Source organism: Diadema antillarum, unplaced genomic scaffold (assembly GCF_040938485.1).
Source record: "Diadema antillarum isolate AM-2024a unplaced genomic scaffold, OU_Dant_1.0 seq00000936_RagTag, whole genome shotgun sequence".
Lineage (NCBI taxonomy): Eukaryota > Metazoa > Echinodermata > Echinoidea > Diadematoida > Diadematidae > Diadema > Diadema antillarum.
The window spans coordinates 334,039-406,127 of NW_027271787.1; the positions used below are offsets into that span (position 1 = coordinate 334,039).

General features: G+C 38.3%; 2 protein-coding genes across 2 annotated transcripts; both read right to left on the reverse strand.

Moving 5' to 3' along the window:
• Nucleotides 1-11,974: 11,974 nt before the first annotated feature.
• On the reverse strand, nt 11,975-21,207 carry LOC139741576 (uncharacterized oxidoreductase YjmC-like). Its single transcript, XM_071652159.1, has 9 exons — nt 21,054-21,207; nt 20,164-20,352; nt 19,039-19,154; nt 17,758-17,856; nt 17,267-17,332; nt 16,245-16,433; nt 14,295-14,390; nt 13,327-13,437; nt 11,975-12,076 (listed from the first exon to the last, which is right to left on the reverse strand). Exons 1-9 carry the CDS (start codon nt 21,196-21,198, stop codon nt 11,975-11,977), a joined length of 1,113 nt encoding a protein of 370 aa, XP_071508260.1. The 5' UTR covers nt 21,199-21,207.
• Nucleotides 21,208-31,389: 10,182 nt separating this feature from the next.
• LOC139741577 (uncharacterized oxidoreductase YjmC-like) lies at nt 31,390-43,269 on the reverse strand. The gene is made up of 12 exons (XM_071652160.1): nt 43,232-43,269; nt 42,367-42,521; nt 40,268-40,332; nt 39,107-39,230; nt 38,361-38,476; nt 37,749-37,847; nt 37,227-37,292; nt 36,048-36,128; nt 34,711-34,818; nt 33,898-33,993; nt 32,317-32,427; nt 31,390-31,446 (listed from the first exon to the last, which is right to left on the reverse strand). The coding sequence occupies exons 1-12, from the start codon at nt 43,267-43,269 to the stop codon at nt 31,390-31,392; spliced, it is 1,116 nt and encodes a 371-aa protein (XP_071508261.1).
• Between the last annotated feature and the right edge of the window lie 28,820 nt (nt 43,270-72,089).

Below are 72,089 nucleotides of genomic sequence, written 5' to 3' on the forward strand. Positions count from 1 at the left end.
CTTTGTTAATGACTGTTTGCAATCAAAAATCATGCCAGGGATTCAATAAGATCACTCTGTGGTTTCTTTGAATTTTGAGGATGATCAACCAAAGAAAGGACCTGGTTTTTGGAAACTTAATTGTAGTTATTTACATAATGATGCTGACTTTGTAAAATGAATTAAAGACCAGATAAATAATTTTAAGATTGATAATAAAGATAGTCAGTGTAATCCTAATATCATGTGGGATGCTCTCAAATGTACAATAACAGGTGTTTGCAGAGAGTATGGTGCCAGGAAAAAGAAAGAAAGGAATGCCACTAAAAATAAATTGTTTAAAGAGATAGATGATATTAAGATGCAAATAGATAGTGACCCTGATAATGTTGAGTTTATTGAACGCCTTGAACATTTGAAAGCTGATTTAAATAGCATTTTAAAATATAAAACTCAGGGCCTTATTATCCGCTCAAGAATGCGTTGGATTGAAGGAGAAAGAAGTTCCAAATATTTTTGTAATTTAGAGAAAAGGCATGGGGTGAAAAAAAAAACATTCATAGAATAAAAAATTCTGATGATGAAATGATTTCGAACCATAAGAATATATTAGAAGACATTCATAACTTTTATCAGAACTTGTATAAAAATCAAGATGGACAAGACAACAACAACACAGATTTTTTAAGACTCTTTTGAAATGCCCAAATTAGAAGAGAATGATAAATTATTTTTGGAACAACCTTTCTCTAGAAAAGAAATATATGAAACACTCACCTCAATGAAACACAATAAAACTCCAGAGTATGATGGTTTACCGATGGAGTTTTAGGTAGTTTTCTGGCCAGATATTTCTGACTTGTTATTGGATTCATTTAATTTTTCATTGGACAGTGGGCTTTTGTCTTCATCACAACGAAACGGTATTATTACTCTTCTCCCAAAGAAAGATAAATACCAGCAGTATTTAAAAAATCATAGGCCCATATCACTGTTGACTGTGGATTATAAGATTTTGGCAAAGCTTTTGGCCAACCGATTGAAAAGATGCATTAATCAACTTATTCACTCGGACCAATCTGGTTTTTTTTAAAGGACGAATTATTGGAAATAAAATTAGACTGATTATGGATTTAATAGAATCTACAGAAAGTCATGACATCCCTGGTGCCATTCTCCTCTAAGACATACAAAAAGCATTCGATATTATTAACCATGAATATTTATCAAAAGTTTTAAAATGATTTAATTTTGTGGATAAATTTCTTGATCGGATCAAAACTCTTTATTCCAGCCGGAAGAGTTATGTTGTAAATAATAGATTTTTTTTTTTACTAAAGCTGTTACGATGGAAAGAGGAATCTTCCAAGGTTGTCCTATCTCTCCATACTCGTTTTTATTAGTTATAGAAACAGTGGCTCTATTGCTGTAGGACAAAATAATGATATCAAGGGTATTCATGTAGAAGGGAAAGAAGTAAAAATATCATTGTTAGCTGACGATTCCACGTGTTTCTTAGACGGCTCACTCAGTTCTATTGATATTTTTTTTTATTTGTTTGATGATTTTGCAGCATGTTCTGGTTGTAAATTAAATATATCTAAGTCGGAAGCAATTTGGGTTGGCGCTAAAAGATGCTCTCAAATAAATCCATACTCTGAAAATGGTCTGATTTGGAAAACAGATACATTCACAACCCTTGGAGTTGTTTTTTCACTAGATGTCAGCAAAGATTTTGCTCTTAACTACAAACCTAAATTGAAATCTATAGAAGCAACCCTAAACTGTTGGCGCGCCAGAAATTTATCCTTAATTGGAAAGATGTGTGTGGTTAAAACCTTATCATTACCTCAACTGTTGTATCTTTTTTTCAGTATTATGTATAAAGATCAAAAAAATCAAAGAGTTAGATAGAATATTCTATGAATTTATTCGGAGTGGTGGAAGAGATAGAGTAAAAAGAAAATATTTTTGTAATGATTTTGCTTCGGGTGGGCTGCGAATGATTGATCCATATATGTTTTTGTTATGTTACAGAAAATGACTTGGGTCAAACTTCTTTTGGACAAAAATTAGTTTATGGAAGATAATTGAACTTTCAGTATTAGAAGGTTTTAATCAGATGAATGACATTTTATGGAAATCCCATGTACCTGAATCTGTTTTGAATTAGCTACCATGCTCTCAATCATCTGACTCTATTAGAACTTGGTATTTTTTCAGGGAGAAAGCCAAAGATAGGGAGTTTGGTGTGAAATTTTCAGATTTAGGATCATGTCAATGCTTATAGTTTAACAGAAATATTAGATCCAAGTCAAAGCAATTCTTTTTTATCAACAGTGGTTTAATAGGGATATAGTCTTTGTCAGTGACCTTTTAGATTCACCACTCCCTGGAAGCAAACTTTTTGAAGAACTTATTCTTGATTTCGGTATTTCGCTCAAAGGAAGGAGGAAATTTTATTTTTTAATGAGCAATATTCCTCAACCATGGTTAACTATCTCAAATTGGGACCACAATGAAATCTTTGACACAATAGTAAATAACTTGTGTGTAGCAAAGAAAGTTTCTAAATATGTTTACTCAATTATGATAGACAACTGCGTTCCAACAAAACAAATATGTTTTTGGAAAGACCTGTCGTTAAATCCAGACTCAGAAATGTGGGATAACATCCATCTGAGAAATTCTAAAAGTTCTATCGACACTCGAGTTCGTTCTTTCTATTTCAAGTTATATCATAGAGTTATAGCATTAAATGATTTTTTGCACAAAATCAAAAGGAAGGACTCCCCCAACTGCACATTCTGTCAGAGATTGCCAGAAACTGTTATTCACATATCTATTGAATGTCATCACGTAAAAAAAAAGTTTGGGATGAAATCATTAATGTAATAAATCAAAATACTAAAAAAATACAACCCCTCCGTTTTTGAAAAGAAAAATTCGGGTTTAAAGATGATAAATTTACAACTTATATTTTCCTCATCTTTAGATATTACATTTATTTGTGTGAATTCAGAGGTAACCAACCCTCATTTCAAGGATTTAAGGTGCACTTAAAAACACGTAAAGAACTTGAGTATCGCATTGCTAATAAGAATGGAAAACTTGTACTTCATTTCCGTAAATGGAGATTTGACATATGATGTAAAGGTATATTATTGCGATGAGCACTCTGAATTTAGTATATAGAAGCGATATATTGTTAATGACACTGTCATATGCGCTGATTTATGGTGCCAGTGACAGTGGGTGTGGACCCCCTTTGGGCGTTTGGGGGCATCCGCTTGGTTCCACATATAAAATGGTTTAGCCATTTCTTATGTATATGTTTCTATATGCTGTTAATTGTCTCATGTGGAATCTGGTGGGTTCTCCTGAAGGCGTCCCAAGGACGACTTGATGCTCTCTGTTATTTCTTCAGCCGTTTTTCAAATAATGTACCATTGTATATGTACAACGTTTTTATTGATTTTATTCTATGCTGCTTTGCTTTGATTTTTTATAATCTGTTGACTTTTCTTATCATCATTTATTATTAGTAGTATTTTTATTATCTCAAATTTTGATGTGATGTATTTGTAATCCAGTTAAGTAAACCAATAAAACTCAATGAAAAAAAAAAGTTTCAAGATAACTTGAGCCACTTCCGAGATATGGAGGAAAAAGTTAGTTCAGCACTTTCACTTGATCTTTGACCTTTTGACCTTTGAGACAAAAAAAAGAGAAAAACAAAACTTTCCAGAGAATCTCTATTAAGTTATACATGCATACACCAAATGTAAAAAAAAATAATCCTGCTGGCATTGCATAGACATGAGGGAAATAGTAACATTTTGAAGTGGTCCCCTTCACCTTTAACCCCTGACCTTTGACCCCATGAACCCTAAATTCTCTAGATAATCACTGCCAGGCAGTACATATATACTATGTTCCATGAAGATACCTTGAACAACTTCCAAGGTACGGAGAAAAAAAATGAACTTTTAATATTTTTCCTTGACCTTTTGACCTTTGACCTTTGACCTCATGACCCAAACTTTCACGAGAGAATCTTAATTGGGTAGTACATGTACACACTAAGTTTCAAGAAAATATCTTCAGGCATTGCATAGATTTTGTGGAAATATTGAAATTTTATGTATTTGACCGTGACCTTTTGACCTTTGACCTTGATCATGTGCACCCAAAAAGTTGATAAGCACAACTTCATCCCCTAGTACACATACATGCCAAGTTTCATAAGGATACCTCAAAAGGTTTTTTAGTTACGCTGTCCACAAAATTCATTACGGACGGACGGAAGGACGGACGGACGGACAACCCGAAAACGTAATGCCTCCGGCACCACTTCGTGGCGGAGGCATAAAAACAGTTCATAACCCCCACTCCCATCCCACCCCAAAAAGAGGAAAAACCACCGTCAACAAGTCACTTCTGCAGACACAAGATGAACTAGCTTCTTGAAGGTCTGAAATTTATTTTGAAAAATTAAGTTCACAAGTTACGTTCAGACGGTGATTCTTAACTTCGAGAATAAGCTTATCCTCAAGGTTAGGGATCACCGTCTGGGGGAGCATTTCATGAAGGGTTTTGTCCGACAAATTTGTCGGACAAATTTGCATTCAGCCAGTCAGATGCAAGGATTTCACCCTAACAAAAAAGTCCTGTGGTACTCCCTGTGGTACTTGTCGGTACCACACAATGTACCACACACGTGTAATGTTACCGCAGGAACTGTGTGGTACTGTACCACAGGCTTGTAGGGTACTCCCTGTATACTTGTCAGTACCACACAATGTACCACATAAATAAATGTTACCATAGGAACTGTGTGGTACTGTTTTACAGGCTCATGTGGTACTCCCTGTGGTACTGGTTGGTACCACACAATGTACCACATAAATAAATGTTACCAAAAGAACTGTGTGGTACTGTTTTACAGGCTCATGTGGTACTCCCTGTGGTACTGGTTGGTACCACACGAATGTACCACACAAATATATGTTAACACAGGAACTGTGTGGTACTGTGTCACAGGCTCGTGTGGTACTCTGGGATGTACCACAGAGCAGTACCACAGGACATTACCACAGGAAAGTACCACAGGACAGTACCACAAGACAGTATACACACAAATTGTCCTGTGGTATTTTGGGACGTATACCACACGACAGTACCACAGGACAGTACCGCATGAATTGTCCTGTGGTATTTTGGGACGTACCACAGGAGAGTACAACAGGAAAGTACCACAGGATAGTACCAAATGACAGTACCACACGACTTGTTCTGTGGTATTTTAGGACGAACCACAGGACAGTACCACAGGGCAGTTCCACAGGACAGTACCACAGGAAAGTACCACAGGATAGTACCACAGGACAGTACCACAGGAATTGTCCTGTGGTATTTTGGGACATACCACAGGACAGTACCACAGGACAGTACCACAGGATAGTACCACAGGACAGTACCTTACGACTTGTCCTGTGGTATTTTGGGACGTACCACAGGACAGTACCACAGGGCAGTACCACAGGACAGTACCACAGGACAGTACCACAGAGCAGTACCACAGGACAGTACCACAGGAAAGTACCACAGGATAGTACCACAGGACAGTACCACACGACTTGTCCTATGGTATTTTGGGACGTACCACAGGGCAGTACCACAGGACAGTACCACACAACTTGTCCTGTGGTATTTGGGGACGTACCACAGGACAGTACCACAGGGCAGTACCACAGGAAAGTACCACAGGATAGTACCACAGGACAGTACCACACGACTTGTCCTGTGGTATTTTGGGACGTACCACAGGGCAGTACCACAGGACAGTACCACAGGACAGTACCACACGACTTGTCCTGTGGTATTTGGGGACGTACCACAGGACAGTACCACAGGGCAGTACCACAGGAAAGTACCACAGGATAGTACCACAGGACAGTACCACACGACTTGTCCTGTGGTATTTTGGGACATACCACAGGACAGTACCACAGGAATTGTCCTGTGGTATTTTGGGATGTACCACAGGACAGTACCACAGGATAGTACCACAGGACAGTACCACACGACTTGTCCTGTGGTATTTTGGGACGTACCACAGGGCAGTACCACAGGACAGTACCACAGGATAGTACCACAGGACAGTACCACACGACTTGTCCTGTGGTATTTTGGGACATACCACAGGACAGTACCACAGGAATTGTCCTGTGGTATTTTTGGACGTACCACAGTACAGTACCACAGGGCAGTACCACAGGACAGTACCACAGGAAAGTACCACAGGATAGTACCACAGGACAGTACCACACGACTTGTCCTGTGGTATTTTGGGACGTACCACAGGGCAGTACCACAGGACAGTACCACAGGATAGTACCACAGGACAGTACCACACGACTTGTCCTGTGGTATTTTGGGACATACCACAGGACAGTACCACAGGAATTGTCCTGTGGTATTTTGGGACGTACCACAGTACAGTACCACAGGGCAGTACCACAGGACAGTACCACAGGATAGTACCACAGGACAGTACCACACGACTTGTCCTGTGGTATTTTGGGACGTACCACAGGACAGTACCACAGGGCAGTACCACAGGACAGTGCCACAGGAAAGTACCACAGGATAGTACCACAGGACAGTACCACATGACTTGTCCTGTGGTATTTTGGGACGTACCACAGGACAGTACCACACGAATTGTCCTGTGGAATTTTGGGACAGTACGACAGGAATTCCTGTGGTAATTTTCGATGTATACCACAGGAGAGTACCACAGGAACTGTCCAAAATCCCACAGGAAAATCATAATATGGTGCTATTCCACACAGAAGTACCACACAGCAAATTAAATTCGTAAGTACCACAGAAAAATGCTACAGGATATTCTTTTTTTTTTTCTTAACATTTTATACCAAAGGACTATCACATCAGGAGATCCTAGCTTATTAACAGTTTGTCAGAAAAATATCCGCCCGAAACGCTTCATGAAACGCCCCCCCCCCCCCCTCCCCCCGAATGTAACTACAGTAACACGCATTCTGTGAAATCTGAAGATATCTTTGATCGATATATCAGAAGTATGTCAGGGCCGGCGGAGTGTTTTCAAAAGTGTGGGGGCCTACTTTTTCATGAGCTAACAAGCAAAACAAAAAAAAAGTCCTCAGCTCATCTCTCCCGTCCCATTTAAGCAAAAAAAAAAAGGGAGGGGGGCTTTGTACAGTGGAAAAAACATCACCTTACCGCGCTCACACTTCAAGATCTCTATCTATTTCTATTTAGTGCCACTTACGTACTTCCAGGTTAAAAAAAAAAAGACTGTGGGGGCCCAAAGTGATGGCACATTATGTATTCCTTTGTATGTAAGTGTATGTATGTAAGTGTGGGGGCCCGAGCCCCCATTGCCCCAACGGTTCCGCCGGCCATGTATGTGTCAAACATGATAACAAAAAAAAAAGTCCTTTCCTTTTCTTTTGTGTGTTTCCTTTCAAAGCAAGCCAATACTGATATGCTTAGAGCTATGAATGCTTAACACGTAAATATAATCATGTACATCATCCACAATGATTGAAAACACAGTGTTCTTTGAAAGGTTTACAGTTTTTCATCATCACTTCAAGCAGAATTTGATTTACATGCACAATTGTACATGTATTTTGTATGTTAATATTCATGTTTGTGTGTTCAAACTCATTGCTTCCACAAGGTACATTAGGAAAGGTGACGTATCTGAACTGCCTTGTTTTTAGTGTACACTACATGAATGTTCGGGTCGCATTCTTGCAGATGAAAGTCCAGTGCGTCAGTCTGTGGTTTTTATTTTGTGCTTCCTGCGAAATTTCAAAGGGTTGTGGTCAGTGAACACCTTGATTGGATCTATTGACATATACAGCTTAAAGTGGCAAAAGCGCTAATCAGCACTCTAGAATTTCCTTTCCAACATAATCATATGGCATATAAAATACATTCGTTGAATCCTTCAGAACTTCTTGGAGAAGAAAGATACAGGATCCTCCATCTGCATTTGGAGGAGTTAATTAGCATCACTCCTGCAAACACGTTGCTTGCATCAAATACCAGCCTGATATAAATTACATAACGTAAAATCTCATCATAATTTTGAAAGACACATTCACGAAACGCTGACAATGCAAACTGCAAAGGATCAGCATATCTTATGGAAATCTTATGTGAAATTCAAACTTACCAAAATAAGGAGAACTTGACACAATGGATTCATGATGTTGATGCAGAAAATTTCTGTTGCACTCTAAACTTCTGAAGGGCACGCCGCGAGTCCGTCCGCTAAGTTTATGGGTTGTGTTCGCGAAGCGAATCGAGTTCAGAATCCTTCCTTGTTGACTTTCTAGCACAGGGGCAGTTGTGGATTAGACCAAGGAAGTGTGAAGAACACAGGCTCTTTTCCATTTTTTGTTTATTTGCGTGTGTGTGTGTGTGTTTTGTTTTGTTTTTTTTTTTTTTTTGGGGGGGGGGGTCTCCACTAATCTTTGTATATCGCCCTCTTATGTCCATTTATCGCATGAGTGCGTTAGTATACAAATATTAAATGACTGCTATATGAGGGGCACAGTTAAAATTATGGGCCCAAGGTGATGTGAAAACCATAACTATGCCCGAAGCAAAGCTGAGGGCATAGTTATGGTTTTCACATCACCAAATATCAAGCTGTCAATTTGTTTTACATACCGAAAATATAGATCCCGAAAATATAGATTCTAGTCTCTTTTACAGCACTCGTAATCAACGCTGATCGACAGCGCGGCAGTCGTATCATTGGTGCGTACATAATGAGTGATCATCTATGTGTGCGGGGTTGCGATCCACTGTCTCCAAACTTATCGACGGAAGAATTTCATGAATTAACACTTGCTGTCGGGCGAAAGCTCGATGGTCTAGGGGAGATGAGGCCTGTTCGGTGATCACGAGGTCGTGGGTTCGAATCCCGCTCGAGTTTGTACGCCCATGATTGTTTATCATGGCTACTACTACAACACTGATTCAGTGCTCATTTACGTCGAGGCAGGGCAATTTGTCAATCAGTTGCAATGAAAGCATCTCGACGGAAGAATTTCATGAATTTGAATAATTACGCAGTACCCGCTGCATGCTATAAAGGATTAGAACCAACACTTGATGTCGGGCGAAAGCTCGGTGGTCTAGTGGAGATGACGCCTGTCCGATGATCAGGAGGTCTTGGGTTCAAATCCCGCTCGAGTATGTACGCCCATTATTTTTTATCATGGCTACTACTAAAACACTGATCAATTCAGTGCCTATTTACGTCGATGCAGGGCAATTTGTCAATTAGTTGCAATCCACTTTAACTGCACATTTTGGTAACAGTCGATCCCGTCAGGTACAGGTGCAGTTTTGGCATATTTTGGTAACACATTTTTTTTACCAAAATGTGCCACGACACACCATCCGGAAAATATTTTATCTAAAATCATTGGGCCTTTCAGAATGGATTTTTCCTTTTTCAGTATGACCTTTTACACCAGCACATTTTGTAAAGAAAATAGAACAAATAATATTTTCTTTTATCTGTGACGATTAACCAGATAAAATCAAACAACGAACAATTATTGGAGATTATTGTCAGGGAGGTTTAAAGATGTCTCATTTTCTATCTGTAAAAAAAAAAAAAAAAAATGCCTCTACTCTCATATTTTCACTCATTTGTCCTCTATAATTCCTAGTTAATTGGTTCCGCTCGGAATAAATTTTACAGCAAAAGAATATCCCTTTTTCTCACCTTTCCACTCATATCTCCTCTTTCATCACTAAGTTACTTCCACTCGGAATCAATTTTACAGCAAAAGAATATCCCTTTTTTGTCTGTGAATGTTCTCAGTCATCCAGGTAAAGTATCACATGAACTATAATTATCGGTAAATCTAGTCAACTGGACTTACTGAGTTTGGAGAAGCGACGTTTCACGTCCTCTCCGGGACGCTTCATCAGGCCGACTGATCTTTGGCGGCAATTGGCTGTTGACCCGTAACAGGGTTGGGGAATTTCGGAAAGCGTCGAGGAATCTTCCGAACTGCCGACGAATCTTCCGAACTGCTGACGACGCTTTCCGAAATTCCCCGACCCTGTGACAGGTCAACAACCAATTGCCGCCAAAGATCAGTCGGCCTGATGAAGCGTCCCGGAGAGGACGTGAAACGTCGCTACTCCAAAGTCAGGAAGTCCAGTTGACTAGATTTACCGATATACAATGTAGTTCATGTAATATCCCTTTTTCTTACCTTTCTATTCATCTGTTCTTGTTCCTCACTGTAATTCTACTCGGAAATCATCGCTCACCTTTTCACTCATATACTCTCTCTCTCACCTTTCACCTTTACATACAGTAATTCTATCAAAACACTGCACTCTAGATACGACATTTCCAGAGACAACAGAAATGTTGATAAAATAGAGTATAATTTATTTGGTAACTGATCACATTGTCCATCCAAACTTGACATTCATTGCACAAAATGCACAGCACATCTGGTCATTACTGTACATGTACTACGAAATACATGGACGGAGATATGTTGAACATGTATTTCTGCATAGTCTCTGTAATACATTGTAAAAGATATAAGAATCACTATTTCGTTACTCCCATGCTGGAAGACTTAATCTAACTTTCCCCAAAATTATAATACCCATTATCATTCAGAGTTGCCAATCTAACGACAATAGAAAAATTTCAACACGACTTTGCTAGATTTAAGAACTGAGAGCCTGAGTGAGAAGAGCAAATACAGTGGACTCCCGTTTTAACGAAGTCCTCGGGCCCGGCAGGTTTTTGCTTTTTGTTTTTTTGTTTTTTGTTTTTTTGGTATAATACATCGAAATTTCGTTATAACTGAACAAATAAACAATAAAAATACATAGAGCCAATAATGTTACGGCCTAAATTTTTATTTCGTTGTAACCGGAATTTCGTTATAACTGTGTCCGTTATAATGGGAGTGCACTGTAATGAAGTGCAACGGTCATGGTAGAGGGAGCTTTGTTAAAACAAGCTTCTTAGGACCACTGAAATTTTCTAGTTATGTTGAGTATCTCGTTAATACATTAGAGATAACAGCAAAGAATGTATTCCAAAGAACAGGAGATGCAAAACTTCCATGTTATTTAAGATATGTGACTTTATCCTACCTCATCCTAATTTTCCCATAGACACAAGCCAAAATGATAATCATATTTTTTGCTTTAAAATATTTTCATAACTTGCATAGCATAAATGTCACTGAAAAAAAAAAAAATTATGGATACATAGATTTTACAACTCTTAACAGAACATTGTACAACTACATTCTCCCAGTAGTGGGACCACAGTGATACAGTGGATAAAAATGTGGATTTGTAATAAGAAGGTCTGAAGTTCACAACCTGTTTGAAGAGATGTTTTGTCTACAACGTCCCTTTCAACCCAGGTGTAATGGTTACCTGGCAATGCTAGGGTAACAATGATGGTAATGCCCTCTGATAGATTAGTATTTACACTGAAGAGGCTAACCTGGGTGAATGAGACAATATCATCATTATCATGGTTAGCAGCACAACTCATAAAAGACTACCGTACATACCAGTGACTTGTGTGATCTCTTTACCTGTGCCTTTTCTCTCTTTACTGACATATGAGCACATGACACACTTCTGAAATCTGTCACAATATTTTGAGTACAAGTCAAATACAAGGTATCACAATTTCAGTTCTTGTCAGCGATTTGCATACTTTTCGCAATCAACATTTAAACATAAATGAGTACATTATGAGCACGGTATTCCATTATTTATACACACACTTTGAATGCACATATCTCATTAATAGCCGATGCATTTTGAAATAAAAAGAACCAATCTCCCAAGAGAGTCCTATCTTGCACAAAGCAGGACACCTACAAACTACAAAATTTTGTGATTTCTGCCGTGAATAATTTCATTACAGAATATTCTTCTTGAGTGCCTTCAGAATAGTACTGACAGGGTCAAAGGCTGGTGAACCACCGCCAACTTGTTGGTCGGGACTTCCCACAGGTGAATGCTACAGTTTGCATCCATCACAAGCTTCCTCAGGAACCAGCAAGAATCGGAAATCTATCCTGTCGCTCTGGGAGCAGTCACAACCATACTGCCGAGCATCACCCTAAGCTGCCATGATCTCATGATCGCTTGATTGGTTCCACTCCAAGATGCGAGGCTAAATCATCCTGGTGGTGGTGATTGTGATGTTGGTGGTGATGTGGGTGGTGATGTGGGTGATGGTTTTGGTGGTGATATGGTGGTAGCGATGATGGCGGCGATGGTGGTGGTGATGATGATGATGATGGTGGCAGTGGTGGTAGTGATGATGGTGGTGGTGGTGATGGTGCTCAAGGTGGTGATGGTGTTGATGATGATGGTGATGATGACGGTGGTGGTGACGGTGGTGGTGACGGTGGTGGTGATGGTGATGATGGTGGTGGTGATGGTGGTAGTGATGATGGTTGTGTGGTGGTAGTAATGATGATGATGGTGATGGTGGTGATGGTGGTGATGATGGTGATGATGGTGATGATGGTGATGATGGTGATGGTGATGGTGATGGTGGTCATGGTGGTAGTGGTCATGGTGGTGATGATAGTGATGGTGATGGCCCATGGTGGTGGTGCCGGTAGAGGTAGTGATGGTAGTGGTGGTGGTGGTGGTGGTGGTGAGGGGGGTTGAGAGACACAGGCATCAATAGATATGATATTACTTCATTTCTTGAATGCATGAACTACACTTGGATGATAACAGCATGCCTGCAGATGCCATACTTTGTATGAGCTCTGGGCTTTACAATCAACCCTTAACCCTTCAGCCCCTGCAATGAGACCAACCCTCTCAAAAATGACTGAACCATTTGTTAACATCATTCTTACAAGTGTGGGAGTGTGTGTGTGCGTTGCAGCTGGTATATGTATATATTGACCAACCACATGCCGTGCAAAGCTGTCACGACTTCTGTGCAGTGATAGGGATGTGTACAGGTAATGTGTAATAGGTTTTCTTGAATGACTTGTGTCACACCTGTATCATCCTTTTTCAATATTTTCTTCACTAATATAAGTATCAAATCCCAATGAAATGAGCAAACCAATCTGAATCAAACCCAAGGACCCATATCCTTAAAAATATAAAACACTCTTACCCCTCATCATCTAAAAAACAACAATAAACTGAAACAAACCAGCAAATTAAACAAATGCACAAAATGCTCCCAACTGATCAATAAAACATGGAAACACCACTACTCAGGGTGGGGCAACTCACCAATTTTTTAAAGAGGTTTCTGTGATATCGGAGGCCGCCCTCTTTGGCCACTTTCTCCATGTGCGCCCTCTCGGGGTCACCAGCCACCAGTACTGCACTCTCTCCTTCAGCCTGTGCATCACAGATGGACGATACAGGACCAATGAAAGATTGAAACCAATAGACAAGTCCATGCAGTGCATGTAAATTGCCATTCTATTCAAATCAGGAATATAATATATATGCAGACATTGCATGATCAGAGTTACAATTAATACAACACTTGACATCCCATAGGATGTTACACTTTCCTATCAAAATGAGATTATTTGTTTTCTAAAGCAAACAGCATTGACAGATGTCACTGCAGGCAATATAACAGTTTTGTTCCTCACTGCATTAATCCCATTGAAACTGCACTATGACCAATCAGAACACAGCACACAGTATTTATTTGACCATATAAAATAAATTCTTACGAATGCTTTAACACATCAAAATCATCAAAATCATCAATGAAAGAAGAGTTTATCTGTCAACTGCAATAAAGCCACCATGAAGACTTTTACTAGGGGGCTATCTGGCTGCTGTATAGGGTCTGAACTACAGGCCCGGTCCCAATGGCGTTTAGAAAGATTTGCATATAAATTGGGCATAAAATTTGTTTAGATTCACTAATCATCTGCAATATTGGTGAAACATGCTTGTATGAGATGGTCAACATCCGCACACGTTCGCAATTATCCGCAGAGGCACGTTTTTCTGTTGCCAGGATTATTTAATGCACAAAATTTTGGTTGTGAATGTATAGCGAATATAAACAAATTTTGTGAGCAATTCATATATGCAAATCTTCCTAACCGCCAGCGGGACCAGGGTCCTTTGAAGCTCACAGGATCAAAATGTTACCTTCACCATCTGATGATGATTAAAGAAAGAACCAAAGCAATGTCCATGATTAAGTTTCCTCTTCTGGATCACTCACTTACCGGTTCTGCATTTCTACACATGGACATGAGCTGGCTCATGCGATCACGAAAGCCTGGGGCAAAAGCTTCAGGGTCGATAGCGATGAAACACTGGCCCTGAGTGAAGGTCAGAAGGTCGGAAAGTGGACAAACCATAAGGGTCAGACTGTGTCAGATTCATACACTTTGGCCAGCATATCAGTCATGGTACGATCGTAGAATGATTCAAAATTAAAAACAAAGCAAAAAGAAATCAAATGCATTCCATACTCTTCCCTTATTGAAACAGGTTAGAACAGTACACTGTTCTGCTATAAATAAAATTATGTAAGGTTGTAGGAGCACTGTGGTACAGTGCACTCCTGTTATAACAAAGTTCTTGGGACCAGTAGTTTTCTTTCAGTATGTAGAAATTTCATTATTATCGAATAAATAATCCAAAACAAACAAAACAAAACAGAAAGCAGATAAAGTTGTAATTGTAATTTATACTTCGTTGTAACCGTAATTTCGTTAACAACCATGTTTTTATAACGGGAGTGCACAGTATAGAGGATGAGACTCTTGACCTTATATGCAGGTCCAAAGTTCAAGGCCTGCAGAGTGCTATAAATATGTTCTTGGATGAGATGTTTTTAGGTGCAATGTCCCTCTCTACCCACGTGTAATAACAAACATCTGTCAGTGGTGGGGTGATAAAAATGGAAAGGCTCTCTGAGGAACAGTCATAACACTGAAGAAACTCCCCTAGGTAAATTACATGATCTGACACCCCTTTCACACTCGAAAGTTCTCCTTAGCATATACTGCTTATACATATGGAATTTTTTTACGGGTCTGAACTGCTCTATATTGAGACAACATGTATTCATATGACACATATATTTGTGTCTGGATACCCTGTCTACATCTCATAAGTAGACTGGGTATTTTCATAAACTACCAGCATAATGTAAAAACATAATGGACAAAATTTGGCCTGCTCAGGGAGGGGACTCAAACAAATTCATGTGCTTCTAATGAAACATGACAGTGCGCAAGGTCTCACACTGCCAAAAATATGATCATTGTATGTCAGGATGTTACGTCTGAATAGTCTCATATTAATACGTCATATCATATAAACGCTACATGTGACCCTGCATCACAAAACCAACAAAAAGTTACCAGACATAGATTTTAGTTAAGGGCAGATTCTGAAAGAGTAGACTCTAAGCTTTAAAATGATGTACAGTGCACTCTCGTTATGGAAAATTATCTGCTCTATATTTTTTATTGTTTATTTGTTCAGTTATAACGAAATTTGGGTCTAACGAAAGAAATCTGTTAGTCCCGAGGACTTCGTTATAACGGGAGTCCACTGTACACCATAGCTCAATCTAAATATTGCAAAAAAAGCACATACTTTGGAAAAGTGTGAACTGAGAAAAGAGGCTCTGAAGTACAGGGTCTATTCAGGTGCTTAATCTTTACCAAACCATGCTAGCTGTCCAATGAATGGGACAAAAAACAGGAAGAAAACCACCAGAGGAACAACAATGAAGAGATTATCAGATTAAGCTGAAATTGAGCATGCTTTATCAAAACATTCTGTCCATAATTAATGCCAACTTTCAAAGCAGTAGCATTATCGCTTCAAAAGTTATGAGACTTGAAAGTGAAGCGTGTGCAGAGGGTTATCAAAAAATGAAAAGGGGCCTTTAAGACATACCTGATTTTACTCTCTACAAATAAGGTTGGAGAAAAACTGCTGAAAACGCACTTTCCTATTCATTTTATGATCCCAAAGTTAAGAATAATGTAGAAGTGTAGTTCTTTCGGGGAAAAAAAAACACAATTTGATATTGACTTGCTTAGCACATTTCACCTTTTTTGAGTCCTCACGTAAAATCAAGGGGTGCGACTGTTTGTTCATTTTGTGATGCATGGTCACATAGGTCCCTATAGTGTTTCTGGAGCACACACACTCACCAGGTCAGCCTCCCGGTCTGTGGCCAGCCACTTCCGGATGTTGCCGCCAAAGTGAGCCCCTCCCAGTATGCCGGTCATCACCTCCACCATCATGGTCAGTCCGTAGCCCTTGTACCCCCCTGAGATCTCCTTACCCCCCAAGGGAAGGAGACCCCCTCCATGTATTACCTCCTTTGGGTCATTGGTCTCCTGGAAGGAATAAAACAGAGACAAAGTTGGCAGAGCAGGTAGTAGAAGAAAACAGAAATCTGTCACTTTTGGAGGGAAGGGGTGGGGTTGCCCAAAATTATAGGGTACTCTAGTACTATCTTTAGATATTACATGTAGTACTCTGATGAGATTCGTACAAACAGATCTTTTCTTATTAAGTGTCTTCAATTTCCATGGTACTTAAGTAATCCAACTCACCAAAAAATGCAAAATATAATATATGATAAAGATTCTGCATATCTCTACAAGATGAAGACTACTTACATCATGGACTAGTCAAGATTATGCAATTTTGGATTGGAAAGAATGAACTTGGAGCTTGTTTACCATGTATGCCATGAGGAGAACTAAACAATTAAAGCAAATCAAAGTTGGGGAAAGGCATAATGTACCAAAATCATAATCATTTACAACAGTTTACATTACTTGTGTGTGAACTACAATGTAGGGGTAGGCGAATATCCCTCCCGTTCATGTTAAACTTCACTCTTGAGCGTGTTCATGTGTTGCTGTTTGAATGCTAGAGTTAAGGGGTTGACGTCAGGGTTGCTAGTTTATGAGCCAAGAACTTCATTTTGATGAAATTCTGCCTTTTTGTTGGTCAGATTTTACTCCACCTACTAAACTTGAACATGGTGTGCACATGAACTTAAACTCTTTCTGTACCAGGGACATTAGACATTGTGTACTACACTATCGTGTTTCTGTGTCAATCACCACTCAAAGTACACACAGGGATAAGGGATGAGTATCACTGAAGGTGAATATATCTCCTAGATGTAAAAAGAACAACAAAGAGATTAAAAACCAACCTTGCCTGTTGAATCACAGCCCCAGCCATTTGGGATGGACTGATCCTTCAGCTTACAAATCTCAACCTGGAGGGGGAGACAAGAGAGGTCAAAGGTCAAATCACATTTTCATAGAAGAAAAAACAAGACAGAGACATTACAGACTTGTATCTCCAGACAGGCATGGCTAATCGGAGCTCGCAATTACAATCACACTAAATATCCCCACATTCATGTACTTCCTCTGTTACTGACACATCATATACTGTCTGCAAGAATAATGAAAATTTTTTTGATGCCCAATTTTCCTCAAATGCCACTGATGTGTTCTTCTACTGTATCTGCACTCACTGAATACTCGTATATTTGTAGGCCTACTATCTGGGGTAATTCCTCTTTTGCAGGTGTTAATGTGGGAACTGCAAAACAAGAGGGCTTTTGGCTTGTTACAAATCTTATCTGCCCTTGTTAAGTAAGTCCCCTTGGGTCGCTAGTGACAACTGTCCACTCACCTTGCCGTACGCTGCCGTGGTGGTGGCCATGTCCAGTACAAAGCTGTCGTCCGACAGGGCAGGGGCAGCACAAGCTATGGGATGGGTCCCGAGGGTGTTCTACGGTCATTTTTTCAGGAAATGTGCACAACCAGAGGAAGACATAACAATCACTCAGAAGAAACCTTTGTAAGTTCTAAAGAGCTGTTCACTGAGTGTGTTGGCCACATATCATTTACAACAATTTAATCAAACACTTGTCATCTTCAAGCAACACAATCAGGAGACAACTGTATGACTTTTCTCAAAATGCGCATTGTATAATAATCTTGAAAATTCAAGAAATCATAAATGACTATCTATAAATCCTTTCCATTCAATACAATTCAAGATATAGTTGTTGTTTTTTTTGGTGGAGGTGGGTGTTCAGTGACATTATTTATGGGTAAGAGAAAGATGCTGTTATTTATACAAACTTTCTGTATTCAAAGTTTTTACAAAGAAAATCAGATATTAACCAAATATAATCACAATATTAAATTCTGAAAGAGAAACAATGATATCATGTGCTGCTTTGATGGGCAGCAAACTTTGCAATGGCCCCATTATTTGTTTTATAACCAAAAATATCATAAAGTCACATTTTGGTTTATAACTTGATAACAAAAACCATTTCAATCAAAAGTCATCAATGGGATGTTATTACAACACAACAAAAATAATTTAGTAGAAGAATGCCATTTTTTCTCATTTTTTATTTCATGTCAGAGAATGAATCTCTGTGAAGATTTGAGGAGCTTTGAAGTCATGATATCACTATGTTATCTAATTTCAATATGGAGTTGGAACAAATCTATTACTGTTTGGTTCCCTTTCCCCTCCTTTGGCTGGCACAATATAACAATTAAATGTGCAATGTGCAATCACAATTTCATTCCAATAAGATTGTGATCATGACCAATGTGATTGCAGTCTGATTGCAACCTTTTTGTTATCCAATTGCAGTCCATGTGATTGCAGTCTGGATGCCAATTTGTTATCAGATTGAGATGAATGTGATTACATTCTGAAAATAATCTTATTGATATCAAATTGTGGTCAATGTGATTACTTTTGAAATCATGCAATCCCATTGCCATCAGATTGTGATGAATGCAGTGTAAATGTAATCTTATTGTTATCAGATTATGAATGACTTGATTGCAGTTTGAATGCAATCTTAGTGCAATCACATTACAATCAGTTTTGACTGCATCACCATCGGCTGCTGCCATCACAGGTAGTGTGATGTAGACACTTTACCTGTCTGGCTCTGGTTGGTACAGCACACGGTGTGGTGTTTGTGAAGGACAGCCCTAGCATGCCTGCCTCCATCATCCTCATTGAATACCAGCCAGCTATGCCAAAATGATTGGAGCCTATCAAGAGAAAGGAACCATGACATGTCATTTAAAACACCACCATTATTTGTACATCTTATGAATGCTACTCTCTGTGAATTTTGCATTCTTATGATCTGTAACAAGCTTGATTGCAGTGTACAAGCAAACACCCACACACCCATCCACACCTTTGTGTATCAAAAATAAAGTGGTGTTACAAATAACACATCTGTCATGTGTATGTGATAATCTGAAACTGATCATGCATCGGTGCAAATCTTGGGCACTTCAAACTCATCTAACAGAAGTTACTTACTGATTTAATGCATGAATACAAACAATCGCCCAAGTAACATGCCAGAGCAAAGTGAAAGAGTAAATGCTTCCATTTCCTACAAAATTTTTCAATTTGACTATAACATTCCCACATGTCTCAAACCACTGGTGATGTAGACATACATTTTATGTATAACAACTACAATGTATACTCACGTCTGGCAGTTTCAATTTCAGGCTAACTGCATAAAAAGATTGTTACGATGGAAAAAATACATGCTGAAAATAACAATCATAACATTCATTATGCAACTTCATTTAATCATACCAGATATCCTCTTTTGCAGACAAGTGATATGCACCAGTGATAACCCGTCTCCAACTATATCTGTAACTCTGATCACTTCAAAGTCAAAATATTCCCTAAATACAGACATAATACATGAATGACTTACAAGGATATTTCATCGCTGGGGAGACAAGACCTCATATCTACAAAATGGCAAATGTTCAGGAGAGCGAAAAAAAACATTGCAGCCAAAGAACTAGAACAAATGGGATTGCCTTTCCTTTAACATGCCATGGTGGCTTCATTTTTGGAGTAACAGCTAAGATTTGGACAGAACATCACTAAACCGATTATCTGACCATTTATTAAAAAGAGTCATTTTCACCAAATTTTTAGATATGAGGTCTTGTCGCCCCAGCGACTGGTGAATATATGGTACGGTGTACACTGTACACCAATACATGCATCACTAAGACTTACCCTTAACAACAACACACCCAATACCAGCCTCCCTTGCCTTCTGCACAGCCAGATCTGTGCAGAACTTCCCCACTGTGGGTCCCAAGAGATTTTCTCCGTCCACCCAGGCTGTTGCAGCCAGTTCCTTCAGGACAGTCGGCTGGCCGCTCTTGGCGATGATCCCTGCCTCCACTCCATTCATGTACACATCTGAGGGGTGTTTCAAAAAGCTGTTCTTAACGTTAAGAACGACTTAAGAACGACTGGTAATCAGTTCCTGTGCTGAATTATTGAAATTCTGACAAGTATAGCCCATTAGAACTGATCATCAGACGTCATTCATAACTTTAAGAACAGCTATAAAACACCCCCTGGTTTGGCAACAAGCAGTTTGAAACAACACATATGGGTAAGTTTGGACTCCAATACTACATCTTTCCTCTGGGGGATGTGTGTGGCTAATTCTAGTTTGCCAGTTATTGCTGGTCACTTAAGAAGAGGAAAGATGGGGTCAGTAAAATTCAATCATCTTTCCATTGGGGAGTGTGAGAGATAGAACTACGTGTATAGTACTCGAACTTTGAACCCTGTTCTTTTTCAGAAAGTGAAGTAGGATCTTTGTACATGTATGTATGTAACACAAAAAAACTGAAATTTTTTCTGTCTTTTTTTTTTTTGGGGGGGGGTTACAGTAAAATAAAAACTTATTGGTTTGATATCAACTTGAACAATGAATTATAAATCATGAATAACTCAATGCCTACATTTGAAATAAATGACAACCATTTTTTTTATATTTCATTTTTAAAGTTTTGATTTGTAGCATAAGGACCTCAATAGATGATTCCTACCATATTCGAGCAACAAGAATAATTACATTCATAACCTGGTGAATCACAACCTATACCAACCTATTCTATTGAGACCATGGCTAAAGTGACCCCTGTGATCAGCAGACACCAGCAGCTCCGCCAGATCAGCAGCGTGGGTGGGGTCGGTTCCCGTGGCAACCATAATTCTCTCCATGAAGGCACACGACTCCTCCAGAGTGACCATTACATAATCACTGTGATACCAGAGAAAAGGATCAAACTTCAGTGATGGATTCATTCACTCCTCATCTAGTCTGGTTTCAAGATCCTTTGCCAACTGTACTACCTTCTATAAAATTGGCCCTCCGCGACGTCAAAATCGCGGCATTTGCCGAAGGCAGGACCATCCAGCTGAACCTGCTACTTCATTTGTCAACTAGCACACTAATATTCTGGGAAAGAAATTAGTGTAAGTAGAGAGTCTGGAAGCCAGACCACTATTCATGCTATTCCTCCTCTCTCACCTACCATCTCAAAATTTCCCAGACAAGCCCCCATTTCTTCACCATCTTCATCTTCAAATTCTTCCACATCATTGCTTGTTTTCATTTGTCCCCTCTTTCACTCACACACTTTACAACTCTTCTTTCTCCTGACATCCTCTGTCTCCACCCCTCTCTTTCGCTCTCTTACATGTATTTTTACATCTCAGTTATCACAAAGCTATTTTCTGTTGGTGAATACCTTAATTGTGGAAATCTTACAATATTGTCATTCTTATAATCATTGGCAATTCTGTTCACTTGTATTTGAAGACACGTGTATCATATTCAGCCTTTGGCATCTATTGCTTATGAACCCACTGAGGAGAAGCTGATTTTGCTAGATCATGCAGATTTCATAAACACTGTGCTTGCATACTGCGGCCTAGTCTTCAACAACTAGCATTACCACTGATGATTTCCTATGCATGACGGCAGATAAAGCCAATAACACACCCAATTACAGGGATCATATAGTTTTGGTTGAGACCTCCAATATAACTTCAGGTTTCTAACATTTTTTGGTGAGATGAAAAACCTCTAATAAAATATGAAACAGCATGTAAATTCCAAGAGAAATTCAACATCTATTTGATGAAAGTGCAATCCTACAATGATGTAATAAAAGGTGGGACCCACTTTTTAATATGATCGCTTTGTTTTACTTTGTTTTAGGATGTCTCAGCCATTCAAATAATGGAAGAAAAATAGAATGAGATAAAGTTGTACTAAAATGTGGAATAGAAATGTATGCTTTAGAATCAAATATTGCATGTTTTAATTTGTGTATTTTTTTTATTTTAGGTCAATTTGTTCATATTATTATGAAACTGTAATTGTTGAATGTGTGCTATCATGTAAGATGTATTCACATGTTTTTCTGTACAGTTGAACCTCTCGTATCCGGACAAGTCGGGACCGGGGCTCATCCGGATAAGGGATTTGGCCGGATACGGGAGACTCAATGCTTTATACATGTACATATACATACACATGAAACGTGTTACTGATGTAGCCCATTGTAGTACCACATGTAGTAATGTGTATACTGCAACCTTTTCATTGTTACATTTGGGGATGTTTCGGGATGTTGAAATGTCTGAAGGTAAGCAATTTGGAAGGAAATTTGATGCAATGTATGTTAATCATATTGGAAGTAATATGTAATTCATGTGTGTTTGGGTAGGAGTTCTCAAGGAGTTGGGAATCCCCCTTTCTTCCCGCAATTATTTAAAAAAAATCACGGCGAGATTGCGTCCGGATAATAGAGAGATCCGGATAAAGGGAGGCCGGATAATAGAGGTTCAACTGTATTTTCCTTTGTCTTTTCCTTGTGTCTCTTGTTAAATGCAGAAGACATCCTAGGTCTTTCATGTAACATACATTGTTTATTTCATATAATATAAACAAACAAAAAATGTGAAAACATTGCCCTACACTTCCTTTAAAGGTAGGGGATACCTTTTACAGACCTCCCAAAATGCAGCAAAACATTAAATATGAACCTCAGGGGACTTGTTTAGGCCACTGCTGAGAGATTTGGAAGTCAACAGTTATCTACACTTTGAATAATGCACAAAACTCAACTACTCAGTAGTTCTGTATGTCAGCCACACTTAAGCCTTTTTGTTGCAGTCTTCTGTATTTTTTATCTATAAACACAAATCTAAAAGTATAAGAGCTGAATGTAATTACATATAGAGTGTGTGGCAAGAATGTATATAGAAATGTTTGTAAGTTTTGATGAACTTTCTTCACAAAATATACAGGATGGACACACATGCAGTTCATGGGTCTGCAAAGGTAGCCTAGTAATGTACCAAGTACTGGAATTTACGGTGAGCCCCGAAAAAAATTCAATTTAAAATCTAATGGCCAATAAAAGTGTACTAAATGTTACCTTCCACTTTCAATACTTTATGGGAGTTTCTTAAATGATACTCTCTTCAACATACCACTGTATTTATACAATTCTTCATGCAAATGGATTCCCTACCTTTAACCCTTAGAGGGTCTCCACAACTCCCTATTCCATCCTTTTGTTGTTACATGTACAGGTACTTTGCAAGCCAAATAAATGTACACATTCAAACAAAATCAGTAAATGGAAACTGTTAAACAGAAGGAGAAGACAACATGTAGAGATCCTTGTAATTCTCTAGGCCCTACAGTTATCGATAAAAGGGAGCACATACTTTTGGTATCAATACTACGCATGACAAATTAAAGAGCAAAATTTGATGTTGCCCTTTACTCACTCTTCAGCCATAATCCCAGACCGCACTCAGAACCAATCTTTCTGCTCAGCAAATCCTATGAAATTAGTGGCCCATTCCCGAATGGGAGGTGATGATAGGTTGAACGACCTCCTGGACGCTGGAAGAATAAAAGAGGGTGGACACATCAAGTGGCTACAGTAGAATTTCTTTTAATCGACAAGATTGCTTACAATGCGCCACTATCAATTTCGTGTGTTCAGTAGTAAAAAAAAAAAAAAGTCTGACTATGGTACCACATCATATACACAAGAGCTCCGGAAATAGGGGGTGGAGGACTGCCTCCCCCCCCCCCCCCCCCCCCCCACACACACACACAGTTGACTGTAAAAGGAAAAACACACATATATATATATATACAAACACACTATACAAATTGAAAAAGAAACCACAAAAAAATTAGGCACCCTATGACTAAAACTATTTTTAAGAAAGCAAAACGAAATCAATGAGGGTTCTGATACCATTACCCTCTTGACGGAACTACAAGCACTACCCTAGCTGGACTCCCGCCCCTTGCTGCAGCCCTTGAATTTATATGGTAACCAGTCACTTTATGTTGGTAACAAAATCAAATTAACTTGTTGAGGACGAGTCAAGAGTATACTCGGGCAGGCGTCTATGGAAAATGGGGTGTTGTAGTAAAACCAGTCTTTCCTCAACAGGTTAACATTTAGTAGGCGCCTACATAAAGATGACACCATGCACCTAAATATATCTCTTATCAGTGCAGCGGACTTATCAGGCCAAATAACGATAAAAAACTACAACAGTTACAAATGATAAAATTATGGTAGTAATTATTCACTTTTAGTTGCATGGTGACAAGGTCCAATTTGACAGAGTACATACTCTAGAACATACAAAAAAAAAACACTAAAATGCAGGCATATCTTATCAAGTTAAGAAAGGTACTTTAGTTTGTTTTGAAAGAATTTATAGCACACTTGACTTACCGGGTAACTGAAACTGCAGTGATGAGTCAAGATAGTGCCTGGGTAAATGAACTTAAATTTGTACTGTAGGTCTTTTTAGATTAAGTCTAGAGTCTATCTATATAAATTCATTTTTGGTGTGCTACCATGAAAATGAAACAAAGGGTCATTTTTTCATATCCAGAGCAGGAGGTTTTATAACCAGCCTAGGTTGGAGTGCATTGGATATGATCTACATATTTAATAAAAGTACATAGACGTTCTTTCTACTTATCTCCTTATACTGACAAAAATGTTGAATCTATCTCTGAGAGAATCCAGAGAGAAGCAATCACTATAGTTTAATACAGATATCATAATCATGCGCAATCATATGCATAATTTAATGTTCATTCAGTGAAACTTTCTGATCCATCTTGCCACAAGTGTGGTGGCCGACTTTCAATTTCCTTTGTCGTGATATACTAAATGCCGCTGTCCTATTCCTACCACACGCATCTGTAGTCTTTGGGGCACACCATGCAGTATCTATGCAGTATTGTGTGCAGCCCATCCCACTTCATAAATTCAGTCAGCGATCGAGCGCTAACCGACTGACTCCCCTGAATTGCCCCGACTGAGCTGGACCAACGCTACCTACGATGATTGCTCGACGTGCTATAATAACATAACATCTGCATCATGCATCAAAAGTTGATACTTACAAGCGTCTAGCAAAACTGCCGTCAAATACTAGTTTGGCATGATCACGTGTAACAATTGCTCATGGTCAGAATTCGAGCTGTTTAAAGAGTAGCATTCTTTCGTTGGACTGTTAAGCCCCGACAAGAAGTCACAAAAGAACGCGAGGCCCAGGCGGTCGGTGGGGTGACCTCGCACGGACGTGTACCCAAGGAGGTACTAGGCAAGCTGCCTAGTACCTCCTTGGTGTACCTGTGGTACGTGCAGCAGTGTCGTGCATCATTACCCAAAGACTCTTTACTATGGAGTGTGTATACCGGTTTACGGTACTTTACTTATATTAGGACCTTTGATCTCTTCCCCGCTCCCTGATCTATCATGAGTTACTATAGGCCTAGTAAATTGTACCTCCTTGGTCATACCAGCATAGGGTCACGCGTCACTTGTTTTGCTTTGATCTGCTTTCTGGGAACCTGTTGTAAAGTTTTTGTAAGAAGTAGGCCTACAGGTGTATTTACATTGGTGGATCCAGAGGGGGCGTGCCGACCGACAGGCCCGGGGGCACGCCCCCTTTATCTTTGTGAAAAATTAATGAAATGAAACCCAGAAGAAGTATTTTTTTTGTGTGTGTGCCCCCCCCCCACCCCTCTTGAAAAGACACAGGGAATACTCCATGTAGTAAGCTGCAAAGGTGACAAAACGGACATAAATAGCATACTTTAATTCTTTATTTTATTCTTTCAATTTAGGAATGTAAGGACTCCTCCCGAGACAAATTCAAGGACCAAATAATCATTTTCAAATTTCATAATGGGAAATAACATTTGAAATTTCTATTTTTGACTTATAAATTTCCCCTTTCATGCCATTTGAATTTGGGTTTGAAAGAGGATTATTAATTTTCTCTAGTATTTTTGCCTTTCTTTATCTAAGCGGGCTAAAAAGCTATTATAGAGATCATAGGATGATTTTTTAAACTTGATTTGTATTTGTTGATGTTGTTCATTGTCTTTTGTTGTTACAGTTCCAGGGAAGAGCACATGAGTGACAACTGTCAATTTTTGCAATATTTACTTTTGTTCTTGGAAGAAAAAATGAATGTGTTCACTTATGCATAAAGTTTGCCCTTTTTATTGAACTATCATGTTGTCAGCCAATTAAATTACCTTTAATATGTATATAAAACATTAATATTTAGCCAAATTTTCTATGAGAAATATGAACTTGAAAAAGTGTTAACAATCCCATTTTGTTGAGTGTGTGTGTGTGTGTGTATATATATATATATATATATATATATATATATATATATATATATATATATATATATATATACTATAGTGGGATATGGTTTGGTAAGCTCAAAACTTATAATCCAATTTGTATAAACAGACTATAAAGCCAAGACCCGAGGTCGAAAATTTATACCACCAGCCAGCATCATGCGGCATCTACTGTCTTCATTTTCTCAATTATATAAATATACTGTAATGATGTATAAACATAAATATATATATATATATATATATATATATATATATATATGACAGACAGTGCTCAGAGACAGATGATATCACATAGTTATGCTTTTATTCTTGTTTCTCACATATCCAGATTTCAGGAGATAAAGAGATGGTCAACCTACTGGGAAACATATGGCAGCAGAATACCTATCAGGACAACTACAATCAAAAGGCCAACATATTGTGCATGTCATGATGGATATACATGTATATTATATAAATATCATGTTTGTGTGTATTATATATATATATATATATATATATATATATATATATATGTATATATATATAGAAAGAGAGAGAGAGGGGGTGAGATGATTTTTGTCAGTGCAAATATCATAATATTATTTCATCTTTATTGCTCTCATCACCTTAAATCTGCTGCCTATCTGGCCGAAAAGTTTTATCTTGATGCGGGTACCATAAAAAAAGCTTTAACCTGTTGAGGATGAGTCCAGAGTATGCTCAGGCAGGTATCTATGGGAAATGCATGCTGCAGCAAATTCAGTCTGTCCTTAAAGAGGAGCAAAAAGTGCATGGAGGCAATAAAAAGGAGAAATAATGTGCAGCAGTAGTCCACACACACAAAAAAGAAAAAAACAAGGAAAAGTAGAAATTACGCAGTGCGTAATATGTCCCCGCCGGAAGTAGCATTTTGTAGCAAAATGTACAATATAGGTCAAAAATCAAGGTCAAAGGTCAAAGAAGTCAAAGGTCAACATTCTGTGTAGAAGTTTTGAAGCGCTCACCTAGTGCCATCACATAAAGCAAACGGAATCGAAATCGGGTTAGAAATGGCAAAGGTAGCATTTTGTAGCAAAATGTACAAGAAAATGTAGGTCAAAAATTAAGATCAAAGGTCAAAATTCTGTGTAGAAGTTTTGAAGCCCTCTCCTAGTGCCATCACATAAAGCAAACAGAATCGAAATCGGGTTAGAAATGGCGAAGTAGCATTTTGTAGCCAATGTACAATATGGGTCAAAAATCAAGGTCAAAGGTCAAAGAAGTCAAAGGTCAAAATTCTGTGTAGAAGTTTTGAAGCCCTCACCTAGTGCCATCACATAAAGCAAACGGAATTGAAATCGGGTAAGAAATGGCGAAGGAGTAGCATTTTGTAGCAAAATGTACCATACAGGTCAAAAATCAAGGTCAAAGGTCAAAATTCTGTGTAGAAGTTTTGAAGCCCTCACCTAGTGCCATCACATAAAGCAAACGGAATCGAAATCGGGTTAGAAATGGCGAAGGAGTAGCATTTTGTAGCAAAATGTACAATATAGGTCAAAGGTCAAGGTCAAAGGTCACGACTGAAATTCTGTGTAGAAGTTTCAAAGCTCCCATGTAGTGCTATCATATAAAGCAAACAGAATCAAAATTGGGTCATAAATGACAGAGAAGTAGCAAATTGAAGATTTTGATCACACACGTACGGACGCACACACGGACGGACACACGACCTCACGGTGATATGCTTGTGTGTCTACCCCTTTGTTCTCCCTTTTGTTAAAATAGACACACAAGCAAAAATTTTAGCCACACAAGCCTGACGGAATAAAGGCCATCTATTGTGCACTATTGTTCTCCTAGCCACACAAGCAAACTCTCGTTAGCACGGACGGACGGACGGACGGACGGACGGACGGACACACGGACACACACACGTACGGAGCCCGTTTCATAGTCCCCTGCTCGAACTCGTTCGGCGGGGACAATGAACAGTACTGACATGAATGACATGCAGCAGTAGAATCCCTAGCTTTCCAACACTCACAATCTTAGTAAAGGGGGGGGGGGTGGTGGGGGGGGGGGGGGGGCTTTCATTAAAAAAAAATCATAATCAACAAGGTCATCATTGGAGCACCGTTCCAAAGATCAATCATCCCTGTATAGGTCAAATGACACTTATAAAAGTGCATTTTACTTTTAATAACAAACATACAAAAATTTCGCAGTTTGATGGTTTCCATAAATACCAACTGTTTGTGAATATATATATATATACATATATTTGAAAGTGTTTTATATATGTATACATACATACATAGCTTTTAGAAAACTTCTATCAACTATTTCAGAATTTCAGAATTCTATCATCATATTTTATACTCGAGTTGACTTCACGATTGTGTTATGTGACACATGTCTATTAAATAAAGCAGTTTTGTGAGCACTGGGCTCAAATTAACACCGTAAAGACATTGTACTCTGCTGAGTTAATACGCTGGATTGTGATGTTGAAAATATATGTACACATTTTTGAACAAATATGCAGGAGAACTTAATCAGGAAGGAAAATAAATTGAGTGCAAACATGTCAAAGGATAAATTTGGAAAATATGTTAAAATTTTCAGCAAGTCCAGATATATTCTCTTTAATATACTTAATCATCTGCACTATCTCACACTCCATCTACTGACATAGCATTAAAGTAAAAAACTTTTCTGGTACATTGCCCATCAAGGTATCTCTGAAAGTTACTTACAATATGTTTTCCATTTAAAAAAAAAAAAAAGTGCAACGATAATACAGTTACAGTGGAAACTCAATATAAGGAGATCTGATATAACAAAATACCTGATATAACAAACAAATTTCTCCAGTCCAAATAAATTTCTTTCTTTTGTTTTATATTGTTTCTAGACTACTGATAAAACAAAATATCTGGCATAAAGAACAAATTGTCTTGATCCAAAGGATCTTGTTACACTGAGTTTCCACTGTGCCAACTTTTTCAGCATTATTTTAGCATCACTTCGTATTTCATAAAAGTTTAACTTCATTCACATTAGTTGTCTTATTATCCTCAATGATAAAACTATAACAAAAATAATATGCTTCACTGAAATGTGTATTATTGATTAAACTTGCAGAGGTAAATTTCTTGTTTGTGTGTATGATATTACAAAGCCCTTCCAGTTCGATCTGCTCTTATGCTTTGGGAACACAGTTTGCTAGATACTTCAGAAGAAGAAGTAGAAATTTGACCACACACATTAAAATCGGTACAAAGTTACCATGTAATAGAACAGTGTTTCTATTTCTACCTTTCTGATAGTTTACCTTCAGTTTATATCAAAGATAGCTTCAAGGTTGGATGACAACACTTAGCTGAGCTTGTCCGAGATCTGAACTCTGGGATCAAGGTCTCGATTTCTGTGATCATGTTGCATCACACTAACGAGGCACAGATTCCAGTATGAGTACAATATGACTAATCATCACAGGCCTTGCAATTCTTGTGATAATAAGTTAGCATCGTAGCAGTGGATGAAAGCTGAATGAACACATTTGAGGATAAAATTACACTGTAAATGTGTATGTTTTAAATCAAATCCAAATCATGTATTACTACCTTGGCTGCTAAACTTATTTTCCAAAAATCACCAGTGGTGTTCAAAACGCATGCACACAAAATGACAAAAATTTAAAAACGGACAAACAAACACAGATGTTGCAACATATCCCGCATATATATGTGATACTGATTTGACTGTTCAGCAAATTTGTTGGAATAACCTCTGGTATATATGTTCAAAACACACAGTATTTGCTCACTAGTAGTGGCAACTTATGAAAGCAATTAATAATATTGAGGTATCTAGCAGCACAAAGCAATGAGCCATGGGATGTATGATTTCACAAAATGCTTGGTCCTACACATTCATATCAATGTCAGTCTAAAACCTGAATGGCAGTAACTCAACCCTTTCCTCCGTATGCTGTGACTGCTACAACTGTCCCATTTGTCTGAGAAAATAACCCTAATCTTCTTCATCACACACTGACGTTGGCAGCATGAAAGTCTAGCAATCGGACTAAAGGTACCCGTACACCTGTATCTCCGGGGTACCACTTCATAAAAGATGCTAGGATAGCAACTTTTGCTAGAACAGAAACTTCTTGTATCAACAGCCAATCAGGAAGCATGGTTCTTGTCATTACCACTTTCCCTTGAAGCATGAGCTGCTATCATGGCAACTTTTTATGAAATGGACCACCAAATACACTAATTGTGCATTTGCATGTAGATCACATGAAAATCTTCATTTCATGAGATTTAGAACACAGCAATAAGCGAATCAAAAACAAACAATAATACACACACTATTACAGGAAAATTGTGCGATACATCGATGGAAGACACATATTGGCTGATGAAATACATTTCAATGATTTCTGCGCAATCATAATCACGTTTTATCACATATTAAATGAGTTGATGAGGAGCACATATAAAAGCAGTCCATCTTTCATCATTACCACTTGTCAATTAAAACCACACACCACTTATAACTCAATGAATATGAAAACCAGCCGCAGGTGAGCCAGACCTTAATCATCATGTTTTAAGCTACTGATTTCTAGGCAATTGTTAGATCCTTTCTCCTTGCAGGGGACATCATCTCAAAGTTGCCATAGAAACCAGGAAGCGGACAAAGAAAAACGGAGACGCAGCTTCCCCGGGCAGTGCTGATCATGCTTAGGTCGAGGTCACTCGCTGTATGGGGTCAACCTTGAGCTTGGTAGCCAGTGCATCCTGGGAAGATAAAGGTAGAGAGGAGGGGATGTTTGAAGGGAAGGGGGAGGGGGGAGGAGGGGAGGCGGAGGGGGATGGGGGGAAGAGATGAGATGGCGAGGGTAATAGAAGGAAACGAGAGGAGATGTGGTGAGGATGGGAAGGAGGTGGGGAAAAGGATTAAGGAAGGGGAAGGGATTGGGTGGGATGGGGAGGAGATTAGAGGGGGAATGGGAGAGGATGGGGTAGAGAAGAGATTACAGGAAGAATGGGAGGGGAGGGCAAGTTGGAGGGGAGTGCAAGGTGGAGGGAGAGAGTGAAGGGGGAGTGGATGGGAAAAAGGATAGGGATGAGATTGGAGAGAGAACAGTAGGGAGAGAGAGCAATGGAGGGAGGGGGAGGGACGACAGGGCAGATGGAGGGGAAGGGAGTGCATGGAAATGAAAGAGGTGGCATAAGAGGGGTATAAGAAAGGGAAAGTTAATTGTAAATACATAGTTCATAAGACCAAATCCGCTCTGAGAAACTGTAATAACAAGTACCCAGCCAGCAACCTCGGTGCAATGAAATAAGAACAAAATGATTTGTAACTACACACCAACTTACTAATGAAACTAATAAACATTTAATCTAATTTTAACACTGAAGAAACAGCTCAGACCATGCTTGGCAATCCACACTTTCAACAAAGTCAGTTTCACCCAATCATTGTTATAAGCAGTAAATACAGGGCAAATCTACTGGAATTTCTGACTAGCTGAACTATCAAGTATATACAGATATAGATATACAATAATTTTGGGTCCGGTACGAGTATTTCAAATTCAGTGTGATTAAATTTTCTTTATACCTTGTACGTAGTAATGGAATTGTGAACATGCCCTTACTCACCATCTGTTTGAGTAGGTTGTGATGATAACGTAGGCCGCCATCCTTGGCTACTTTAGCCATGTGTTGCCTCTCTGGGTCTCCAGCTACCAGAACCTCTGTCTCACCCTCTGCCTGTTCAGGTGAAGTATTGAGAGAAAGCCATCTAAAGTTGAAAGACTTCATCACTTGCACAGTTCAGTGTTAGATTAAAAGTCCCCACCACAGAGCAAGAATACCAACGTTTAAAATCACGATCAGGAGGACTCTAAACAGCAATCAGGGTGGCACTTGTGTGTTGTGTGCATCTCAATGAGTAAAGCTTTAATTCCTTAACTCTTTATGTGCCACTCAGTCGACGGCATGCCAACTTCACATATTCTGCTCAAAAGCACAAACCCGCCCAAACCGATTGATAAATCACCAAATGCCACAGTACAATGAAAGCGTTTTTCGCGATTCTGTTCCTCTTGCACATAACTTGCATTTTTTGTGGTGAATGACCAGCAAGCGGTGTTCCCTAATGGACTCTGCACTTAAATTCTGAGTTTCTGTCTCTGTTTTGTGTGCAAAAGTCATGCCTTTACAATAATGTACATGTATCTTTTACTCATTTGAAAGGAAAACAATCATAGATTTGTTATACAGTTTACATCAGAGTGAAGCTTGGCATTTCCTCTACAACATAGCTGACTACATGTCCAGCTTAACAGAAATCAATAAAAGTTACACAGACTTGAAAAACAGAATGTTTCCCAAAGCATAACGATGTTGCTGTCTCAAAATAATGTGGCACACAGGTGGTTTACACCATGGCACATAAAGAGTTAATATCCTTTATTTTCTCTTTTATCCTTTCGTCCATATCTTAGAAATCCTCCATCTCCTCCTCCTCCTCCTCCTCCTCATTATACCCTCATCCTTTGCCTCTTCTTGCTTCATCTCCTCTTTCTCCATTGCTTCTTCTACCTTCTACTCTTCACAATCCTTCATTCTTCTCCAATTTTTACTCCTCAATCATTGTCCCCTTCTACTCAACATCATTCATACTTCTCCTTTTCTTTATCCTATCCTCCTCCTTCCCTCTTCTTTATCACCCTACCCCTAGGGTCGTTGTCAAGCCCAATACATCTGTCCCCCCAGGCACAAACCTTCCAAGAAGGGAGTGGATGTCATTAAATAGGATTCGAACGGGAGTTGGGCGTTTCAACGCACCCATGCATCAGTGGGGGCTACGCCCGTCAGCAGCCTGCCAGTGTGGTGCACCAGAACAGACTGCTCAACACATCTTGAGTGAGTGCCCTGATCTCCGCCCTCTTGACAACATGGACCTAACACACCCTACTCCAGAGACTGTAACTTGGCTAGAACAATTGAGGGACGTTACTTAGCTGCCGCTGACTCATACGCAAGACGAAGACCGTACCCCTTCTCCTTTGCCTATACCTCTTTCTAATCATCATCATCATTCATACTTTTCTCTTCCTTTTCCTATTCCTCCTCTTCTATTGCCTCTTGTTCACTCTACTCATCATCAGTCATCCTTCCTTCTTCTCCCAGCCTTTCTCCTCCTCCTCCTTCTCCTCTTCTTTCTGTTTGACTCACCGGCTCTGCTCCCCTGCACATGGCCATCAGGTCACCGAGTCTCCCAGAGAATCCTGGAGCGAAAGCCTCCGTATTGATGGCCACAAAACACTGGCCCTGACCAGGTGAAAAGAGAAAACCAATCCAGAGTATTCCAAATGAAGATAGCGCACATTACTATGGTTGCTACATCTCAAATACACTCTTCTGGAATGTGCATGTGTTCACTACCTTTCCTTTCTTTTTGATTTCTGAACATTTGGGAGAAAGAAATGAAGTAAAAATAAGAAACCGTGATGAGAAGTCAAGCTGTAGTGCTTATCACGTGATGTTGTCAAATGTGTGATGTGATACTGATTTGGGCATAAACTGAGACAGAATACATTTTTTATTTCAATGGATTCTAGAACTGGCATAGCACCAATCAATAACTTTCTGATCATGCGTAGACTGAAAATTTTCACACATTCCTTTGATCATGCACAATATCACTGTGTGTGTATTCCCCACAGAGATGCCAACCTTGTAAATGGCATTGCAGTATTCTGATGGCTGAAAAAAAAATGTATTTTTGGTGGAAAAACAGTATTTTTACCTTTCATGCAACCGACATATTATATTCAATGAAAAATGTTATTATCACATACATGTATATGTGATAAAAAAATTTTTCAATAAACAGTATTTTCTATGAAATCTGCACTATTTTCGGTAAAAAGTAAAACTAAATATTGCAACAAAAAAAAAAATGAAAGTAACAGTTGGCAACTTTGCACCGACACCTTCATTCAGCATATGAAGAAAAGGGAAAAATGCAAAAAAAACAAAACTCACCAGATCTGCAACCCGGTCATTGACCTTCCACTTCCTGACATTGGGCCCAAATTGTGCCCCGCCCAAGATACCACAGAAGATGTCCACCATCATGGCCAGACCGTACCCCTGAGGAGGGAGAAGGGACAGGGAAGGATGGACGTAGGAGGTCCAGTCAATGATAATCTCAGATAGAGGTACAAGTATCAAGAGGCTGTCCTCTTGCCAGTCAGCCCAGATTTCTCGATACCAATTACCATCAAAGAGGGGGTTATGTAACTCTCCTATTAATCCTTATTCTATCAAAGATACCTCGAGAATCTTAGGCTACATTTTTAATATCGAACTTCAGAGACAGATTCATGTTTCAAAACGTGCTTTGAAACGGTGTTTGCGAATGTGCTTTGAAACGCAATTCTCGGGTGCCACATTTGTCTAACCATCATACAATTGCGATTCGAGTGCTTGCACCGTTCAACCCAGGAAATAAAGGTCAACTGCGTACTACCAAACGTGCCTCATCATTCACACACATATAATGGGTATAAAACACAACCGGAAACATCTGGGAATTGACCTTGAGATATAAATGCGTTTCAAAACGACCCTTGAACGGTGTATCAAATTGGCATTCCTGAAAGCGTTTGAAAACACAGTGAGGTTTATCTAACCCCCGAAAATGCCTCTAACATGTTTAGGATCATGATTCTGCCTCAGATTTTTTTTTACATGCACGGACCCTCAAGGTAGGAATAAAGCAAGTATCAACTTGGAGTGGGTTGTGAAGAGGGGGCTACTTGTGAAGCTACTGTGGCTCAGAATAAAACCAAGGACCTCATTCAAAGTGAATCTCATGCAGCTCGTTGGGGAACAACATTGCTACGGCACGATCAATCATCACATTTGAAGCATTCTTACCTTTACCCATTACTGAAATGGGAGGGCTTTTCAGGAATAAAAGTCGGGTATGTAAACCTTTATTTTACGCTTTGATCTCAAAATACTCCAACACAACTCGTCATCAATGCACATTGCATCAATGAGACAAGTTTATCGAGAGACCCTTTTAATCTATCGCACCCAAATTCAAAATTGTGAAAGATTAATCTTGAGCCCTTGTGAGTTAACCATGTTTTGCCTTTAAATTTTCATATGCATTGTCAAACACTGAAAAAAAAAAAGACTACAAACACTCATGACATCACAGTCGGGCCACAATGTGAAGAAAATATAAAGAAAATTAAACATATTTTTTTAAAGCATAATATAACATAAAAATGCTTGACTTAGCTCTGCAGAGGGGAAGATCATATGAGATGAACTACTATGATATTGACCAACCAGGTTTCTGCACTCACCTTGTAGCCACCGGATATCTCTGACCCGCCCAGTGGTAGCAGGCCTCCACCTGCTATAACTGACTTGGGATCATTGGACTCCTGTGGAGGAATCAGAGATTATGAAGAGAAGCGTTACAGACGATGGCATGGTGAGGGATGCATGCAGTTGTCATAGCAACAAAAGAATGTAAAGATGATGATGATAAAGACAAACAAGAGTAAATTTGACGCTGAATATAATGATGATGATGATGTTGATGGTGATGGTGATGATGATAATATGACGGTAATAAAGAAGATAATCAGAACAGCAATGATGATGATGATGATCACAAAATGATGAAAATGGAGATGACAAGAATGAAATATTGAAATAAGAGTACAACTGATGATGGCAAGTGTGATCATGACAAATGGTGCTGATAATGATGCAAAACGTAACACTTGATGTGACAACAAAACAGGATAATGAAATGGAAACAAAAATGATATTGGTGAAGAAAATGAGCTTGATCAGGAATAAAAGGAAAATGAGCAGATGGTGAGAACAGAAATGCCTCTAGTCAAAGAAAAATAAATTTATACTCTGAAGTGATTGACATGCTCAACCTTTTGCCATTGAAAAACGTGATTAGTACAAACACTCACAACTCATGTTAGATTTTGTACAAGACTTCGGCAAAATATTCAATGGTAGCATAGATAGAGACTCAGAAAAGCCTACCGGCATTTTATCAGCCAGGCTGTCTGGTGATGAGAAGAAAACAGAGCAGACAAAATCTGAAGATGCATCCTTCAAAGGCACCATATTCGTGATCTCTACCATTCACAGTGGTGGATGCATTATAAAAGTCCTCTATTACTGGCATGTATCTGCCCGTGTGTTTTACTTGCCACAAACTGCATAGATATTCAGAAACTATCTACCAGGTAACAAAGAATGGGGCTGACGCACTCTTCTTATAATCAGAACAAAATGACAATGCCTATCATGATAATGATGTTGTTACACATCGGTTGGGTCATTCCACTTTCCATATATATGGGAGAGATTTCATTGAGTGCCACTGAGCAAGTCAAAGCTAGCTGGGTGTATAGGTACATTCAAAAGTAATGGGTTAGTCCTGCCTGAATGCAGGACCTTAACTCCCCTCCCCTTTAATGGAATTATCTCCCAGCCAAGAATGATTCACTCACCCTCCCTGTTGCATCGCATCCCCACCCATTGGGGATTGGAATCTCCTTGACTGCATTCAACTCGATCTACAACCAACACAGAAATGAACAATTCATCTGTTTTTAAACACAAATACATGACCTGAAGAACTACAAGCTCTAATCAAGTGAAGCTTCCACTTTCTTTGCAGAACAAGAAAACTTGACAAGAACAATCCATTGAGAAAAAGTAAACGACAAAAGACTTAGCAGAACTGATTACGTGCAATATAGTTCTATGAAAGAAGGGGAAAAAATGATCGGAATAGATCAGACTTGAAAGGACAATATCATATATTAATTCAAGACTTCACAAAATCAATATATGCAAACATAGGATATTTGAGAAAGAAGTACACTCTCTTTCTCTGATAAATTGTGAGGAAATAATTGTATATATCGGAAAATTTTCCTTCAACTCTGAGAAAAAAAAAAGCATTCCCTTTTCTTGACTTTGGTCTACATTTTCAATAAAACTCTTTCAAATTTGTCAGAGGGACTTACCTTTCCTAAAGCCACAGTGGAAGTGGCCATGTCCAGCACATACCCATCACCATTTTGGGCCGGTGCACCACAAGAAATGGGGTTGGTTCCAAACATAGGCTTCAAAGATAAAGGAAATATCAAACACCTTAATGAAACAGACAGCATGAAAAAAGTGTATTGTAAGACTAGAAATTCTAGAGGGGTGGAAATTTTCACAAATTTTCCTTGACAAGAAGCTAGCACGAAATTGAATTGCAGAAATGTTTTTCTCATTATACGTACAATGTACCCGTATTATCATTTTATATATTTGACATAATGTAGGGGTAGGACTAATACAGCTGTGTTATTGGTATTTTTCTCTATGTTCGATAGTCCTGTAGCATGAATGAATTTGCTGCCGCGAGCAGACCAGTTACAAGTCTGTTTAATAGCTGTGTTCAAACAAACATTATCTATAATCACACTAGCTTGCATCATTACCCTCCATGGTATTTATAGTCTATCAGCTGCATTCACACTCCCCATACCTATTATGTTTTGAAATAGTTTGCACCAATGATGACCTGCAATAATACAGTGAGCTTTGCAGATCTGTTCACACTTCATCCACTCTGCCATCACACTAACCTTCCGCGCCCTTGTCGGCACAACCAGCGGCGATGTGTTTGTAAAACTCATTCCGATCATTCCTTGCTCCATGCACCTCAAGGTGTACCAACCTGCTATGCTGTAATGATTTGAACCTGGAGGAGAGAAAAAAAAAATGAATTGCAAGATGCAGGGAAGCAAGCCAAGGCATACACTTCAGGAACGATGAGTGGCTTTCCATTTGAGAAAAAAAGGGAAATGTAGACGATATCAAAGATACATAAAGTGACAACACTTAGCTAACAATGCACACTGGCACGGGCATATTGGCCCGTATTATGAACCGTATAAAAATCCGCTTAAAATCCTTAACTGAATCCTTTTCGACCCCTATTGACCCGTGTCAACCTGCTTCGACCCATACTGACCCGGATGTAAACCTTGTCATCATCTGTTGCATGAAGGGAATGCGTTATACGGCAAGGGTCCAGACAGTTTTACGATGTGGGTTGCAGCAAGTCAATGAGAGTCAATGCGGTTCGAACCGCGTCAATTCGGATATCAATACAGAATTCAAATCCGCGAGAAAATTTTGGACATGACCAAAAAATTTGCACCGCCGTATTGTAGCCCGCGGAATCCATCAGGAATTGACATGGGATACGACGTGGGTCAATGCGGATCTCTACAGCTTGAACAGGGTCGATACGGTTTTAATTCCTTATGGACCCGGTTCGAAATCCGGCCGTGTGTGACTGTATTACACAGATTGAGGGCATACAGACCTTTCGCAACGACCCAGCCAATGCCGGCATCTCTTGCTTTCTGTATGGCCAGGTCCGTGCAAAACTTTCCCACCACGGGGCCCAGGAGGTTCCGTCCATCAACCCAGGCTGTGCCTGCCATTTCCTTCAGAAACAAAAGCCAAGCCAAGCCAAGCCAAACAAATAGGGCTACAAGTCAATGTACTACACAATGGGCAATTGGATATTGTTCTTTGCTTTCTTGTATACTAAATGGTACTGTAAAAGTGGGTATTTTTGAATGAGAAATTTTTCGCACTCAGCTGGGTAAGACAAATTTCACGTTTTTGATTCCTCGTAATCAGGACATTAATTACTGGAACATGTAGCATGCAAAATTACTCGCACGCTTATATTTTCACGCTAGCTTCTGGATGGTGGAAAATGCATGAAAATTTCCACTTTAACAGTAGGAATCATTTATAAACAGTTGTAGAATGCATGTAAAATCCTGATTAAATGCATGCTCTGATAAAATCCTTGTTGCAGGAGTTCTCTATCTCTTGTAATTATTCTTTGTGCAATGTCATGGGCCTCTGCTATCAACCAATCTGTCTATATATGCATAATACATTCCAACATAAGCAAATAGATCAAACAACTTAAATACAAAATGATGTCATTCTACCCTTTTACTATGGTATTACAGGTAGAAAGTATAATGAGGCGGTGCTTGTACAGAGAAAGTGAGATAAAGAATTGGGGAGGAGGGGGAGAAAAAATACACAATGCATCAAGTACTGTTTTGGAACATGAGTATGAAAGAGCAGGACAATTGCAATTTAATTCAATTTCATACATGTGGTTCCATACATTTTGCACATAACTGTGTGTCTTGTTGATGCTCTTTTAGTTGTTTGTTTTTATTGTTGTTGTTATTACTGTAGTAGTCACTGCTGTTGATGTTCACTTTGTCATGACACTTATTCAATATGCTAATTCTCAACCAAGCTATCACACTCATTACCAGCATTTTGGAGAAATGTTTGACCTTGGAAAGCCATTATATTACGTGGGATATTTTTCCATGATTTCTTTTTTTCTGAGTGAAGGATGTTTATTTGAATAGAACAGAATATATGGAGGAGATGGATTGAAAACTGTGCAGATAAAATGTGAAATAAAAGGAGAACAATTCCTCACTTTCAGCACAACTGGTTGTCCGTCTTTCTCCGTCATGCCTCCTTCGACGTCGTTGACGTACATTTCTGCCGTACATGTGGAAGAAAGAATTTCATACCGAAGATCACATGAAATATTTCAAATGGCAAGTTCCTCATTTCAAAAACATGGGAATGTGAGACAAGATGAATGGCAGGTTTTTTGACACCTCATGGCTCCTACTCCTCCAGTCTATATCATTTTCATTGTATTGTAAACATCGGATGCGGAAATCTTAATATGCAATAGAAATATAGTCAACCCCATTTGAAATATCTTTATTTTTTTTTTATTTGATTCAATTTCAGTTTATTGATTTCATAAAAGCAATACAGCCCAATATTTTATGTACATTAATCAAATGTCGAGGAAACCACTAAAAGCCAGTGGCTAGTAGAGCCAGTGGCTGTCATTCCCTTTACAGAAATACATAAAACAATATGACAAGACTGAAGAAAATGCATCAACTCAAGCAATATTCAACTTTTGCATAAAACGTACAGAGGAATAATGAACGTAAGGCTATGAATGCAAATAAATTCTCATTTTCATTGACTAAGCTCATTATTTTTCACTGACATATATGCGTAACAGGGATTATGAGTAACGCAATGTACATGCAATGTTTGCGATCCAGCCCACGCTATTAAACTTCACACAGGGTTCAAGCAATCGGAAACTGACGGTAAATCAGTCACTATTCCCTGCAAGCTTAGCACAGATATGAGCCCCCTGTCCAAATTGCAGACAAGCAAACAAATAGCAGGGTGTATGTAGCATATCCACTAACTGTGATAGTGGGGCAGATATGTGAAAAAGATGCTCACATCCGGCGGAAAGTATGAAATTTTGCATATAGGGGTATTTTGGGGCGCTGATTTCAAAAATTGCCGGATCCAAGAGATCTGGCCACGGGGTCGGCCGCCATTTTGAATTCCAATATGGCCGCCGTCAATGATCCCTATCTTCAGTTCTGAATGGCATTGGAATTTGATACATAAAAGCATGGTGATATGATGACTTCAATAACGGACTTATTTCATATGTCTGACAAGCTGCACGGCAGCCAATTTGAATTTTTATACAAAGTTGTCATGTTGGAGTGTTGAAAATCTCTATCTCGGGTTTGTAAATTAGGCTACCTGATTGAGCGCGCGTTTGTAACTGATTGAGTGCGCGCTGCTGTATTTACATTGTGACGTCAGTGAAAGGTGCATTATGCTTCCTTTTTGCTGCACTTTTTGACATGCCCGTGAATGTTAAGTCTTGGTGTTTGTCTTCGTAGCCACATTGGAATTCAAAATAGCAGGCATTGCGTTTGTCAGACACATCACATTAGTTAGTATTTTAACTCAGTATGTTAAAATACTTGTTTACACCTAATTTCAGCGTCACTCACCACTTAGAAATCGAGATAAGGTTTTTGAATATTTCGTCGAGGCGGCCATTTTGGAATTCAAAGTGGCGGCCATTCGTTGTTTGTCAGACACTTCAAATCAATCTGTTATCAAATTCAATATGTCAAAACGCTCATGTGTACCAAATTTTGGTGCCACAGGTCATTCAGAACTGAAGATAGGGATCTTTAGATTTGTTTTGTGATGGTGGCCATATTGGAATTCAAAATGGCGGCCGACCCCGTGGCCAGATCTCTTGGATCCGGCAATATTTGAAATCAGCGCCCCAAAATACCCCTATATGCAAAATTTCATACTTTCCGCCGGATGTGAGCATCTCGGCCAAATTTTGTTACATATCTGCCCTACTATGAGTCTTTAACATCAGTGTGGCTGAACATAATGTGGTACATGACAGCAAATTGCAAAGGGAATGCTTATTTAATACTAGATAAACTACCACAAATTTATCAATCAGTTGCAAAATAATTCAATTATATGAAACTTGACTACTAAAGAGTGACTGCAAAAAAAAAACACACAAAAAAAAGAAGCTGGTGGCTTGTGATAAGACTATGATATTAACCCTTTTTTGTGCTTTGAGTGCAATTGCCACAGAAAACCCTAAACATCATGCACACTGTCCAAAGTCTCTGGTACAGAAATGATATAGTGAGGACCTACCTAGTCTGTTCATGCCATGGCTATAGTGCCCTCTGTGGTCAGCGCAGGCCAGCACCTCAGCTAGGACGGCGCAGTGGTCAGGATTCGCCCCCGTGGCCAACATACATCTCTTCATGAAAGATTCGGCTTCGGCAACTGCTACCGTGCTGTAGTCACTACAAAAGAACCCCAAAGGGAATGTGTAGGTATAGGTTAGAAACTTGTCAGTAAATAGAATGGGACAAATTTGCCTGAGCAGTTGATGTACCTTAATTAAATGAACACACATGCAGTCATGCACACACATATCATAGTAACGAAGCAGATTGGTGCTACAACAAGCCTACTAGCGCACTTGCTCTCTAGAGGCAATAATTAAAATTTATGGTTGGGCAAGTACAAAGGAATAAACACTAGCCTTTGCCTGTCTTGAGCATGGACACAATGCACATATCAATGCAGAGTGGGTTTTTGACTTTATAGTTTCTGGAAAGATTTCAGGTACTTCTATATGAAATGTGCTACTCTTCCTGAAGAAGTTGTAACACTAATCCACATTTAATAGCATACTGTTGTCTGGAACATACAGAATAGGATTTCATGTGCTATTTCAGGGGATTACAAGTCCATTAATGCAAATTCTTAAAAATTTTCTTAAACAGCATTTTAAACCCTAGATGCAGGAATCATATTCTATATTCCCTCAGATTGTAAACATAGATAATCATCAATATGGAATCATGCAAGTACTACAAAAGCTGCTGATCGGCAAGCACGGGGGAAGTGCCCAGGTCGACCAGTACAATCTTTCCTTCACAGATACAGTACATTGTATCATGCATGTTTCTTTCTATAGATCTAGAACTGGGCTACTGACAGAGCACACCGTGCCATGCCACAGACCAAAGAGGACAGGTTATACATTTAGGCAAAAAAAAAAAAAAATTTGTATTGGCGTAACCCGCCCGACCCTAAAAAAAACCCCGACCCTGAACTTTTCAGAAAAAGAAAAGGAAATACATCGTTTTTACCGAGAGAGGGCGCAACACGGGTTTGCGAATTATCAACAACAACAACAGTTGGTGTCAGAAAATGGCCGCGCAGTACAGCGTGTCGGCGACCGGCAAGTCCGGTTCGAAGATTTTATTTAATATTATTCGGAGAATCGATTTGTCTGTGGCGCTGGGTGATTTAGCCCAGGAATTTGTTCGTTTGTATTCTGACCAGTATGTCGTGACGGCTTTTAAACCGGTGATATAACAAACTTTGGATGCAACAGACCCTCTCTATCGAATGGGGTTTTGTTAAATTATATGAGTTTTACATGTAAAATACAGGTAGCAAAGAAAAAAAAAAAAATCCGCCCGCCCGACCCTATTTGAAAATCTCATGTTACGCCAATACAACATACTTTTTTTTTTTTGGCCTTAGGGTAGGGCAGAAATGTATGAATGTAAACCGCTAGTAAAAAGCACTTGATATGTAGATGGCACAAAAGAACTGTCACAAGGTGTACACTCTTCACACACAATTACACACACAGCAAGTAGTGACAACAAACTAATTTGCACTTATATTATACACAGTAAGTAGGCATCAGGTTTTTCTATTTAGAAAAAATAAAACAAAAAACAAATGAAACTACAGAATCTGCATGGGAGTGGCCTATAGGCTATGTGCAGAGATTACGAAAGTCGAACAATAAACCCATGAAAGGTGTCAAGCCTTACACACTGATGTTATACAGATTATACATCTATAGGACTAAACACTCCTTGGAGAAAGACAAAACAAAACAAAACTTAATAAAATCAGAGAAGGTGATTTGGGATGCAACCTGACACTAAAAAGTTAGCCAACAATCAGGAGAAGTAGTAATTTTGCACACTTTTAATCACATTTCTCTGTAAGGCAAGCAAAGTAAATGCAGCTTAAAAGCATGATGCCATTCCATTAGTGTAGTTGCATCAATTCTTTCTTCTTCTGATATTTTTTTTTGTTCCAAACTTGGATGCTGAAGTCAGGACACAGCGTAAATGCAGATGCAGAGTACACGCCAGAATCTAAAGGTATACTAACTACCCTGGATGAAATGAGATACAATGCGTATTACAACTGTTGTTTTTTTTAGGTTAAGACTGAAGATAATCATTCATCATAAAAGAGAAATTCACATAATTTGTGGTTTGCAGATACTGGTACCCGTCTTTGTTCTTCTTTTTTCTTTTTTTTCAAGCAGATGCTAATTTAAGGGCTATGGTCACAACCTAGTGTGGCGACTGACTGACATATACAGTTGTGATCCAGTTTTGGATCTGACCATAGAAAGGAGAATGATAGATGAAGAGAAAGAGATAGATAGATAGATAGATATATAGATAGATAGATAGATAGATAGATAGATAGACAGACAGATGGATGGATGGATAAATAGATAGATAGATAGATAGATAGATAGATAGACAGATAGATAGATGGATGGATAGATAGATATAGATAGATAGATAGACTATGATGTATAGATAGATGGATAGATAGATGGATAGATAGATGGATAGATAAATAGATAGAGATAGGGAGGGAGAGAGAGAGTGAAGAGAAAGAAAAGAGATAGAAGCATACTTTGGACTGACTTTGAACTTTGAGTAGGTACGTGCATGCAGCATGCTTCACTATTCACTATAAAAATACATTCAAAATAATTGTATGGCTGTTTCAAGTATCCAAATATGCTAGTGGCAAATAAAAGGCAAAGGGTCTACACATTGTACATGATCTAAAAAGCATTCCACTCTGTATGTACACTCAAATGAAATTGTAGCAAGCATGGAGCCCACAATGTACATTTGTACAGTGTTTAATGCCACTCGATTTTCAAGTTGACTTTGCTGACTAGAATATGGCCCTTCCTATAGAATGGTAGAAACTGCAGTGAAATAGGTTGATCAGTTAAAGCAAGTTATGGAATTTAAAAGCTTTACATTGCCTGGAGACTGTACGGATCAAGCGTCAGTCACAACCTGAATACAACACGAGTTGATGATGTTACAACTCTCCCATTGGTTGGTGTTAGTAACCATAGCAACTACATCCCCTTCACATTTACAACTGCAGAAGTCACAGAGGTTAATGTTACTGATTTATCAATGATTTACTGTAAAAAATACATATTTTTAAAATGCAGTCTTTCTACATTCATGCCATTAAAGAAATTTAGTGACAGTTTGTAGCCAATTGAACACAAGACTTGTAAGGCAATAAATGATGATTACGAAGTATAATTTTTTTTCTTCATTCAGGCACTGTTTATCAAAAGATATAATCGATTATAAATTCCCTTACCACACAGGCTGCCATAGACTTACCATAGAAATCACATATATAATCAATTATAACTCTTCATAAAACAGGGCTCAGATTTGCAAGAGTGACTCTAAAATTTCACAAGTATCTAAGTCATTATTAATTCTTTAAAAACATCCACCCTCCTGCTTCCTTAATTTATCACTGTACAATGATCAGTCACCTTGAAAGTCAAGTGGAATTCGGCTTTAATCTGCAAAACACCAAAGGAGCCAAACAAACTAAATTCCTAACTACATGGGGACTATTGTCTCTGTTGAGGGACTTTGAGGTAGCAAAATTCATGCTTCATCAACATTGTGCATCAATATGCATTTTGCACAAGAACAGGAAAAATTGCCAGCACTTACATTCCCTCTCTTGACACATAAAATCTAGATGGAGCCGAAAATAGTCTTGGGAGGCGGGGAAATAGCCTACAGCTTGACCAAAACAGCTTGGACGCTGAGATCGGGAGGGCCATATTTTTGCAGTTAACCTCGATATTATCTGAAAGTCAAAGAATTTGAAACAAGACATTCAGCAGCATACTTCAAATGTTTCATATCTGAATCTTTTAATCATTCTAGTGATGGAGTCAATTCCCCTAGATTAGATTCCCTAATACTTACAGAAAGGCATAAATGAGGGAAAGTTGTGAGGGGGGTGGGGGGAGGGTGGGGGGAGGGTCGGGGAGGGGGGGTTGGTGGGGGAGGGAGGAGGGGTTGAGAGGGGAGGGGGAGAGACTGGGGGACTTCGAGAAGTACACATATTAAAATTTAAGTCTGTTTAATCTCACACTCGAAAGCAACAACAAATTTTACTGGGACTACACTTTAGTGCACATGACATCATCTGTGGCATGGAAAATATAAATGACTGAAAAGAAGGGGGAAAAGAGAAAAAATTGAGTTAAAAAATAACTGGCTAAATGTGCTACAATACCAGGACTGCACCCAGACTCTTAAGTGCCGACAACTATCACTGCCTATTGTGTCTGTGATGAATTAGTTTGAATTGCTGTTGAATTCTTTTCATTTGGCAGTGGTTTAAGTACTTTGTGTGCAAACTAGATATCACCGCTGGAGAGTCATGTTGCGGCATTATGTTCTCAGCTTGTAATGAGCTCCCTCTAGAATTTCTCAGACTTGTTGATCACATAAGTGTGGAGTTCTCTTTTAAAGGTGATGATCAGCCTCACAACACAGGGATCTCTGAAAAGTACAGCTAGCAAGATGGCTATCTAGATACATCAACAGACTTGCAATACAAGGTAATCGTGACTTGATAGAGAAATCTCTAGCTTGATAGTTTAATACACTGTAACATATCTAGTTTATCTAGTTTTAGAAAGATAGATCACCAAATGCAGAGAGATGTAATACACAAAACAATGAACATCAGACCTGTGTTCATTGTATAGACAGGTTGGAAATGGGGGATAAACTGATTGAGGTTACGAGGTAACATCTCATCCAAAAAGACAGAGAATGAGAGATAAAGATGACAAAAGGTACGTAAACACAGGGAATAATTTTCCTGGTATCGCATCTCAGTTTGCTAAGCATTCAGATCATTGACTATGATATGACTGCTATACAAAATTTCTTGCGTGTAGCAGGTTTTTTTACATAGGACTGTACAGAACTTTGTTGAAAGTATTAACCCACTGATCAAAACTGTTTTTTAAACTAAATTTGAAAAGTAACATTATTGCCTGGATACACTGTAACATATCTAGTTTCACAAAGATACTTTGTGTAGATCAACAATTGCAGATAGATGTACAGAACAACGAACACCAACTAGTTCTATCACAGGCTCTACGTGTATGTACATTATGTACTACATGAACTTGAAGACGGGTCCAAAATATTTAATAAGTTGATCGACAACATTGATACGGTACCTAAAAGGAAAGAGAATGAGAGATAAGAAGAAGAGGTAAAAAGTAGACAATATTATTACACTGTTAGATAAACAACAATAGACATAGAGATAAGAAGATTGGGTTTAACCTTTTCTGTGCCAGGGACTTTGGACAGTGTGTGTTAATACTATTGGGTTTTCTGTGCCACATCAGCACTCACAGCACAAAAAGGGTTAAAGCGAGGGAGAAGCAGCTAGGAGGAAGAGAGGACTATGGTTTGGTGTTGACCTCTTGACCCCACATTCCTGACGCTACCCTCGGAGGCCTGTGATTTACATTTCACAGGTTCTGACTGGCACTAGATGTAGATAGAATGTTAAAGACATTTTAATCACTTCTGGCATGATATACCAATAAATTATAAAAGGGCCCTTCAGCGTATAAAAGTTATCAGCAAATCAACACAGCATATCATTTCACATTGTCTAAAGTTCCAACAATTGAATTTTGATGCACAAAGGTGTATCAAGCTGGATACTCTCATGGTACTTGCACACTTTAACAGCGTTGGGTAGTAAACTCTGTTTCATTAATCTCTCACATATTTACAATGTATGTCTAGAAATACAGAGGGAACAGGTTAAACAAAACAAAACAAAAAACCACCACTGACTTTGAAGTGGGGGTCTGGAGTTAAAGTTCTACCAACAAGTGCACTAATGGGCAAGATTTTTTACCCTATATCAAGGTTCCTGGTGATCCAGTTTGGTAAAATTATGAGTAACTGACAACATTACGTTGATAATTATGGCAGGACCCTCTACCGCTGGTGGTGGTGGAGCACTGTCAACATTAAGATTACCCAACATTGTCTAAGCAGGCTAGTAGGAAGGCTACCCCTAGCTGGGTTGAAACAGCATCTAAATGAAAAGAAGCACCCTTTCCTTTCTTCAATTCTAATATTTCTAGACTTTGCATCATCTCTTGTGATCAACACTAGGTTTCCTGGTTGATTTTGATTCACTTTTAAACAGAAACTTTTAATGCTTCAACAATTTATCATTTTTTTATAGGACATCTGTTGCTCCTACATTATCTCACCTCCGTTCCAATCATGACATCAGTCCTTCATTGACTGTGTGTATGGATTGATATCTCAAAGAAAAATAAACGACTTCTTGAAACACTCTAACTTGTATCTGCAGACCTACACGACAAAAAGCACAAAATGTTGTTGGATCTCAAGCTAAAAAATCTTACAAAATATATTAAGTTTAGTGTAGACTTTATACTCAATTCTTTATATGGCAAAATTTGCAAAACGAACTGATTTCGGGTGCCAAAGGCTTGTACCAACCATACAACGTAGACGTTTGAATACACTCGTATGCAGCAGAGCTGGGCCCCGTCTTATAAAGCCTTCAAATCAATCACAAGTCCCCAAATCAATCGCAACTTGCATTGAAGCTCACATGAAACTTGTGATTGATTTCTATCACAAGTCTTTATAAGACAGGCCCCAGTATAGAAGACATCATCATGAATTAATGAAATATGTACCAGGTATGTATTCGATACGGGTCGATGGGGTGTGTAGCTGGTCCCCGGGAATACACACAGCCCACCACTACACTATCCCACACGGAGTCTGCTCGTGCTACGGGAATCGTACAGTGCAGTGTCACAGACAGAACTTTGTCTAGCCTTGTTGGCATCACCTTCTACGTGGATACTCAGCAACGTCCAAAACTGGATATATTACGCCGAGGTGATCATAGAAATCATAGTAGAGCTCTAAAATGCTTACCTTTCGGACGTCATATTTCTGTCTGGCTTCCGAGGAAAGAGAAAGTCTGTCACTACAAGTCAGGACTGTGGCATCTACCCAACACTGCAAGTATCTGTCGAAACAGTTCCGATATTGGCGATAGAGGTTGAGGTAAAACGTATGGGGGCACTGACAGGATACGTTGTATGCGTATTCGCAGCATCTACACCAGCGTGCTATAGCGACTGGTGGTACCGAACCTCGCTCCGTTTACCCGATCCTCCAGAACCCAACCCCCGCCGCCCGGGCACCTCTGGCATAACCAGTGCATGTTTTATCCGTACTGGGTTGCTGACACTGCGTGCGCGGCGCGGCGCACATCCAGCAGTGCCGTATTATAGGCAATGGTGGTGAGCTCGCAAGCAGGTGGTAGAAAAAGGGCCAACACTGATCTCTTCAACTCCGAAATGCTCGGAGTAAACTGTTTTAATCACTATTTCAGAATGTAACTATGGAGCAGTAAACTAAACAAAACATTATCATTGCCCAGGAATATCCCCTAAAAAGCGTATCTATGCATTGAGAAATATTGAAAGTTGATTTGTACGCAGATATTGATTCTTTCAAAGGCTTTATGACACAACAAGAACTAGTTAAAAAGACTAGTACTGTATTCCTATAGAAACTCCACCAAAAAGGGGGCGTGTACCGCTTTCTTTCTGAAAATCATTCGGAGGATTTGTGGTGCAATGTTTGGTTCTATTTTCTACTTTTGATAAGGGAAAAAAATACTTCCTTTACCTTCTGTACGACAGACACCTCAACATTTCGTGCTTGAATGTGCCTTTTTATTCAATCACTTATACTCTTGATATATTCTGGGTCATGTTTTAGCCATCAAACTATTTTCTTTGAATATTATAGGCGTCAGTCTATCAATGTGAGAGTTAAGTTTCTTATTGCCCCATATAGCTATCATCCTTCAATACAAGGTTCAGATCAATTGTTTAAGTCATACATAAAAAATATAAGAATTAGTATAATATATTAAAACTAATATTATAAGTGTAAGCAAACGGGTTAATTGGCACAAAGATGATTCGCAACTATAACTTCTTCTTTTTTATTAGTGGAAAAATGAGCAAGGAAAATGGGATTCCATTCATACTTACAATCTTTAATAAGAATTGATCATTTTCTCATTTGGTTTGTTTGTTTGTTTCTTTCTTTCTTTGTTTGTTTTATTTCAATACGGTTTAAAAAAAAAACACTATCGGCCTCAGGATTGTGAGTCCGTATGCTTTGCTTTTTCAGCATTCCTCCCCATCTCCTGCATTTTCGTAATTTCAGATTTTTTTTTGTGGTGTTTTCTTTTTTACCTTGTCATTTGTATATCTACATTGTATAAATTCCACTTATTACATTTTGTAATATTCACATAATTATATATGCATTTATATTTCATGTGGAAGGAAAAATGTATTTATGCAAGTTCTGTTGGAGATGGTAAAAATAAATGAAATGAAATGAAAATATCAATTTACATGGTATAAAACAACAAAATATAATACAAAACAAAAGATAGCATTCACAACACGAAAAGAAACATAGTGACAAAACAAAACTATCATAACAAAGCCTGAATAAAGGGACTGTACAGTACTAGTTAAGTTGAGGACTCAGGCAGCTTTGAAGTTTTGCAAGATATTCATAGAAATCCCTCTATGAAAATGCTAAAGAGCAAACAATTCGAAGAGGAATCAAAAGTTTATTTGATGAGAATCGGTTTTGAAATGACTGAGATATCTACAAATAAGGAAAACCAAAGAGATCCTATAAAAGAAAAGGCGTGGCCTGTCAATTTTATTAGGATTGCCTTTTTGTTAATATCTCAACCAATTTAAGGCCAATTTTCATCAAATAAACGTTGAAACCTTTTTGAAATTACATGTTCTTTCATATTTCGTATAAGAGGTTTCTCAATGATTTAAACTTGAATCCTCACCTCAAACAACTATACAGTCCTTTTAACTCTGCTTGGGTACGCGTTTTCCTAACTCTTATAAAAAGAGGGGGAATAAAATTTCCAAATAGATGTCTGTCGATTGAGTGAATGCAAAATACTGAAACACACCAGTGAAAGTTAAGGAAATTCGGTCGATCTGTTCCAAAGCTTTGATTTATTTGACTTTTGTTCAACTTTTTATCAATTGATTATTCGTGCATGTCAAAGGAGAATGATGAATATAAAAAGAATTCCACCAAATTTCATCTTCTATTTCAGTTCATCACTGTGGGAGATTCATTTTCCTTACAGTTTGGTTTACCGTCTTGCTATGAAATACTGACATGATTATGTGGAGGGTAATTCTGCAAGAAGCTCTAAAGTGCTTTTTCATTATGCTATATTGAACATTCAATGTCGTATTGCGTTGAATTCTATACTGAAAGGATTGTCCAGCTTTCCTCAAACTTCACTGATACTGCAGGTGTTCTGGGTGATATAGTTTACATCAACTCAATTGATTTGGGTTTTAAATAACCGATATCACCTCAAGAACATCACTTAACTTTTTAGAGTGCCGGGTGTAAGCGGCATAATATAGTTCTAAACTATATATACTCAATATGTATTCATCCGTTTTGGTTGTTTATCCTAAAACAAATAAACAAACAAACGATTTCGTATTAACATAACGTTTTACTCATGTTCATATTATATACCCGACATTGTTATGTTCAATAATATTGAATGCTTAAAAACATTCCACCAGTGTATTCAATCGTTAAAAAAAAGGATTACAATAAAGAGTTTGACTGGCCCTTAAACATTGTATTGCAGATCAACACCGTTTTCGATAAGTAAAGGCCATCAAATGTTCGCAAAAACCGATAAGTCCATTTTTGAAGATTTTGAAGTACGGTATCTGTCATAAAGTACAAAATAATCCCATTTAAATGATATATTGGTCATTACATTATAAAGGTACATTTTTGAAGTTATGGTCAAAAGAAGCAAAAATTTTCTTATTACTCTTTTTATCTTTCTTGACCTTTAATCGCAAATATCTCCATTTGGCAAATATGGACTTATCGGTTTTTGCGAACAAACTCTTCATATTATTTTCAATGATACTGCATGCAGTCATTACGTGTCAAGAAACAGTTTTGAAGATTTCATTTATATAATCATTTTGTTCTTTTTTAGCAGCTTTAATCTCAAATATTTCAAGATTATAAAATTCGAATAACTGTTTGTTTGTTTGTTTTTTGCATTGAATGTGTCATATCGAATAGAACAGCTTTTACTGAACTTCACGTCCGCATTTGGTTTGATATAATCGTCTTTCATAATGATAAGTGATCAAGGGCGTAGCGAGGGGGGGTGTTTTGGGTGTTCAAACACCCCCCTTTGCCAAAATGGGGGTGTTTGAGGTGTTCAAACACCTCCCTTGGGCAAAAGGGAGGTGTTTGAGTTGTTCAACACCCCTCTTCAACAATGTTTAGATGTTAAAAAATGAAACAAAAGCTGTCTTTACCGCTTTTATTTCCGTTTTGAATTCCGCCTTTCCTTTCTTTTGTGTTCATTTTCTTTCTCTCTCTCTCTCTCTCTTCCCTGCTTTGCTTTCTGGCCGAATTGCGAAGATACATTGCGCATAATGTTCACCGTTTACCGGTATTATACCGTACGCGGTACCGTAATGTGTATGATGCATAATATTATGTGTGTGCAATGCATGCTATACCGATTCTGTGACGCGCTTTGTGTATTATCGAAGCATCGACGTTTCTACTTCTTCTCTTCTTTCTTTTCCTCACCTTTTTGTCATGAAAGGGGGATCAAGAAATAAGATATTTTTCTAAGATTTCTTTTAACCATAATTAAAGAGGTATATAACGTGAAACATTGTGCAAAAAGTCCGGAGCCGACAAAATATTGCGATTCAGCATGATTCCTGCTTGGCATTCTGAATATAAGCATGATGTGTAGTGCGCAGTGTACTCAGAATATCCGAACGGCAAAAAGAATCGCTGTAACGTTGCGCAATGTGATGTAGAATGTACACCTTTGTACCTTACGCTTCGTATACTAGTATATCAAAGCTATAGATCATTAATGATTTTGTAGTGTTGCTTTACATACTAGTCTATATCAAAATGCCTTGCATTTCCAATAATAAGACTTGACCTGGGCTATTTCCTAACTTTTTCATGTATATAAAACACACACACACACAAACACAAACAATAATGTTAGAGGATGTTCTAAAGTGCAGATTTTGGATATCCTTCCCCAATTTGGTCACTTCGATGTCCCCTCGCTGGTCATACCTCCCCAAATCATGAACATAAACCGACACCATTGACTACCAGTGGCGGATCCGCCCCCCCCCCCCCTCTCAATTTCCAAGGCGTAAAAATATAGCTACAAAAGGCAGTTTTTGGACTGCAAAATGTCAAAATTTTCAAGCTCACTCGGTCCGCTCGATCGCATTTAATCGCTATGCCATTCTCCTGATGTTGCTGCCAGTAATTGCCAGCAGTTGCGCCCGGTGCGCCCCCCTTATTATAAAGTATAGCTACAAACGGCAGTTTTGAGACGGAAAAATGTCAAAATTTTCAAGCTCACTCGCTCCGCTCGCTCACATTTAGTTGTTATGCTATTCTCCTGATGTCACTGCCAGTTATTGACAGCAGTTGCGCCCGTTGCACCCCCCCTTAATTTCCAAAGCCAAAAAAAGTATAGCTACAAACGGCAGTTTTGGGACTGTAAAATATCAAAATTTTCAAGCTCACTCGCATTTAATCGCTATACCATTCTGCTGATGTTGGTACCAGTAATTGCCAGCAGTTGCGCCCGGTGCTCCCCCCCCCCCCCTTAATTTCCAAAATGAAAAAATACAGCTATCTACACAAACGGTAGTTTGGGGACTGTAAAACGTCAAAATTTGCAGGCTCACTCGCTGCGCTCGCTCGCATATTATAATCGTTATGTTATTCTCCTAATGTTGCTGCCAGTAATTGCCAGCAGTTGCACCCGGTGCCCCCCCCCCCCTTAGTTTCCAAAGCGAAAAAATATAGCTACATGTTCAACCGGCAGTTTTGGGACTGTAAAATGTCAAAATTTTCAAGCTCGCTCGCTTCGCTCGCTCGCATAATAATCGTTATGTCATTCTCCTGATGTCGCTGCCAGTAATTGCCAGCAGTTGCGTCCGGTGCGCCCCCTAATTTCCAGAGCGAAAAAATATAGCTACACAAACGGCAGTTTGGGGACAGTAAAATGTCAAAATTTTCATGCTCACTCGCTCCGCTCGCTCGCATTATAATCGTGATACCATTCTCCCGATGTTGCTGCCAGTAATTGCCAGCAGTTGCGCCCGTTGCGCCCCCTTAATTTCCAAAGCGAAAAAATATAGCTACAACCGGCAGTTTTGGGACTGTAAAATGTTAAAATTTTCAAGCTCGCTCGCTTCGCTCGCTCGCATATAATCGTTATGTCATTCTCCTGATGTCGCTGCCAGTAATTGCCAGCAGTTGCGCCCGGTGCGCCCCCTTATTTCCAAGCGAAAAAATATCGCTACAACTGGCAGTTTGGGGACTGTAAAATGTCAAAATTTTCAAGCTCGCTCGCTTCGCTCGCTCGCATATAATCGTTATGTCATTCTCCTGATGTCGTTGCCAGTAATTGCCAGCAGTTGCGTCCGGTGCGCCCACTTAATTTCCAAAGCGAAAAAATATAGCTAAAATGTCCGACAAGTCAATTATATCCGACAAGTTCAGAGAAATCAGCCAATCAGACTTAAGAATTTCTCAAAACTTGTCGGATATAATTGACTTGTCAGATATTTCATCGGACAAGTTCCTTCATGAAATGCCCCCCTGTTCTCAGTATACAAAATTCCATTTTTTTATCGCTCGTAAAATCTAGGAACAAGATGGTTTCCAGTAGCGTGATCTGCCATGCCTGAATATCATAATACTTGGGTAACTATACTCGAACGCGGCATGAAGATGTACTTAATAAAAATCAATTATTGTATTTTGATGACGAATCTACGTTTTAAAGAAAATAAAGTTTCTTGTCGGTCGCTCGCTCGCAGAATGGTTACGGACGGCAAGCGAAGTGCCCAAACAGTCATATTCGGCTGATAGCTTGCGGCTGATAGCTTAGGTGATGGAATTATCTTATAGGCTTATAGTGAATTTTGGTGACGAAATCACATTTCTACCGTGAAAAAAGAGAAGTAAAGTTAATGAAATTTCAGATGAGATCACTACGAACACAACACAATACAATGATAATAACGATAATGATTGATAATAATAATGATAATAATTATAATAAAAATGATTATGATGATAATAATAATGATAACAATAATAATGATAATAATAATACTAAACAGAATGACAGAAATAGTTAAGATAGATATGAAATGATTAAATCTGACATCTCCTTTTCCTTGTTTCCTGTTAATGTCACTTTCATATATTTGCATGTTTTATTTTTATGTCTATGTCTCTGTATCTTCTGAATATGTAATTTCCATTGAGTTACATGTAAAGAGAACAAATTCCCATATGGACAATAAACGATGAATTGATTGAATTCACATTATTATCATAATTGTTATTGTCATTATCATTATCGTTATTATTACCATTTTTCATGTTTATCGGCAAAACTCCTTTGCGCTTCTTCCCGCTTCCCACCCCTCTCTCCACCATACTTCCAAAGCGTTCCCGCTTCTCCTGTCAATCAATTATTTTCAGTTAAAATAAAGAATAGATCTAATCTTAAACACCCCCCTCTAAAAATTCCTGGCTACGCCTATGTAAGTGATCATTTCGTTTGGCTTACAGTCCTCACAAATCCATACACTATATGTTGTCGAGTATAGTTTCCGACATTAAAATCATAATTTTTTTTCAATTCCGTATATCGCAAATGTTCGTTGATACGAAAAGAAAAGGGGTTCATTAAAGGCATTATTTGCCATTTACAAATAGAAGAAAAACCTAGCTTTACTGCATGCTTTAAGATAGACTTTCTAAAATGCGAGTGAAGGATAGAAATTTTTTTTTTTAAATGTTGAATAGTATAATCAATGTTAAGTATTGATAAATATGCAAAATGTGAACTATATAGTTATAATAGAGTTGTGTCTAGAATAAACCGCCTACTTCACAATTATGGTTTATTGGGGAATCTGGTATCTCCTCAAATTTTAGGCTTTATTGCCAAATTTATATTTGGTAGAATGTTTTGTGATACAACTGATCTTCAAAATGATATGCATTATGATAACCCGAACATTTTTAAAATCACTGCTCCCAATATGGTAAACAGTTGTAATCCAAAACTTGCATTTGTGGCCGCTATTTGTTGAGACTCCTTTATTTTGAAGGTTCGTAATCCCAGCATGAAAATAGTTTCGTTATTCCAAAGTTTTGTTGATCCGAACATGAAATAAGGTTCGTTAATCACAAAATGCGAAGAAGGTGAGTAGGCCTACTCAACGTATCTTCGGAATTACGAGCATTATGAATATAATTTTTTTTCATTATTGTGATTTTTAACGAACCTGTGGATCAACGAAGCTTTGGAATAACGAACCTCTTTTTTATAGCATTTCCGATTAAAGAACCTTTAGAATATGCGACCATTTCATTTTCGGAATTGCGAAAATCGGAACAACAAATCCTGGGATTGCTATCTTATTTCATTGTATGGTTATCGGATTGACTTCAAAGTAATGAGGCAATCAGCATGATATTACAGGACTACAATCGAACTAGATAGTAAATATTTAGTAAATAGTTATTTATTTAGTTAATTAGTTAATGTGTGTGTACATATGTGTGTTTGTGTGTGTTTTATTCATTTTCATTAAAGTTTTCTCTAGTGTATAGTAGTACGTAGATATGATTAGGAATAATTGTGGTGAGGTTAGTTAAGGGGTGGGTTCTATAGTTGACTATTCTTCCATTGACTTTTTTTTTCATTTTTGCGGCTGTCATTGCTGTATTATTGCCATTTTATTTGTTATATTGAAACATGAAAATATAAATTCAGCAGTCTTTAAAAGAATCGATTTCACATTGTTTTACAATAGGGCATAATACCGAAGAGGTTATTCATGATGTATAAGGCCTATTGTATTATTAGATTGGAAGTGAGAATATTATTTGAAAACAACATGATAAAATAATCGAAATTAATTCATACAGTTGCAGCTGTATTGGAAAAGACATTCGTTTAGAAAAGACATAAATGTCCGACCTGATTGTGATCGCGAATAGAAGGGAAAAGTATCGCAATGACAGTCAAAAGTGTTAATACAAAGGAAGATCCTGTAGAAGAAAAGGCAAATTTCGAAAGCGTTGAACAACACGCGACGACGATCAGGAATGATAAGAAAAGCATTCAAATGACATGAATACGCAACGTCATTGTTTTAATTATCGCTTCCCCTAACATTGACCCGGCTGCCACGTCCTTGCCCAACACAGAGATTCTTCTCCTCACCTACTCAACTTAAAGGGATGATACAGTATTGGTGGAGGTGAGAATTGGGCTTCTAACTTTTTGTGAGATACCAAGAAAACACTTATGAAATAGTACAGAGCATACCATTTTAAGAGGAATTCAAAGTTTATTTGATGAAAATCGGGTTTGGCATGACTGAAACATCCAAAAACAAAGAAAAACAAAGCGATCGTAAAAAGTGTGGGTCCCACACTTAAGAATCACTCTGTTTTGGGTATCTCAGCCATTTTAAAACCAATTTTCATCAAATAAACTATGAATTCCTCATAGAATTACATGCTCTTTCATATTTCGTAAGAGGTTTCTCATTATCTCATCAAAAAATTTTAGAAACCTGAAATTAGGTCTCAACCAAAACTATACGATCCCTTTAACTCTTTGAAAATAAAGGACTGAAACCGAAGAGATTTTTCTCCTCTCCACCACCTGTCCACCAGCAGCGGGGGAAAAGCTCTTTGACTGAAACTCTTTCCTAGACAGCGCCATCTTTAGACAGGAGTGTTATGACTTATTCTTAGTTCCAAGACAATATTGTTCAGAAAATATGATTGATTAATTTTTTTATATGTTTGTGAGGTTTATATGACAAAATTTAGTGTATATAAACATAGAATATTTCATTTTGAAGAAATAATACCATGATTGTTAATTCAAGAAATATCTGAATGGAAATACTAGCGCGATTGACTTAAAGAAGTCTAAACGATAATCATGATAGATTATCGTCAGCAGAATATTGCCACAGCATTGACTGTGATCAATAACACACAGTTTAGGTGCGATTATGCTGGACCTCAGTACATTGTACATACCGTACCCGTAGTATTACTATTCGTGGTAGCCGGAGCCAGAGTTTCCACGACTGGTGTTGAAATATATTATAAATGCGGATTTGTAGACGCACTCTACCAACGTTGACAGTTCGAAAGCCCATCACCCATATCTAAGCATCAGAACTCTTCCGATAAACATGTATTCTATGGAGAAAGGTGTCAGTCCTCCAGAAATGGCTTCGGTGACGTCGGTGTCGGTACCCGCGGCGATGTTGTCGTAACTCACCACCGCTCATCATACCCACCTCTTCTTGTGTCGTGAATTGCTGACGTTAGTGTCGAAACAACGAAAGCGAAAATGACGTCGATTATTAAGAATCAGATCATCAAACATTTATCAAAGTGAGTAAATTATAAAGCGCAAAAAACGTGTTTTGTATGTTCTAGAATTCCTAACTTTGGATGAACCAACTATAGTCAAAGTTTACACTTGTACACTGTCACTGCGACTGGGTGTTAACAAGTTAAGTGTCAAAGCTATTCAGATTTTCTGCGTGTTTATTCTTATCTTATCATTAATATTATGTTGAAAATGCACTTTCTGTGTTCAAACGCAACCATGACCATGTTTGTTCAATGTAATTTAATTAGACATTTGGGTTAGGTCTAAATGGCAATTGTAGTTATGACTAGAAACCCTATTCCTAAGTATTATAGGCCTAACATTATTAAGTATAAACTGGAAAGAGATCCTTACAGCTGTATGTCCCCCCCCCCCCCCCACTAGTTTACACAAAATGGATAGATTGCTATTTTTTTTTTTTTACTAATAATGGACCAAATAAAGGTTATGCCATTTATGGGAAGACTTCCCATAACCTTTATTTAGTCTATTATTAGAAAGGGGGAATAGTGGTTTGTTTATTTTGTGCAAGTTGGTGGGGGGGGGGGGGGGGGGGGACATAATAAGGAACTCTTTCCTGATCCTGTAAACTTTATACTGACACTCGTGACAGATTACTGTATACGCTATTATTCTCGCGTACAGATATTTTCGTGAATGACGAGGCCACAGACAATTTCGCGAGATGTTGTTTTCGCGAATTGACGCCGACGCTTACGTGAATGCAATATTAACACTCGGGGATCATGGAGACATTTTCGCGTGTTTTTAAATTCGCGATCCAACTGTGATTGGCGAAATTCGCAAAAATTAAACCCTCGCGATAATAACAGCTTGATACAGTGGTTGGCCAACCATTTTTAATCACTACGAGTACAACTTGTACGACTACGAGTGTGGTGGAGACTAGAAACGCTGTTTTAACATTAGCTTAGGTAAACAACATCATTGCGATGCCGTTCAGCAGTGTTCAGAGAACAAAATTCCTTGCCTCAGACGCTGACGCAGAGCGAGGCGAAGCAAAGGGTACCTACTGTCTTTGTAGCAGTTTAGTACAGACGACTGACCCACCGTAGACCTTTTCCGCCCTATGCTGGTACTGTAGGTTTCCGTAACAACCTACATGTACTCCTTCAACAGTTGTACAGCTGCAATTACAAAGCACCATCAAGGGAGTGTGCGTGTTGTATACAATCCAAGCACGTCACTTGACTGGCGCAAGATGTATCATTCTGTCTGAGTATTGCACATAGACTATGAATGCGTGTTGAGTGCAGTGGCGGATCCAGGGGGGGGGGGGGCACACCAGGCGTGCGCCCCCTTTTTATTTGTTGTTGAAAAAAAAAGAAATTAAACAAAAAAAAAAAATGAGAGAAACCCGGAAGTAGTACCAGAAATATTGTTTGTTCCCCCCCCCCCCCCCCCCTTAGGGAATTCCTGGATCTGCCCCTGTGAGTGTATCATTGAAATGTTGCCGGATTAAAGACTGGATTATAATGTCAGGGTGTAACTACTGGGTAATTATCCTAGCTCGCTGGCTAGGGTAGAACTTGGCAAAAGTCTTTAAGAGCAACATAATAAAAGTCAACTTTTACTCCAGAAGGATCCAGTTTAATTCGGTCTCAGGGACAAAACTAAGCCCAATTTCAGACAATTTACACGCAGTTTGTGATTGCCATATTCTATGAGTAGCTGCACATTCATTTTGTATACGGGTATGCCAAAGAGGTTCTTTGATGCGCGCATTGTATCAACTCGGCCCATAACTGCGACCAGCCAGAGCACGAAGCACTCCCACAGTACAACCCATTACAATCCAGAGGGATAACTCGGCCCCGCCATCAAAGCGAGGCCAAGTTGTCCCTTTAAAAAATAGTCTGAGTCAGCTTGACCCCGATTGGATAAGTTCTGAGATGCGAACCTTTTTGGTTAATTGTGCACAATTTTGATGTTGCCCAACAAATATCGTGTTATTGTACATTTACAGCGTTATTCCACACATTTTTTTAATAGGCATATAATATGTGTACATTTTGGAGTGAAATTTGACAGGTTTACAGGCATGCCAGAACTATGTTTTGCCTTTAAATGTGTAAATATTGTTCTTTTGTCATTGGTTGCCAGTGATCTTGTGTTCCGCACTATGTACCCAGTTTTCAATCTGTCCATCCTTTATTGTTTGTTGATGTATGTTTTTTCTTTCTTTGCAGGTTTGTGAAAACTCAGCACCCAACTTTCGATCAATCTATCCTTTTCTGTTTGTTTGTCTGTGTAGTTTTCTTTCTTTACAGGTTTGTGAAAACTAAGCACCCATCTTAAAACCAATCTTTCCTTTTCTGTTTTCTGTTTTGTGTGTTTCTCTTTCTGTGTAGGTTTGTGAAGAACTTGTCCCAGGACAAGATAGGTCTGAGCACCCTGAAAGGGGAGGGCCAGCTGACCAATCTAGAGCTTGATGAAGAGGTGTTGATGGAGGTCCTGGAGCTACCGTCATGGATCCGGATCACCAGGGTGGTGTGCAACAGGCTCTCCGTCAAGGTAGGTCCTCGGCTAAGTTTTGTCAACTTTCCCGTATGTGAAACGCGTTTGCAAACGCCTTCCAGATCACATTTCTCGAGATTTTGCATTTATTAACTCTGTCATGAGTCGTTTGGGGGGGCCTTGTCACTGTGCAGCTCCATTACGCAATTTGACCAGAGGAGCAGAAAAGTGTGGTTAGTTGGCAGTGGTTTGAATGGGCAGGTCTGAGCTCTGTACAGCTTCAAAACAACTTTGCATTTAAATAAACTGTACAGAAACACGTTTCTGGCTCAAACGCGTTTACAATCACACTTTTTTCAGCATTTCAGAAATGCGTTTCTAATTCTAACCCCATAATCAAAACAGCTTTGTGTTTATCAACTGCCCAAAACTCTGGAAGATTCAACGGGGAATCAAACGGGGAACACCTGCGAGAAATTTCTCTCATACGAGCAACTAGTGAATGAGCTCCAACTCGAATTTCTTTTGCCCGCTCTTCTGCAGTGCAAGTATACGTTAAAGAGCATGCGCAAACGGCCGGCAAGATTTACTGACCTGCAATTTTCTGTCAAGATTTTCACTACGATGCCTTTCATGCTACACCTTCCCCCAAGAGTTCTCAGGACAGCCACAAGTATAACAGGGATGGGTCGAGAGTGAGATTTCTGAAAAGTCACCTGGCATTTTACTGTAGAGTTAACTGTAATGCCTTTCATGAGATTACAGTGTCAACAAGAGTTATTGGGTAATCTTGAGTGAAATTTGCCAAGCATGAAAGGGGTTCTGTGAAAGTGAAAATTTTCATGCATTTCGCTCAACCAGAAAGTAACTGTAAACGTCCATACTTTTGCCTGATTAATTTTTCGTGCTGAGTGGCTCAGAAACATATTCACAGGTTCTTGAATTCGCACTACACGATTGTCAATCAATCTAAAATGTGCAGATAAAATTGTGAAGATATTTTCATGGGTTTTTGGAATTCAGGCAAGCCAAAAGAAGCACGAAATGTGCAAAAACGTTACTGTATGTGTAGGGCCTCTGAGAATAACAGTGTGTAGCCACTGACAGAGCTACCCTACTGAAACAAAACAAATGAATAAATGAATAAATAAATAAATACAAATTAATACACTGTGAAAATTTGTGTGTTTTGTGCCACCATGCAATGTCTTCATTGTGGGGAATTAAAAGTTAATGAGAAATTCATCTTACTCGGCCGTGTATATAAAAAAAAAAATACTTAGACTGCGAAAATATCCACTTTTACAGTATTGATATCAATGTGCCACCCACAAGCATCCAACAAAAATCTCAGAAATGGACCCTAGATGACGTATTGAGGCCCGTCAAATTTGCGTCCTGTAGTAGTGTCACCAGAAAGTCACTGAAGACTGTAATTGGTACAAAATTCCTTGGTACCAAGTGCTATACCCGAAGTGATGTATTTTGTTTTGGTTCCCGTGGTTTTTGTTAGCTTGGCTTGTGCATTGAAAATCGTTTTGGAAACAGCATACACTTGTACATTGTGTAGTTATGCATGTATTGTTGAATTTTTGTTGACTTGCGAGTGAAGTACGCGAATAGGTAGAATTGCCATGGGTAGGCTTGTACTGTATCTTTATGTACAGTAGGGTCTATTTACACTTCTCCATATTGCAGAACAAGGTAGTGCAATTCCATGTCTTCAAAACTCTTTATTTAAAGCCAACTTTGCAGGTCCTTGATATCTTGTAGGTTGTACAAGTCGTCACACATTTGCATAGAAATCAGATAAGCTTGGTGCTCTGGTTGAAATGTATTATGGGTACATGCGTGTATCAAATAATCTGTTTTGAGTATGGCAGTTGAAATGTAATCTGTTGGCCGAGTTATTCACCAAATTGGCATGTGGATGCATTTAAATATCTAGGCCAGAACTGATTTATATGATTAATCTGTTTTTGCAAGCAAATGGAACTCTACATGTAGAATGCATGCCAGGAGAATTTGAAAACAGGTACAAAAAAAAAAAAGAAGGCAAAAGTAGAAGAATTATTTAGTATGAACCACATGGCATTTGATTGATATGGAGGTGTTGACATAATCCTAAGGATTAGGACAAATGCGAGGTCCCTTGTAAAAGACTGGATCACAAACACAACTGAAATGTGAAAATATGGAAGACTGTGTAAATGAAAGTGTGACTATGAACAGCATGTCTCATACAAAGCTATTATAAAGCAATGTTCGCAAATTGTATCAAGTTGGCAAGATACTTTGTGTGCATGCATGTGAATGTGTGTCACTTGTGTAATCCAATATTTTAATAGAGTTAAATGTGTCTGGGTAATATTGGATTGAAAAAGTAGCACTTATTGAGTAAGACGATTCCAGGTTTTCTTGTGTACATGTATATGTATACAGTATGCTTGAGTAACATTATCAAGGCAGACTTCTTTAATAATAGTGCACCTGCTGATAATTTTTATTTTTGTGCTGCCTGGTTCTTGTTCTAAAAGCAGAGTTTCATACTTTTTGGGAGACCACTTCAACGAGGGAATTTCTACGCCTCTGTGTTTTTGCATGATATTTTTGTAGGCAAATAATTTTCCCCCACCTAGATTTGTAATATTTTCATGGTTCCGATACATAGTACATAGTGCCTTGACCTCCATGGAGGCAAGCTATAAAAAGTGAAGAACCACACACTCATGCTTAATTGGCCAATATCAACTACCTCCTGAAAGATTTCGGTTAACATGCTTGTTTTGTTTTGTTCTATTTTTTTTTTTCAGGGAGATGATTAGTCACTCTCAAAGAGTCAAAATTTTGTTTTTTGGATCCAGAACAGGGCAAGTCCAAGATAAGGTCCCCTCAGAAGGCAAAATTTCATCTTTGCTCAATATTGACATGTTTGGTATCATTTTGAAGCTTATGAGTTGAAGTTTTGATTTCCATGGAGGAAAAAATCATATTATGTAAATTTATGCAAATTTCAGGGGCTTCATTTGCATAAATGTGAAACACAGCGTTACGTATGGGACATTTATAAAAATTGATGTTAATTCAAAGGAAAGCAAATGATATTTGATTAATATGTGGACATAAGAAGTTCATCAAATAGTTTAACTTGGTATGAAAATTTAGGGATTATGCAAATGATTATGCAAATTAGCTCGTGTCCTATCATGAGATGTCCCATACGTAACAAATTGAGGTCATTTTTTTAGGTTTTTTCTGAAATTGCTAAGGTTATTTTAATTCCCTTTTGGAAAGTTCTAATTTATTGTTTAGAGAAATTAAATACCATAGAAAAAAGAAAAAACAGCAAAAGGAATATTTTTTATGAGGCATTGAAATAATGTTACGTATGGGACAAATGCGTTACGTATGGGACATCCTCATACATAATGCATGTGAATGCATGTAGCTAGCTGGGAAGGTCTCTCAGTACACAAATGGTCAACCATCCTGAAGAAAGCATCCCAACATTGTAACTACTTTTTGAGTTATAGACACTTTAAACAATACATGTACTTGACTGAACAATTTTCAGAAAGGGGGAGTGGAAAATGGCAAAATACACAATGAAAAATCAGCATTAAAGGGATGGTATAATTTTTTGTAGAAATGGGGATTCAGTTTTCAACATTTGATGAGATGATTGGAAACCAATCATATGAATTACTAAAGAGCATACAATCCTAAGACAAGAGGAATTCAAAGTTTAGTGATGGAGATCCAATTTGAAATGGTTGTGATATAAATATTAAAAAAAAAAATAAAGTAAAATGATTTTTTTTTATTGCAAGTGATACAAAAATTGTCCTTATTCAGGTTTCAATAATAGCCATGACAAAATTCATGGGTATACATACTGAGGTGTGACTCGAATCAATGACCTGACTGCTAGACAGACATCATATATCTACTCGATCACTGAGGTTCCATGCAGCAGGTATTGCTTATTTATAAAAATTAATATTTCTTGTGTCAAGTTTTTTTTTATTGAAACGAAATGGCAAACTGGCCATCATCAATGGAAGTAAACACTTTAAACTATTCAATTTTTCAGTAGTAACTATCCTGATAGAAATAGGGCATACACGTGTACAAACTCCGGTTAGTCATAAAAATATAGAATATGATTAAATATGATTATGATGGTAAATATTTGGGGAATATTGTTCCCTTGTCAATCTGAATCAGTATTTGAGTAGTTTCAACTGATTCCATTTCAATAATTATGCAAAAAAAAATTTATATGGGTATTTTGCAAAATTATTTTGCAAAATACCCATAAACATGTCTCTCCACACACTAAACGAATGGGGGACAAAGGGCATGCATACTCAGGTTGGTCATAAAAATACAAAAATATGATTGAATATGATTAGGATGGTGAATATTTGGGGAATATTGTTTCCTTGACAATCTGGATCAGTATTTGAGTAGTTTCAACTGATTTTACTTCAATAATTATGCAAAATACCCATAAACATGGTTCTTCACACACTAAATGAATGGGGGACAAACTGTCCCATACGTAACTGTCCCATACGTAACACGTCATGTCTGTCTTTAATTAGAACCTGTAATTAGAGCTTTTTACCTAATGACACGAAACTTACCTGTGATAATCTTGAGTGTTGTGACTTTCATCACAGTGAGTTACAAGTTGTAGAATGAAATACTTTCAGAGAGTTTTGAGGTTGAAAAAAATGTTCAAAAAAACAAAATTTTTCTGGTCCCATACGTAACGGCACTTATTTTCTCTTCTAGAATATAATTGTGAGGGTCATTTTTCTCAATTTTTTGCATGATTATACTTCTCCTAGATATCAATCACCATGATAAAGTTTAATATGATCAAAAGCCATTAACACTATTTTTCAGGTCATAAAAGTCTCTGAATGTCCCATACGTAACGCGCGTGTTATCTTGGACTTGCCCAACATCAAACTGATCAGCTGAATCACGTAGAGTGTACATGTATCACATACTTGTACACTGCATTCTCAGACCGTCAATAACTTGCAATAGTGTATCAATCAAAAAAGAGCTGTAAGCAAGTAACCCCCCCCCCCCCCCACCCCAGGAAGAAAAAAGAGTCCAATGTTCTTTCTGAGGAAGATAGTGGCTTCCCATGAAACTCCAAGCTTGACAGCCTCTTGACATACTTACAGTATGATTAATGATACTTCAAAATTGACTTGTGTTCTGGTTTCATGGCAGTCTTGTTGCTGAAACTAAGAAGTTTCTACAAAGTTTCGGCACAAAATTTTCCTTGAAGCGCGCTCATCCCTGCCAGCAGTTTCAATTACCGTGCACAGACGCTGGAGTTGATGTGTTTGCCAGCTGGCAGACAAGAACTTGCTTTGCCATATGCTTTCTAGTCTTGCTTCCAGAGTCTTTGATTATGCTTTGTGTCACATGAATTTTTATGTCACTTTTATTCTGCAATTTTTTTTTTGTGTGTGTGGACAGCTACATGTAGCTTCAAGTAGTTATTTCATCTCAATTTCATGATCTTCTTCATAATCAGTTTCTTTGTGTTTATAGATAATTGTTATTGAATCGAAATCTGCTCTCATACCCTATGCAGATCGAACTGTATGAAGTACATGGGGGAAGAATCCCTTAAACTCTAAAAACAACTGGTGTGTAGGCTAATAACCAACTTAGATACAGAGCAGAGGACGGGATTATGTCTGCAATAAACATGGTTTGTCATGCTGAGTCTGTATTATCTGTACTCAAGGTATCACAACATCCAGAAAAGTTTTAAACATCACACCAGAAATGTTCGTTTTCAACATCCTCTGTTCAGGTTTTGCAATGATGAGTTATTTCTGAAAAAAAAAGAAGAATTTAATGTAAAATTGCAGGACTGGTCGGTCATGCCAAACAGCAATCAAAAGGGGCATGACACTATTGGTACGTAGACTTTAAACACCAAGAGAGAAATGTCAGGAATTTACGGTATGTCAAGTAAAGTTTAATCAAGTATGTATGCATTAAAGAATGAAAGGCAGAGTCTGCAATTTCATTTTAAACTTGTTCCATCTGGGAAGTGGGGGGGGGGGGGGGGGGGGGGGGGGGGGGGGGGGAGGGGGGGGATGTACCCCAAATGTACCATGGTCTACAAATATCCAAACCCTTGAATAGCTAGTTTCCAATTTCAATCTCAAACATCCATACATATTGCTCTCTGTCATTAAACTGCATCAAATAAGATGCATCACAAGTTACCGTGATTTGCTGCCGCCGGATAAATGGGGGAGATTCTTACGGACTTTTGTGGTTGTCAGATTATGCAAGATCGATGCACTCGATATTGATGTGTATTGCATTCCGTGCAGAATGTAGGAAAGTGGGATGGTGTGTGGGAAAGGAATGCAATTACTGTAGATCGTATTGCAGGTAATTTCTGCTGTGATCATGACTGTTTTTCACTAAGTCATGTCATGGGAAAGAGAAAGAGGGGATGAGTTAGATACTGCAGATACACAGTTAGGTAGAGAGTGAAATAGAGTGTACAAAGAGAGAGAGATACAATTGTAGTTGAAAGAGAGAGAGAGAGATATATTCACAGAGAGTGACAGTATTGTGAGAGATATATAGATAAGAGAGAGAGAGAGAGATGGAAGGAAGCCAATTTGAATACATTATTCTCAAGATTTTTTTTCTTCTCAGGATTGTGGACATTGTGTAGGAAGGAGGGAAGGTGAATTATTCTGGCAGGTTGAGTTATTACTTCATTGATTCTTATGTCCATGTTTCATTTTAGAGAGAGAAAGAGAAATACATATGTGCGATATTGAGAAAAAGAGAGCAAAATAAGGGGGAAAGTTGAGAGATTGAGAAGAAAGAGTGATAGAGAGAGTACATAGTATGATAAACAGGATATCAACTTGATATCTTTTGAGACTGCGGTTGGTTGAATTAACTGTTTGTGAGGATCTGTAAACAAGATGCTTAGGAAAGTTTTGTTGAGATTAGGAACTGACTTAACAGGAAATTATTTCCTTTGTTGTCATATCCTGACACATGACAAGCTGATTTCGTCGTAGAAGCAGCATGGGGTTGTTCAGACGAGTGTATTAAGTCAATTTTTATCCTTCGGAAGATGCATACTATTCTTTGGAATCTGACTCGGTTAAAGTAGTGTGGATGCTAATTCAAGATAAACCTTGTCTTTACAGCAGACAGGCCAGTTGAAAATATTTACAGACAGACAAACTATCGATAAGATATTGACCTCAAGATACCCACTCTTCAGGAGGGGTATTGTTTTGTGAGTTCACATCATGTTCTCAACATGCATCAGTGTAGGCCTATCAGATATTGCCTCACTCTCTTCCTGTTATTAAGCTAATTTTGCACACAATCTCTGAAAGGATGTCGTAGCAATCATATTGACAGTGAAATATTAATTACAGCATCAATTAAAACAAAAACTGTAACAATGGATAAAAGTTGCTTGGTGACTGCCCTGACAGCTGCTTGTAATATAGCAAGAAAAATCAGTCAGTGCATTTCTTCTAACTTTGTGCTTTGCTGTGACAAATTGCAAAGCCTAGAATACACACCAAAGGAAAAAAAAAAACCCAGAAAATTATGATTTTAGTCAAATACACACACACACACACACGCACACAGACAGACAGACACACATAGATAGTTACTGCTTTAAGTCTCACTCATTTTCTCAATCCTGTATTACACTGCAGTGATCACAGTGATTACAGTGAGAATAATGCATAATGTGAACCTGATAAGATTGATTACATGCTTGAACGCACCATGCACATGTTCACATGTACAATGCGCGTGTAGAGCTTTGCAATAATAGCTACACCCTTTATGTGTGTATTATACACTTCAACATAAAAGAATTTTTCTGTTATATGTACAACCAGCTAATTTCTGATGGAGAAGTAGAATGTATGTGTTTTAGACACAGAGCTCTGCTACTGTAAAAGTGGAAATTTTCGCGGTGTTGAAATTTTCGCGCATTTCGCGCAACCTGAAACTAGCGCGAAAATAAAAGCACGCGAAAATTTTTGCTTGCCATATGTTCCTGTAGTTGATGTCTTGATTCCGTGGAATCAAAAACATGCGAAACTCTTCTTACCCAGCTTTAAATTCGTGGCGCGAAAGTATCCACTTTTACAGCATAATTTGAAAGCAAGAATCATGTACATGTGTGATACATGCCTTGAAATACTCAAACACACTACTAGTAGTAAAGTTAGAGAGTTTTGAAGACCCTGTTGTGTACAGACTTAAAGGCATGATTTACCATAATTTGCAGATTAAACAAAAACCCAGCATTAATGCTTCAAAATACTTCTAAAATGTGAGTAAGGATAGAAACAACCAATGTAAAAATTAAAACAACTATAATCAATGTTAAGTATTGTTAAAATTTGTGAACAATAGTAATAATGAAAATCTTTCCAGACTAAACCCTCTACAGTTATGGTTTAATGAGAAAAATAGCGATATTTCTTTATACTTTAGCCTTTATTGCAAAAAAAATTATATGGTAGAATGTTTTGTGATACAACTGACCTACAACGTACATTGTACACACATGCATCAAAAGTGATATCTTGAACATTTTTAGATCACTGCTCCCAAAGGTAAATACATGTAGGACCTTTATTTGTTTCTCTCCATTAATTTTCAACCATGAAATCTCATCTAATACTGTGAAACATGATATATTCGCGGCATGAATTTTTTCGCGAATTGGAGCCGACGGCATGAAATATTCGCGAACTGCCACTGCTTGACTGGCATTCAGTGCATATAGTGTACAAAAGAACTCTCGCGTGCATTTTAATTTCGCGAATCTTCACGCTCGCGAAATTCGCGAAATTAAAATGCACGCGAACATTTCTCGTTTTACAGTATCCAATTCCTTGTCTGTACTATGTCGCCATCTGAAGTAGATAGCAAATTGCACAAAATCTGATCGTCTGAGTGTGATATGATGCTGTAATAAGTATAGATTTATTTCCATCTTCATGAAACCTTAATAGTAAACCGCCATGCATTTTTTAAATCAAGATTGCCATTAAATACTATATATTTTCACCTGTAATGTTTTGTATTAAAGAGACTATGTTTTGTACATGTATGTTGTGTCCATTATGAAACAAACTTGGCAAGATGTCGTCCATAGTGTTTAACAAAAATCAAGTCACAATCAATGTAGAATTGGATATCTCTCACTTTAACAGACATTGCCACAGGTTTACTGTACAATATATTTGTAGTCAAATTCGAGTTGGCGATTTTTACTGTAGGCCTACTAATGTTTTGTACATTTGTCATTTCATACAGTGTACCCTTTATTTTTGACCAGTGATCACTGAATATTAATTTCCCTACATTATTTGCAAATAAATCCTGTATTTGGTACATCAAAACTCAAAGTAAAAGCTTAGAAAATATCCATGAAAAAGAATAGTATATCAACTGTTCAGCCAAGCTTAGTTTTACATTCTGGATAAGGCAGCAAGCTACAATGTCATGTTTGATATAGTTTCCAATAATTTGGTGTTTCATGGAATGGGAACTCTTACATGTAGAAAGGTATTGGGAACAGGCAGCTTAAAATGCCAATGAATTCAAATGTAGCACACTTTCCCCCCACAGGACATGGCAACATGTTTTTTTCAGTCTACCTGTTCCTAATTGAAATGCAGTCGATGATTGGACCCCAGATTAAAGACATGTCCTGCATTTTAATAGATTGCCATGCAACACAATCCTCAATCAAGTTTTCTCGCTGTGGCAAACAAATAATTTCTTGCTAAAGGTACAGTTTTGTATGCATGAAGTTCTAATGCGACTCATAAAGTGGTATATTGAAAAAAAATATCTGTTCAGTTCATCACTGTTGATTTTAATTCTACAGCTATGTGTGGACATGTACATTGTAGGGTACATATGGTGTACTTCTATTTTAGAATATAGTTCTCTTTACAGCATTTGTGACTTGCATGTGGACAAGAATTTGCATAAGTAGTTCAAATCTTCCTTTTTTTAAAGAAAATCAAAGAGTAATTTCATCTGCAGTGACACATTTTTGTTCAAAACACAAGTTTACAATGACACATCTACCTGTACATGTTACACAAAGTGCGGGCTACCATGATTGTAAAGGGTTACTCCAGTGCAACCCCTTATTGCACCACGAAGTGGGGGGGGGGGGGGAACTGTGAATAGCATGTTATGTTTGACAGAAATTAATGTGCCTATGGTGCTTCAAACATTATAACATCTGTGCATTGTTTCTAAAAAGTGCCAAGATTATGTTTAGCGAACCAGCATCTACAGACATTTCTATTTTTAATACATTCAGTTGTTACGACCAAAATCACTCTGAGAATGATCGCACAAAAGAAACAATCAACTGATGTTCAGGCGGTTTATTAACAGTAATATTGTGGGTACAGACTGGTAATCGGCGTCATATCAGTACAACAATGATCAATAGAAACAATTACAAATCGGTAATGGGATCA

What these genes read in the sequence shown, in the direction of transcription:
- LOC139741576 (XM_071652159.1), bottom strand. Translation starts at nt 21,198, where the DNA reads ATGGTCACTCTGGAGGAGTCGTGTGCCTTCATGGAGAGAATTATGGTT. An exon ending in CCACGGCAGCGTACGGCAAG is followed by an intron (nt 17,333 to 17,757) that starts GTGAGTGGACAG and finishes CTCCCCCTCCAG; the next exon opens with GTTGAGATTTGTAAGCTGAA. An exon ending in CAGACCGGGAGGCTGACCTG is followed by an intron (nt 14,391 to 16,244) that starts GTGAGTGTGTGT and finishes ACCTTCACTCAG; the next exon opens with GGCCAGTGTTTCATCGCTAT.
- LOC139741577 (XM_071652160.1), bottom strand. Translation starts at nt 43,269, where the DNA reads ATGTATAACCTGTCCTCTTTGGTCTGTGGCATGGCACG. An exon ending in CCATGGCATGAACAGACTAG is followed by an intron (nt 40,333 to 42,366) that starts GTAGGTCCTCAC and finishes CATGTACGGCAG; the next exon opens with AAATGTACGTCAACGACGTC. An exon ending in CCACTGTGGCTTTAGGAAAG is followed by an intron (nt 37,293 to 37,748) that starts GTAAGTCCCTCT and finishes TGTTGGTTGTAG; the next exon opens with ATCGAGTTGAATGCAGTCAA.